Below are 70,017 nucleotides of genomic sequence, written 5' to 3'. Positions count from 1 at the left end.
GTTTGGGCCAATGGATTTTAATTGGGAAGTCCTACCCTGTCCACTGACCACCCCAGCACCTGTCCTTGCTCCACCCTTCCAGTACATGCAACTAAGCTACTAAATGAAAGGCTAGAACTTCTCCCTGCAGCTCTACCAGAGCTCATGACAGAAGGCTGGGGAACCTACTTCCATACAGGAGGCTGGAATCTAAACTTCAGTGGGATGTCTCCCACTTTACACAGAAGTGAGATCATAAAGTAGGATCTGCAGGAACTGAGGCTGAAAGGCTAGAAGGCATCCTCCCAGGCCAGGAGCAGAATCCATCTTGGTAGCTTACTAGTCACCCTGGCTTATGAGATTTCCAACAAGAGGTTTCCAGACAGCAATTTCCACATCACTGGCTGCACTTGTGCCCCCCCTCTCTAAACCAATGTGATGGGGTATGACAGGCGGAATGCGCTGCATTGATAGCGAGAGAGGATGTTACACATGGTTGACTGAGCCCTTTTATCATCATCTCCCCCCGCCCAGCTCAGCTAGGAGCGGCGCATCATAGAATAGCAAAACAAGCTGGAACAAGGTCATTGCCGATTGCTGTTATATAACAATGCGCACAATGAGATGGCTGGGACCTAAATCATGCTGTTCAAGTACAGATTAGAAAGGGGGATTTTTCAAGAAGTCCAGACTGGCTGACATTAAATACTTAATTGCAGCAATTGTGCGAGGACACTGTCATGGAGAGATTAGTACATGTCTCTTCCCACCCACCAGGGACAGGTACACTTCACCTTCTCAGACAGCATCAGGCTAATCTTCACACCCATCACCTCTCTGAACATTTCTACAGCTGCGACCCACTTGCTACGTTTATGCTGCTAACAGGGAAGGCTAGATGTTAATACAAGGCATTTCTAAATTTTGATAATATATCACCCGCCTTTATACCTGGGGAGGAGAGAACAGAGGAAATCATTTGGTGTTTGTCAAATAAATCCCTTTATATTAAGTGACCTGCTTGTCTCATCCTTTTGCCACCCCACATCCATGTGGCCAATAGAGTATATACGGTCAGGTGAGAAAAATATTACAAAGGCCTGGGGTGGGAGAGATGGTCTCCCCACCCTTGGGGGGGGGGGGGAAGAGAAGAGAAGTGAAGATGTTTAATTTCCACTGATGCACTGCAGTGCCCAGCATTAGCTGAACTTGCTTTGCAGGGACTTACAGCAGACAGTGGCATTCCCCACATTCCACCCTGCAGATCCAGACACAGACTATGTGTTTTCTAGAAAGTGCCTCACTGTTTGAGGGGCTCAAGCCAAGTACGCCGCTATGCTGTGGCAGCATATTGGCACATGCCGGCCAGTAGTATCCTACATCTGGTGGAACAGGGCTGAATTGTTAGTCCCCTACTTGTAAAGTGGGTCAATGTGGACTCTGCCTACAATCTGCATGTCCCTCCTCTTAGGTTACTGATCTCATCAAAAACAGCTCCCTGGCTGGAAGGAGATCTCCTGCAATCAAATGACTGTCAGTGGGTTTTAAACAGTTTCATATGCAATTTGTATCCATCCCTAACAATGTGATGAGGTTGGGATCAGCTGGGTTGGGGATGTCTTTCAGCAGACTCCTCTTGATAGAAGAGAAGGGAAGGAGCTTAGTAAGTCATCCTCCCATACCAGGGAAGAGTTAACTAGACACTTGAAGAGGGCAGAAAGGAAATTGTTTGAGATGTTAGAACATCTGCCAAAGGAAATATATTAAGAATAAATATAGCAGTGAATTTAGCAGTGACCAAGCTGGAGGCTGCTCAGACCTCTTATCTAGGTGCCCCACAAATGAAAGGATAGGCTACTTCAACCAATTAAATTCAAACAGTCATAATGAACAATCAAGCTGGTGGGATTAGCCCTGTCCAGGTAGCTGGATGGTGAAAGGGATGTTTTTGCTAACAATTCAGCTCAGCTCATTTTCCAAACTGAGTCCCTACAACTCAATCAGGATCAAACTGGCAAGGAATGTTCTATGGCTCATTTAGCAGCTGCCAGCTTGTTTATTAAAATAGTTTGATGGATGATTACAGAGGTCACACTCCTCAAGAGCTGCATCCACTGCTTAAAATACTAACACAAAGAGAAAAGACTGTAACAATCAGGTCAATATCACCAGGACGCTGGTCATCCTTTCTCTGGACCTCTAGCTGCACTGTATGTCCATGTTGCCAATGAGAACATAACGCACAATATCTGCCAACCCAAGAGGGTCCAAAGGTCTCCACTGGCCAGCGCTCTACTCCTTGCTGAAGAATTAATGAGAACAGCTGAGTTAATTTTTATGCCTTGTTGCAGGGGGAGTGTTTAGAAAGACACTTGTTGAACTCAGAAAATAAGCTGCCACGAAGTGGGGCTTTAAACAAGGGCGCTTTCTAATGGATCGGAGAACAATTGCTGGTCCTCCCTATTCAGCTGGATTCCTCCATCTCAAGCGGTTGAGTCTGTACTTCTATCTTCTTTGGAGGAATGTAGGATCCCATCCCAGCTGCTCTCTCTGCCTCCTGCTGGGTATAAGGCTCCTCACTCAACTGCTTCAGTCTAAAAAAGAAAAAAAAAACCCAAGAGAGGAACATGAGTTGTGACATGCATCCGATGAAGTGAGCTGTAGCTCACGAAAGCTCATGCTCAAATAAATTGGTTAGTCTCTAAGGTGCCACAAGTACTCCTTTTCTTTTTGCGAATACAGACTAACACGGCTGTTACTCTGAAACCTGTCATTATGCAAGGCACTGCATTTAGCCGTATGGAGTATCTATCAACTGCATGAAAAAACTTGTACAGATACAGACAGACATCATCTTCCTTTCCAAATGCAAACAGATGGACATCGTACCAAAAGGACTGAAGGTAAAAAATCCATTACAATCTACATACCACACAGACTATGCTGTGTATAAATAAAGTCTGCTGCAGTTTCCACGGCATGCATCCGATGAAGTGAGCTGTAGCTCACGAAAGCTCATGCTCAAATAAATTGGTTAGTCTCTAAGGTGCCACAAGTACTCCTTTTCTTTTTGCAAATGTTCCCCCTGTAAGTCTAGCACTTTAAAAACTACCACAAACTGAAACCAGTTAAAGCTGCACTTGACATTGCCAGGTACATCTAGACTAAATCTCAGGTACTCAAATTTCAGAGTGGGATTGAAAAAACAGCAGTGGCAAAGCTATCATTGCTGTACCACCTGTTCTGTGACTAAATGGACACTTTCAGCCACTAGCGGAATTACACTCTCTTTAGAAGACTTAAGAAGCCATGAAGACTGGTGGGGTGGGGAGAAGAGATAGGAAAAGAGATTTTTCAAGTAACTTTTTAAAAGGAAAAGGGAGTGGGGGCTTTCTTATTCATAAGAACCCCAAATAAATCAGATTTTTTTCTTCATGCTAATAGGCTTCTAAGAAAAATATGCCCTCACATCAGAATTTACATTACCTTCTTTTGTGAACTTTAGATTTGAAATGTTCCTTCATGCTATTCAAATCGACAAAGTATCGCCTGTCGGGAGAGAAGAAAGACGTTCAGGCAGTTGAACACAATCCTGCCCTTTCCGTGGAAGCGTCAAGCTAAGAACTAAACAGGAGGCTTTGCAGGCTCAGCCCGAAGACAGAGCTGAAGGCTCAGGATACCAAAGGTCATTACTGACCAAACACTGTTTCTATCAGAAGGTGGGGAAAGGGGCCTGATGAAGTTAAGTATTCGGCCCCGGGGCCCCGCTGTACAGACATGGGGGAAGGCAGGCAGGCAGGCTCGGGAGCCTCTTCCCGGTTAGCCCAGGGGACTGGGCCCTGGGAACACGCCCCTCACACCCCGCAGGCCACGGGCGGCCCCGGGGCCCCACGGCAGTTGGGCCCCCCCCCGCGGAGGCAGGAGCACGAGCCCGGGTAGCGGGAGGGGCAGACAGACCTGGGGGCGGGAGGGGCCATTTGGACGCCGCAGCCGCCCCCCGCCTCACGCGCAATGCCCCCCCCCCACTCTCACGCACGCGCAGTGCAGGCAGTAGTGCTGCGCGCTCCCGGGCATGTCGGGGTCCGGCTCCTGGTGCAGCAGCCTGGCCGCGTTGTCCGGCCGCAGGTCCCCGTGGATCTGGTCCAGGTCCCGGCGCCGCCGCTTCGCTTTCCACTGGCGGGCCAGGGAGTGCGCCTTGTGCGAGCCCGTGTGACGTGAGCTCCGCGGCGCCATGGCGCGGCTGGGAGAGAAAACGGAGCCGCCGCTTCCTCCCCTACTTCCGCTTCCGGCCGGCGCCGGCTTGTGACCTCATCACAGAGCGACCGCCCCTCCCGCTCCTGTCAGGGGAGCGAACCTAGCGCGCATGCGGGAAAGGCACAGGGCCAGGGTGGGAGCAGAACTCAGGGCAGGCGGGGGCGGGGCTGGGCCACGCCCCCCTTGGCTCCCTGCAATGACCCCCTCCCTCATCAAAATCCAAAATGGCTCCTCGGGGTCGTGGCCACAATTCCCCCGCAGCTGCTGGGGGCGGGGGTATATTTCCCGCCTCTCTTGGGGAAGCCTCCTCTGATTGGCTGCTTTATCCTTGGCCGCCAATCAGGGCTGCTGTGGGAAACGGGCTCTGCTCGCTCCCCCTGCCCCAGCAGGCCCCATTCCAGGTAGGAGAAGGCACAGAGTTCGGTGGCTTGCGGCAGATTCGCGCTTCCCTGTCCTCCGCTCCTGCGACAAGGGGAGGGCTCTTGGGCCTGCTCCTCTCCCTCCCTGCAGCCCCTCTCCCGGGCCTGTGGGTGAACTGCAGGAGGAGCAAAGGTGAGCCAAGGTCGTCCCACCTCCAGCCCTTTCCACACCTGTGTTTACACATGGCAGCAAAGAAAAGGAAAGTCGACACCGAGAACCGTTCGTTTGAAGCAAAGTGGACCGACGCTTATTGTTTTGTTTTACCACCACGTCCAAGGGGTCGACCAGTATGTTTAATTTGTACAGAGACTGTGGCTGTTGTTAAATGTGGGCACCTCAAACGGCACTACGAAATGAAGCACATGGATTTTGACCACAAGTATCCACTGGGCTCCCAATGAAGATCAGACAAGATCGCTTCATTGAAGGATACATATTGAAGGCAAGTGATGCTTCAGTTGCCTTTTCCTGAGCACTGATACTATTTCAAAGGCTACTTGTGCTTAGGAAAAGGCAACTGGAGCATCACTGCGGTGGGTGTGGATAATGGCAAAACACAGAAAACCTTTTGCAGGTGCAGACGTTATTAAGCAGTGCATGGTTACTACAGCTGAAATCCTTTTTTGCAGAGAAGAAAGACATTGTTGACGCCTTCAGACAACTGCCGCTCTCAGACACAACAGCTATTAGGCACGCTGAGTTGATGGCACAAGACTTTTTCAAGCAATTGTGTATGAAACAGCAAATGGGAAAATTTTCCATGGCTGTGGAAGTGTCCCATATCATCAGGGACACAGCGCACCTAGCACTATATGCCCATTTTTTTGATGGAGAGAATTTTGGGGAGGAGTTGTTGACCTTTATACTGCATAACTGTTGCACGCTAGGCAAAGATTTGTTTAATTCTGTTCAAACTGTTTTGTCTAATGAAGGTCTTGACGTAACTCAGATTGTGTCAGTTGCAACAGATGGCGCTCCTGCCATGATGGGCACTTGCAGAGGGCTTGTGAAACACCTGCAAGATCTGAACCCCAATTTGATTTGCTATCACTGTGTAATTCACCAAACCGAACTTTGTGCGAAGCTTAGCAATGAGTATGCAACTGTATTGTCAATGGTGATTAAACTTGTCAACTTCCTTCGGTCCAAGTCATCACTGCAACAAAGACAGTTCAAAAGCTTTCTTTCAGAAGTATCTGCCAATTATGATGACCTGTTGGTTCATAATGACATCTGCTGGCTGAGCAGAGGGCAACTACTAAGAAGGCTGTGGGAAATTCGAGTTCATGTGGAAGAATATCTACATAACATTCCAGGGAAAAAGGCAGAAGAGTTACATGTGGTTTTGAGGGATGCCGCAAGCATGAGCATTCTGGCCTTCCTTGTTGATTTGACAGGCCACTTAAATGATTTCAACTTAAAGCTACAAGGGTAAAATCACAACATAATGGATCTCCACAGTAGTGTCCCCTCATTTCAAAACAAACTGAGTCTCTTCAAAAGTGATTTGGAACCTGGAGAGATGCTGCATTTCCCTACCCTGCTGAGCTGCTGGGACACTGCAGACGTTACTCGGGTGGCATCATCTCTGGACAGACTTTTTCAAAACTTCCTGCAGAGGGTTCCAGAATCTGAAAGCATTCACAACATCTTCCTGCGTGTCAGGAATCCATTCGTGGTACAAGCAAATGGCACTTAGTCTGATCAAGCAAAAACATCCATTCCTGATGTTTGAAAAAGCAAAACTAAAGCAGGAGTTTACTGATTTACAAGCCAATGAAGTGCTAAGGGTGCAGCATGCTGAAACTACAGCTGAAACTTTCCACACTTGAGGTAGGTGGCATTTAACATTTGGAAAAAGCGGCAAAGAGTCCTGTGGCACCTTACAGACTAACAGACGTATTGGAGCATAAGCTTTCGTGGGTGAATCCCCACTTCGTCGGATGCATTGTCTAACATTTTGACTATGTTTGGCTCGACCTACGTGTGTGAATCAGCATTCTCAACAACGAACAACATGAAATCCCGTAATCAACATGAAATCCCGTAATCGCTCTGTTCTGACTGATAATCATCTGTGCAATTGCCTTCTCTTGCATTGACTGAACTCACTCCAGACTTCAAGGCTCTTGTCCAGCAGAGGACCTATCACTTTCCCCACCGATGACGAGCAGTATAATCATACATTATTCACGCATATTTTATTTTAAATTTGTACTGCTGTATAAAATTACATTTTCAATAGTGATACTGCAGTTTTAACAGGTATTTCACAGTAATTATTCATGATTTTTTTTTTTAATACATGTAAGTGGATGTGTATTTGTTATTGGAAAGACTTGAATCATAAAAGATAGAGTTCATGTGTACTAAGTGTTATTTTCTTTCATACTCTGATACTTATTAAATAAACCACAAAGGGCTTGAAAGTTTCAAATATGTTTTTCTATCTCTCTATATACATATATGCCTACAATAGTCTTATTTGACAAAACACATTCAAAACTTAAAACAGTTGTCTGAAAGTGTTTTAATGCTAATGTTTGCATCGATTTGACATTTTCTCTATGTATAATGACAGGTTTCAGAGTAACAGCCGTGTTAGTTTGTATTCGCAAAAAGAAAAGGAGTACTTGTGGCACCTTAGAGACTAACCAATTTATTTGAGCATAAGCTTTCGTGAGCTACAGCTCACTTCATCGGATGCATACTAAATAAATGCAAATAAATTGGTTAGTCTCTAAGGTGCCACAAGTACTCCTTTTCTTTTTTCCTCTATGTACTTTCTCAAAGTCTCAGATGTAATTTATTACATCTTTCTTGGAGGTTATTTTTAGGTTATACAGTGGTTTGATTTTATTTTTCATTTAATGCACTAAAAATATAAGCAATAGGGTATATAACATAGAATTGTATGTGTTCGTTGAACAGTGACACTTGGTGTGAAAAATGTTTCTCTGGAGCCCGGACTGGACCTTGACTATACCTTGACCAAGAAACGTGGACCTTGGCAAAAATAATTGACTAACCCAGGTCTAAACACTAAGCACACTTTTATAACTCTGATACCTATTTTAACAATACTAATACACAGGTGAGGCAGACTAATTCCAGCTATGTATTTGTTGGTGTCCACGTGAGGCATGATGACCTGTTCTGTTCATTCCCTCTGAAGCACCTGGCCTTGGCCACTGTCAGAAGACAGGATACTGGGCTAGATGGACCTTTGGTCTGACCCAGTTTGACGGTGCTGCCCGTGGGAGCCAGCTGAGGTCACTCAATTAGGGTGAACAAACAAAACGGGGCAGACAAACCCCAAACGCTGGTGGATATTCCAATACTTAGATTTACCCAGCCAGCCCAAAACAGCTTCTCTAGCACCTCCCTGGGTACTCAGATGTCCAAATAATGCAGTTCCCTTAAAGTACCCAGCCTCAGGCCTCCCTCCAGATACACGTCAAACATAGTGATAAATTCTGAAAATCTTATTTCATCAAATAAAAGAAAAGGTTCTCCTGACCCCAAAGGACCAAGCCCCAGACCCAGGCCAAATGATAACTCAGATATTACCCAAAATACACGCTTATAGTCAATTCTTATTAACTAAACTAAAATTTATTAAAAAAGAAAAGAGAGAGAGAGAGTGTTGGTTAAAAGATCAATATACAGACAGACCTGAGTTCAATTCTTGAGGTTCAGATACATGGCAGAGATGAGCTTGTAGTTGCCAAAAGTCCTTTTAGAAATAGTCCATAGGTTATAGTCCAATGTCCATATTCAGGGTGACTCCAGTCAGTGACTGGGGATCTCAATCCTTATGGTTTAAGGTTTCCCCCTCTTGAAACCCAAAGCAGATCTGAGCTGAAGAAGGATCGTGTCCCAAGGTTTTCATACATTTCCAGCAGCTTTTTGGCCTGAGAAAACAATAGGCTTAACTTTCCTTCTTCCAAACATCATGGCAATTGGCACAGGGTAATTTATCCATTAAACAGTTCAGATACAGGTTACACACACAACCTTCAAAGAGACATATAGACAATAATACAATTTCCCTCAAGTGTCTTCCTAAATACTAATACTTTTGATCTTTGAATCAAAGCTATAGACAAGACTTGTTGGCTTACATCACAAGACCTGAACAAACATCTACCCTTCTATCTCTAACAATACAGGCTTGCATTTCAAAGCTCTATTCATTTTAGGTATCTTCCTAACCAGTCTCTCAAGTTTGGCCATGGGTCAGGTCAGTCTGTGAGTTAATTAACTCTTTCTGGCCCTGTCACCTTTCAATGAGATATTATCAAAAAGAAAAGGAGTACTTGTGGCACCTTAGAGACTAACCAATTTATTTGAGCATAAGCTTTCGTGAGCTACAGCTCACTTCATCGAATGCATGAGATACTATATTACACTCATAATATCACACCCAGGATGGCCGTTCTTACGTTCTAATGTACTTCACTTTCTGCTTGAAACCACACTGGGCCCTGCCCCTTGCTGTATATAAACAGCTGTAACCTCCCACCCCAGAGGTGAGCATGCCTGAGTGGTGGATGAATGATCTCTATAAATAAACTCTTTAAGGCAGCTTGGCTGAATGAAAAGTGATACAGACACGTGCAGTTAGTCGCAGTATTGTACCCTTACAGGGAATGATCTGGAAAGCCCGAAGAGAAAGAAAGTTCTTTTTGCAGATACAGACTAACACGGCTGCTACTCTGAAACCTAAACACACTCAGTGAGTCTGACTTTGGCTTTGCATTTCGATGAAATCAAAAGCAGGCTTTTGTGGGATGGCAGCTTAAAGTGCCATCACCAGGTCCTGTCTGATGTGTTTAAAGCGTTTGGCAGGAAATAACAAACCTAGAAATGTGGTTGTGGGTCTTGATTTTCTGAGGTAATAGCATTTGATTGGGGTGTGTAAATTCGCCTGCAGTGTCTGCAACCTTCCCCCACAAGGGGAGAATCTGATACTGACTAGAGAACCGGTGATCCACCCTGTTCTGCTCTCTCTGCCCAAGCAGAGTGAGGGTCAAAAGGTAAACAACACAGTGAAGGGGTTTTAACCTGAGGGTGACCTTTGGAACAGGAAGGTGCATGGCTGCCACTTTGGGTGAAGTCACTGGTGCACTGAGCGGGGGGGGTTCTCAGCATGACTAAACTCCACTGTAGGTGGGTGTCTTAATGGCATGAAGGGCAGCAAACATGGAGTCGTGCATGTTGGATACACCTGTCAATCCACAACAAAGAAGCAGCTGTCAGTCAGCTAGCCACCTGTGATCACATTACCTCTCTGCTTAGGAATCAATAATACATACAGTCACGTAGCAATGGCAGACAGGCCTCTTGTCATTAACACAGTGCAGCTCAGGTAGGGTGGCAGAACAAAAGACACCCCCGTACCAGACATCAGGGTTTTGCCACTCCAGAACACCAGTGGCCATCTGCCTCCATGTCCGTTCATCTCATATGTGGCAGGCAAGAAGCCCCTTCCTCGTAGACTGTAGCTAGCTGCCCTGTTTCTACTCCAGCTTCAAGTTCTCCTCTCTTGTTTGCAATTTGCATAGACCCAGCTCCAAAAAGCTTTCCGTCCCTGAACAGAAATTAAATATGTGAATGAGAAGAGATGGGTTTGCAGGGCTGGCGACTCCTAAGGAATAATTTAGTTTCCGGACACTATTTTCAGCTGGTTGCTGAGATACTGTGTTCCAGGCGCCCCTTCTCAGGGGGGATCTGTTACAGGCCACAAACAATGAAGTGTAACGCAAGAGCTCAGCCAAGCTGGGATGAGACTGTCTGCAGGACCTGGGAGGGGGTGGGGGCCATGCAAGGACCTCACCCTGGGAGCTGGAAGACTCTACAGGGGCAGGGGAACAGAGTAGGCAGGAGACAGACCTTTGTTGCAAAGGGACATAGATGGTGGCTGGCCAGGCACAGACTCAGGGAGTGGGATGGAGAAGGTAGCTGTGGCCCAGAAGAGAGCCCCCTTTGGGAACAAGACAGAGGGGATGGATGAGGGGCTAGAGAGAATCTTTTCCTGGAGGCAAGATATGGGGGGAGCTGAAGGACAGGGAACAGCCCCTCCAGGATCAGGCGGATAGAACTCCCCGCAGGCCCACCGGCCCTATGTCTAGGAGCCCACTGGCATTCTGGGTCAGACCCGGATCGAGTTCCTCTTTGTGGTCTGAACATAGGAGGCCTCTGCAATTTTAATGAAGACACCAGATCCCAGCAGGCACCCGCCTGTACCAGGTGCGAGTTTGCAGCACTCTCCAGCATCCCGTCAAGTCCCCGATTCCCCGCAGAGCCCTCGAAGCAGCTGGGTGTAGCTGTGCAATGGCACCCCACCCCAGCCCTAGGCACGCGGGGCACAGGAGCTGAGCCAAAGGCTGCCAGGCACCAGGCAGACAGCACCACCTAAGCCACAAGGAGCCTGCTTGTCTGGGCCTCTCCTGCTACCGGCTGTAGGAGCGCAGCTGCCCTGGGACTCAGGGCCAACGTCCCGGCTGCCACCATGACTCAGGGATTCTGGAAAGTCTACAAGTCCAAAGTGCTGCAGAGTCTGGGCAGAGAGGGGCAGGAGGGGGAGTTCCAGGATGAGGTAGGGATGGCCCTGGCAGGGGCTTCGGGTCTCTATCGCTGCCCACGGGGGCAGGTACCAGGGGTTCCCAGCTTTACTTCCCTGCACCCCCGGGGTCCCCGCCCAGCCCCTGGCTTCACGCTCTGGTACCCTACGCCCCCGGGATCCCCGCACAGCCCCTGTCTCCACCCACTCTGGTACCCTGAGCCCCCAGGATCCCCGCCTAGCCCCTGGCTCCACCCACTCTGGTACCCTGAGCCCCCAGGATCTCCGCACAGCCCCCGGCTCCACCCACTCTGGTACCCTGAGCCCCCAGGGTCTCCGACCAGCCCCCGGCTCCACCCACTCTGGTACCCTGAGCCCTTGGGATCCCCACCTAGCCCCTGGCTCCACCCACTCTGGTACCCTGAGCCCCCAGGATCCCCACCCAGCCCCCGTCTCCACCCACTCTGGTACCCTGGGCATCCCCGCCCAGGCCCTGTCTCCACCCACTCTGATACCCTGAGCCCCCAGGATCTCCGCCCAGCCCCCGGCTCCACCCACTCTGGTACCCTGAGCCCTTGGGATCCCCACCTAGCCCCTGGCTCCACCCACTCTGGTACCCTGAGCCCTCGGGATCCCCACCCAGCCCCCGGCTCCACCCACTCTGGTACCCTGAGCCCTCGGGATCCCCACCTAGCCCCTGGCTCCACCCACTCTGGTACCCTGAGCCCCCAGGATCTCCGCACAGCCCCCGGCTCCAACCACTCTGGTACCCTGAGCCCCCAGGGTCTCCGCCCAGCCCCCGGCTCCACCCACTCTGGTACCCTGAGCCCCCAGGATCCCCACCCAGCCCCCGTCTCCACCCACTCTGTTACCCTGGGCCCTGGGGATCCCCACCCAGCCCCCGGCTCCACCCACTCTGGTACCCTGAGCCCTCGGGATCCCCACCTAGCCCCTGGCTCCACCCACTCTGGTACCCTGAGCCCTCGGGATCCCTGCCCAGCCCCCGTCTCCACCCACTCTGATACCCTGCGCCCCCGGGATCCTACCCAGCCCCCGTCTCCACCCACTCTGGTACCCTGAGCCCTTGGGATCCCCACCTAGCCCCTGGCTCCACGCACTCTGGTACCCTGAGCCCCCAGGATCCCCGCACAGCCCCCGTCTCCACCCACTCTGGTACCCTGAGCCCCCAGGATCCCCGCCTAGCCCCTGGCTCCACCCACTCTGGTACCCTGAGCCCCCAGGATCCCCACCCAGCCCCCGTCTCCACCCACTCTGGTACCCTGAGCCCTTGGGATCCCCACCTAGCCCCTGGCTCCACGCACTCTGGTACCCTGAGCCCCCAGGATCCCCGCACAGCCCCCGTCTCCACCCACTCTGGTACCCTGAGCCCCCAGGATCCCCGCCTAGCCCCTGGCTCCACCCACTCTGGTACCCTGAGCCCCCAGGATCCCCACCCAGCCCCCGTCTCCACCCACTCTGGTACCCTGAGCCCTTGGGATCCCCACCTAGCCCCTGGCTCCACGCACTCTGGTACCCTGAGCCCCCAGGATCCCCGCACAGCCCCCGTCTCCACCCACTCTGGTACCCTGAGCCCCCAGGATCCCCGCACAGCCCCCGTCTCCACCCACTCTGGTACCCTGAGCCCCCAGGATCCCCGCACAGCCCCCGTCTCCACCCACTCTGATACCCTGCGCCCCCGGGATCCTACCCAGCCCCCGTCTCCACCCACTCTGATACCCTGCGCCCCCGGGATCCTACACAGCCCCCGTCTCCACCCACTCTGGTACCTTGAGCCCTGGGGATCCCCGCCCAGCCCCCGTCTCCACCCGCTCTGGTACCCTGAGCCCCTGGGATCCCCACCCAGCCCCAGCTCCGCACCCTCTATCCCTTTGGCACAAGCCCCCCCCACGCCACGGTGGGGTTTATTCATTGATTCCCAGACTCAGAGCGGCACAGTGCAGAACACAGCTATTGCTGCTGCCACGTCCAGTCTCTGGCAGGACAACTGCCCCCGGGGCCCCTAGTGCTGTGGTCACCACGCTACCTGCTGCTGTTTCTCCTTGTGCTGTTCCTCCCTCTGCTGCTGCTGTTGCAGCCTGTGGCAACCAGGCACTCTCTGGTGCCCTGTGTTCGTGCCCCGGCATCCGCCAGCCGCTTCAGCAGCTCTCCTTGGCTTGCTCGCCCTGCCCCGGTTTTTGGCAGGGATCTGTGTTCTGGGCGCCGACAAATCATCCAGTCAGAAAGAAAAATCAGATCCGAGCACTTTGGAGAGTCTTGGGGTGGGGCAAGAGCGATGGGGTTCGTGCCCTTCGGCGCAGAGAAATACAAACCCAGCCCTGGCCCCGTGAACTCAGCACTGCTTGTTACAGGGCAGGGAGAAGGACCAGTCGGGGTGGAGGGATTGGAGTGAAGGGGTGGGTACAACTCCAGAGCTGGTCAGTGCTATGAAATGAGGGAAACCCATTTCTAGGGGTCACTGAACTCGGAGCAGAGAAGATTCTTGTAGCATGGCAGATGGGGCATGGAGAGACCTCGCCTGGTCACTTTATCTTCAGTGTGGCCAAATCGTGTAAATTTTGGTGTTTTCCTTAAAGCCCCAGCTCCTGGAGTCAGGTGATAACATGAGACTCTCCGCTTCCCATCTAGTCACATAAGGTAGTTTGAAGCAGGCCCAGATTAGCCAATGTGAACTCAGTGCACTTGCACAAGGCCCCCATCTCAGGCAGGCCCCCAACCACTGGGCAAAAAATTGGTTATGGTAGAAGTGGGGGAGGATCAAGCGTCACGCACTCAGGTTTGGCCCAGCACCTAGACAGACCCTGCAGCCCTAGGCAGCTGCCTCGTTTGCCCACAGCTAGTCTCTAGCTAACGGAACTGTCTAGGTGAAGGCAGGTGGGGAGCCCACATTTTCATAGTGTACAGGGCCCCCAAATTCTTTAATCCCTCCCTGCTTTGAGGGCTTGACCTGATTCGTTGGAGAAGGGGAGCGCAGAAGGGAGTTTCTGTTCAGTAGGGAATAGACAGGAGATGCCACAACACTGAGCCTGGGTCAAACACAAGGACAAGGGACTCCGCTAGGACCAGGGCCAAACGACTGAGGAAGTCTGGTGGAAGCTCCTTGCACAGGGAATAGTTAGTGCATGGACCAGACCAAGACCAGAGGCAGCAGCTAGAGGAGGAGGAGAAAAAAGTGAATGGGGTGAGGGGAGTCAAGGGGGTGAGAAATCCCGTTGCTAACTCCACTCACCCAGGGACAGAGCCAGCCGATCTTTCCAGGTGCTGCCCCTGCAGCTGTTCACACGGCCCTCCTCTCCACACGCTGCTGCCCCATGGCTGATACTGTGAGTTTGTTTCAGAGGGATAACCCCGAGCTGGTGGAAACCACAGATGCCCCAGTTCTGATGGAGGAGGGATCGAACCCCATCTCCCAGCTGGCACGAAGGGTAAGGCCTCCCATCTTAGGCGACCCACCTGCATCCCAGAGCTGCCGTCTCTCTCTTAGCACCATACCTCTGGCACCAGTCACCACACCCAAGCCGAACTGGCCGGGGGGATTTTCTGCTCACTGGGATTGTTTTCAGGAGTTTCTGTGGGTTCCAATCTACCCTGGAGATTCGCCTGGCTTTCTGTCACCCCCCTCGGTGCTACCGCATCTTAGGGTTGCCAACTCTGACTGAAGCTATTCTGGGAGATTTTTTTTTGGCCCCCCAACTTGACGTAATGTTATTTTCTTAAAATATCCCATTAAAATCTCCTGAATGGCTTTCAATAGCCACCGGGAGATCGATGCCGATTCCGGGAGATTCCTGGCCAATCCTTGAGGGCTGGCAACCCTACCGTATCTGTGGCAGCCAAGCACGGTTGCCTTGATGCAGCCTGTAACAGGGGCTTTGTCTTCACTGCCAAAAAAAAAATCCAGAAGGCGAGCTTGGGCTATGGAACACGCACTGGTGATCTCACCGCAGAGACAAGGGGCAGGCGGGTCCTGCTGCAGTGGAAGGAGGCAAGGCCAAACGCTGGGCGTGGGGGCTCTCGGAGGGACCTCACCTCACCACAGTGTGATACAAAGAGCTTGGGCCTCATCTCGCTCGGATTTCACAGCGGAGAGTTCCACGCTGGGAAGAAGGCCACGGAGCTGTGGCCAGGCCGAGAGGGCAGTGCTCCGAGGGGAAAGCCAGATGCAGGATTTAGTGCACAATAATGTGTTGAGGGAGAGCAGGGGAATCAAACCAGGCTATGATAAGGAGGCCGCAAGCCCCCTGGCCCTAATACCAGTCCTCGCCCGGCTGCAGGTTTCTGTAATGAATGTGAATTAGCAGAGACAGGTGCGTTTGATTTGACCGTAGCCTGGTCTTTCTTCCACGTGTCCTTAAAGAAACAGACCCCCTCCAAAGGTAGACAGCAAAGCACCAGTACCTGTCCAGAGCCCGGCCTAAGGCAAAGAGGTCGCAGATAATGGAAAGGGACTGCAGATCTACAACCGTAAGAGGGGAAAAAAGTCACTTGGTTGCCCACATCCCCCTCAGGGCCATTGTGCCTGTCTGCTGGAGGCCCTGATCACACCCTGGCATGGGGGCTGCTTCCCCCAGTCTGCTGTCGGATCAGAGCCTTAGGTGCTCACAGAGCACCGAGCACCCTAGAAATTAGGTGCGGTGGTATGGCCCTGGGTGCCCAGCTGTATCCAGACACCCATTACTCTGGCTGCATCTTCCCTCCAGAGTCAGCCTTCCCCTCCCTGACCCAGCCGCACTGGCTCTGATCAGTCTCCAGCCAGCCCTGCTCGACCTGGTCAAACCTCCACCCCTTTACCACCCTGATGGGCAGAACTCCCCGTGGGCCGAGACCGCACGCGGCACCAAAAGGCCTTCTTGCTGCAGTGGGTGGCAGATGCCCATAAACAGGTGGAGGGGGTGGTTGAGTGTTGTGGGGGACAGGCAGTGTGAGCGTGGAACCTGGTCATTTGCTGTCATAATGTCTGTGCTGTCCTTATAGTACCGAGGTGGCCCAGTCCTGGACCCGGGCCCCCTTGGCGCCAGGTGCTGTACAAATACAGACCAGAAGGCTGGTCCTGCTCCAAAGAGCCTACACCCAGGCTAACAAAGACAAAGGGCAAACGCCCCCTCTCCTCTGGGCTCCAGGGGTCTCTGCCAGCTGTTCCTCACCCACTCCTCACCCGCACAACGGCCAGTGAGGTCACTCAAAGGGGGGCATGGAAAACAAGGGGGCAGTGGACATGCAAGGGCTGAGCGGGGCAGAGACCCCTCTTCTGAATCTGGTGTCCAGCCCCTGCCTAACCTGGGACAAGTGGCTGGCATGGAGACAGTCACTGCTCTTTTGGGAGGAGGGGGGATAATGCTGAGGGTGACAGAGGAGGAGGGTGACGCTTTGTGGGGTGCATCCGTGAGGCTAGTCTGTGTGTGGTGGAGGAGGAGGCAGAGGAAATAAATTCCTGCTGCGTCAGTCCCATGGAGCAAAGCTCTGGAGCCCATTGACATTCCCAGGGACCCATGTGAGCTCGGCCGAACCACACAAGCTCCACTCCTGCCTGGACCCGGGCAGCTTCACTGACCAGTGTTTCCCTCCCTCTGCTCTGCAGGTCCAGGGGGCTGGCGCCAGAGGCTGGAGGAGCATGTCGTCTCTGTTCAGTAGGGAGGATGAGCACAAGCTGCTGACCCCCGAGCCCTGCGCTGACCAGTAAGACTGACGCTTGCGTCTGCATCGTAGCGTCCCCGTCGGGATCCCGTCCTTCTAGGCAGTGCCCGGCTAGTCATGGCCCAGCTTATGGTAGGGCTGAGGGTCTGCCACAGGCCTGAGGATCAGGACGAGGGGTGGCTTGGGGTGAGACTTCAGGCAGCGAGGTACAAGCGTATCTGGATTTCGCCCCCCCAGAGCAAGGATGAGTGTACGGCCCTGTACACCTGAGCTCTCAGCCAGGCGAGGGGTCCTCTCAAGTCCAGTAACTCTGTTGTCATTAACCTGGATTCCAGAGAGGGCTTATGACTAAATTCAGCCCTGCTGTATGTGGACCCCACTCCCATTGAGATCAGTGAGAGCTTTACCCCATGGCTGAGTCTGAACCCAAAACTGTGTCCAACAACAGCGCCCTCGGCTATCTTCCCGCCCCTGCTGCTACTAGCCAGAGGACATGATGCATGGGCCACTCAGATGGCCGCAGGTGAAGGCAAGAGAACCACACCCTGCTGTCTTGTCCTGGTCATGTCCATGTGGAAATCTGTCCCCATGGTTCCAGTGCTGGATGCAAAGTGTTTAGATCGAGAGGCATTTCCTGGCCCCGGAGCCGGCGTAGGAGGAGAGAGAAGAAATGCGCTGGAGATCCACCAGGTGCCTCAGTCACACTGTAGAAAAGTTACCCAGTTCCAATGGGCTCCTTTGCCTGTGTGGAGACCGTTCCAGCCTCCCACCGGGGCAGCCTTGGCTCAGCCCCAAGAGCCAGCAGCTTTGCAATAAGAAGTTCCCTGTCCCACACCCTGGGGCACAAAGTGCAGATCCTCCCGAGCCAGGAGAGTTCAAAGCCCCCCGTTCAGAGCATCCCCCAGTCACGTGTGCATGGCGATCCTTGAGCCCTGCAGCCAGCTTGTTCACCCCAGTGCCCACATCGCTTCTGCTGTGTCTATAAAATCCAGACCCGGGCTGGTGCCTGTGTTCTGGCCCTGCGCCTGGGAACGGGGGCTAGGGTTTGGGTAGCGCCCCCCCAACCCCCCGCCCGCCTTCATGAGAAGCCACGCCCTTCTCAACAAGGCTGGTTCAATAACATCTGCTGAAGGGAAGCCTGTGGCTCAGGGATTCTTATTAAACTACAGTCCCGTCTGTGCGAATCAGCCTCTCTCGCTTGCACTCTAGCCACCTGCCAGACACCAGGACTCAGCATCCTGTCTCTGCCCCTCCCTGGATCATTTTGTCTGCCTGTGCCTTTCCTACACAGGCTCAGTCTCTTCCCTGTAGGCTGCAATACTGCCCGACACCCTCTTGCTGCTCATCTCCTTCTCTTTCTCTCCTTGACGCTCTCCCCCTTCCCGTCTCTCCTGTGTGTGTTGGGATCTTTATGCTCAGATGCTCCCCACCCCCTAACCTCCCCCTCTCTTGCTTCCAGCCCCCTGGCACCAAAGCCAGCAGAGTCGCCCTCTGCAGAGAAGACGACTTCAGGGTTCTGGGATGTCTTTGCCGCCAAGTGGCAGCAGGCCTCTGCGCTGGACAAGAAGACGGCCCAGCCGGAGATCAGCGAGCCAGCGGCCGAGTTCAGCGGGGCGCCTGGGGAGCCCCCCGGAGAGAAGGCCTCCTATTCTAACAACGGCAGCGACCTCCGGGAGCCAGAAGAGGGCGCCTTCAAGTGGGGCTTCCTGGTCAGCAAACTGGCTGAGATAAGGAATAAAAATGCCCCCAAGAGTAACTAGAGCGGAAGGACCTTTCCCATCAGCCTCAGCACAGGGCCCCTCACTCGGGAGGAGAACACTCCCTGTAACTGTAACCCTTCCAGTCACTGCAAAGGACCCCCCAGCAGCGCCGTCAGCCTGGAACACCCACAGCATGGCTGCAGGATCCCACCCCCTCCGCCCCAGAGTCTGTCCCTGTGAGCTAAGGGGCTGGACTGTTCAGTGTTTGACACCCTCACCCTCTCCCCAGCCTGCCCTGGGGTGGAGAGACTGGAGCGTCTCACATCTCCAAGTTCTGTGGTTCACCCGGGGACCTTGGTCTCCATGGACTTTGCTCACAGTGACGCCCTCTGGGCCTGCGCACGTGGCTGGGCACGGGGAAGCCAGCACTCTGAGGCTGAAGGCGGGACCTGCAGGGTTCGCCTGCCCTGGAGCCTTGCTCGCCTCGCCTTGGGCCAACAGCGGCACTTGGGTTGGGAGTGCAGGGCTTGGGGTAGCATCTTGGGGACACAGGGGAGGTCCAGCCAGCACCCATCAGGCCCAGGAGACTCAAGTAGGTAAAGCATTGAAACAGCTGAAAACACCCCCCGTGGATCACCCTGGTGCAGCTCTGGCCTCTTTGCAGGGTATGGATGAGGTCCCCACTGCTGGGAAGCACTTGTCAGAGCGAGGTCTCCACTGAGCTCCCCCCTTGTGTTCTGTACCGTTTGCACTATCGGGGAGAGATTCTGGGACCACTTCAGTGTGTAACGCCTCTCCCAGGGCTAAGCATTCCCTGTCCGTACTGTACAGCCTGCTCGCAGCCTAGTGGTTAGAGCAGGGACCTGGGTTGCCAGGTTCTTGTCCCTGTTCTGCTATTGACTTGAATTGAGTGACTGTGGGCAAGTCCCGTAATCTCTTTGCACGATATCTGAAATCTGAGCAAGAGCCTATCTGCTACCTCCCAGGCATGGCATGAGGTGACTGGGCTGATCCTGCCCCATGGACTGAGCAATTAATGGACCTAGAGCGCTTTGTGATCCTTGCATGGCTGGAGTGGTGGAAGCCCATAGCCTGAGGAGCTGCAGTTCTGTGTACTGGGATTTCCCATACCTGGCAAGCCAAGGCTTTCAGAAGTGACCAGAGACTGTGGGTGCCAAGCCTGGGAGACCTTAAGGGGGCCCAGTTTGTTGAAAGAGCAGAGCACCCACCTCAGAAAAGCCAGACCCTCTTTAAAGGTGGCTCCATTTGGATACCCTGAAAATGAAGAACCAAAGATCACTAGGCGCTTTAAAGATCTTGGCCATGGTGGCTTCCTTCGTAACTCGTGTCTGAAAGCCTGGCTGCCCTGGTTACACTTTCTTTGGCCAAAGCCTGGATAAGAAGGAGCAGGTTCTTCGCACCTCTGGGTTAGTGTTTGGCTAAGGAGTGCCAAGAACTCACCCTCCAGCAGGAGGAGTTCTGGAATTAGGTGTTCATGGTGCTGCCCTGAAGCTTGTGAATTATTGATCCACAGATCCTTGTAAGGCCTGGATCGCCCAGCCCCAGGGAACTGACCCAGCCAAGCTTCCCTGCATGAAACTCTGTTTCTGGGACTCAGACCCACCATCGCACGTGGATGGGGGCTGCAGTTTGACTGGCTGGGGCATTTGCAGCGTGCACATGAGTGACTCCTGCCGTTTTCCTGCCGCTGTGCCTGTTTAACACTGATGGTGTCATTTGCAGTGAGTTTCAGCTGATCTTTATCATATGTAGAAGTGTATGAAGTAAAGATCCCTTCCCTCAACCCCCTTTTCCACAATCCGAGGCCATTGCTCGGCCTGGGATTATTTCTTTGTGTCATCTCTACGGCGCTCAGCGTCAAGCTCAGGGCTGCACTGCAAAGGACAGTCACCCCTTTGCAACCAGAAAGGTCTTCACATTTTTACTTAGTATGGTTGCAGAGTAGCTGAGCCCCAGGGGGAGCATTTAGCAACAGGGCCAAATGTCCCCTTGCTTTACTGAGCAGTCTAGTGGAAAAACAGCCTGGCAAACCAGACAACCTGGGCCAGATCCTCAGCTTGTGGAGATTGGCATAGCACTAGTGATGTCAATGGAAGTATGGTTATTTACACCCACTGAGGATCCGCCCCCCGAGTCCGAATGAGATGAGTTTAGCATTCTCCGCTTAGTCCCTGGGGGATAAGCTGCTGCACGCACTAAAGCTCCAACGGAAACTGGCCCCGAGCCGACCTGAGAGTGACTTACCTGGGAGCCTGGCAGAGGGAGAATGTTCACCAGGTCAAGGGCCAGGTAATTCACAGAGCACGACCTACATCATGCCTGTAGATACACAACCTTGGAGTCCATGGCGGCTGTTTAAGGACAGTGTAGAGCCACCCCTCTCGGATGGGATTAGCAGTGAGATAGGTCCATCGCCCCCAGCTCAGAACGGATAACCTAGAGGGGCAGGTTCCCTCTCCCCTCACCAGGCCCATGCAGCCCCCTCTCCTGAGCTACTTTCCAATGGGGGAACCCAAGAAAGAGAGAGACCAGCATAGTGGGCCGATGGACTGCGAGCCACTCGCCCACCAGGTTCTCTCGGTCTCTGCTCTGGCATCAGAGAGTTGGCCACCAAGAGAAATTTAAGACAGATTCAGTTCCTGCATGGACCGCATGACATCCTTTCAACCATCTCTACAATCGTGCACAGGCCAACCAAACCCTTCTCCTCCTGGGGAAGAGTTCACCTTCCCTGCACCCAGAGATGATTCATAACTGTTGACAGCAGGGGGGTGGGGGGGGATGGGACACACAATGTAACGGTTCTGGTGGTATGCAGCGGGGTTCAGGACAGGGTATATAAAACCTGGCAGAAATTGGGGGGGGACATGACCCCCACTTGCACCCCCTGCCCCATGCAGCGCCTCTATCTGCATCTGACCCTGAGATGCAGGTATTTCTTTCTACACAAAGAGCAAGGCTTACAGAGCACACGAGGAAGATCATATGCTCAGGGAAGCCACCTCGCCCATCAGAATCTCTCCGGCCTTCATTTTTCTCACTTCTGTTTTGCCTATGCATAAAAAAAGGGATAAAGACCAGGCAGGAGCTGGGATCTCTGAGGGCTGGACCAGGAGTGGCTTTAATGTAGCATGGTGCCTTGTTAACCTTCTTGCTAGTCCTGGGATAGGGTGGGAATCCTCTATCCCAATAGTGCCCCACCCCTGCAATTTCAGGTTCAGAGGATATGGGATCCCACCCAAACTCCTGGCATCGGAGCTGGCCAATGAGGTTTTACAAAAGCACCTCCACCCCCTCTGTATTGTCGCATCTCCACTTACAGAGCACGGGCCCAGCCAGCCCCTCGCCTGGCCTCTCAACTCCCACTTCTGGCACCAGCCCCATGGGGATAGATTCCACATGAATCCTGCAGCCTAGCCCTTAGCTCCTGGCCCAATTTTACATCCCTACCCCTCGGTCATTAATTTATCGTTAACAATATAAAGCCTCCCCCAACCTCCCTCCTCCCCCAGTTCTGCGAAAGAGAAAGAACGTCAACGGGGTAAACTTTTATTAAAGTCATCCTGACTCAGTTGTTGTTCCCAGAGCAGCCACTAGGTGTCAGTAAGTCTACAGCATGAGGAAAGAACTGATCAAACTTCTTCAGTTTTCATTCATAGAGTGCAGTGTAACAGCCGTGTTAGTCTGTATTCGCAAAAAGAAAAGGAGGACTTGTGACACCTTAGAGACTAACCAATTTATTTGAGCATAAGCTTTCGTGAGCTACAGCTCACTTCATCGGATGCATCCTGTGGAAAGTGAAGAAGATCTTTTTATACACACAAAGCATGAAGAAATACCTCCCCCCACCCCACTCTCCTGCTGGTAATAGCTTATCTAAAGTGACCACTCTCCTTACAATGTGTATGATAATCAAGGTGGGCCATTTCCAGCACAAATCCAGGGTTTAACAAGAACGTTGGGGGGGGGGAACACAAGGGGAAATAGGTTACCTTGCATAATGACTTAGCCACTAAAGTGATCACTTTAGATAAGCTATTACCAACAGGAAAGTGGGTTTGTATGGGGGGGAGGGGAGAGAAAACCTGGATTTGTGCTGGAAATGGCCCAACTTGATTATCATACACATTGTAAGGAGAGTGGTCACTTTAGATAAGCTATTACCAGCAGGAGAGTGGGGTGGGGGGGAGGTATTTTTTCATGCTTTGTGTGTATAAAAAGATCTTCTTCACTTTCCACGGAATGCATCCGATGAAGTGAGCTGTAGCTCACAAAAGCTTATGCTCAAATAAATTGGTTAGTCTCTAAGGTGCCACAAGTACTTCTTTTCATTCATAGAGTGTAAGGCCAGAAAGGACCGTTGTGGTCACCCAGCCAGACCTACCTAGCCCAGCTTCCAGGAGGCCTTACTAAGTGTAAATGTGTAGAACGCCAGGTACAAGCCCAAGAGTTCAGCAGTTCCAGCTGATTAACTTGAAGCATCATCTGCTCCTCTCGGCTGCAGCAGCGAGGATGTAACTTTCTGAAGGAGATCGGTGGCTAGCTCGAAGATCTCAGATTCAGGGCTGCCAAGCAGCTCCCAAACACAAAGCAGACAGGTGTTAGAATAGACAGGGACTGTCCCAGACAGTTTTTAAGGTGGATAGCGGGGCCCCCAGCTTTTCAGAGGGCCCCCTACACTAGTGAGATACTGAAATCCAGGTGTTATTTGCTAACAGTGCATGCCAGGCAACAGAGGCACCTGGCTGTAAGAAAGGACAACTCAAGCAATACAAAGATTAATTGCTATGACTCTGGGGCATTGTTATGCCCCAATGCCACAGGCATAGAGCCCTGTGGACCGAGGAGTTGGCAGTACTCCCGTACAGTGGGTCACAGGCCAAGCTGTTCAGGAAGCACAGTGCAAAGACAGAAGCGTGGATGGCCAGGGCTGTTGAGTGCTTGGCCTCCCACCCTGGCAATGTTATGGCTGCTATGAGCCAGACTGAGGCCCAACAAACTCATAACCCAAGACACTGAACAGGCTTTGGACTGTTCCAGTTTTCAGTCAATCATAAGAGGGGCTCCTTTCAACCCACCATCCTAGAGGCAGAGGCTCCATCTTGGGTCTCCACCTCTTTCCACTCTGAGGACTGCTCGGTTAAAGAGCCCTCTTGCCTCAACTTCCCACACCCAAGGAGCTCCCCTTCCATGGCCCACCAGAGAGAACCACTCTCCCATTGGCCATTCCTCCCGGCCGGTTACAGGCCTTTCCGCTAGAGCCAGTGGTGGTGCTGGCTGGGAAAGTCCTAGAGGCATGAAGCCCCGTTTGTGTTTTAAGTCAAGCAGAAGGTGTGACCCCAAGAGGCAGCTGCCACTGCCCAGGTGGGGAGCAGAGGCCACAAAAGGAGTCGGTTGGTTCAGCACTCCCCTGAGATAACCTGACGACTCTTCCCCTGCAGATTAAAGGGAGCCATTAATCACCGCAGAGCTTCTGGAGCACCTGGAGGAGGAGGGCACAGGTCACGGGGGTAATCGGGGCTCCTGAAAGGAGGAGTAAATCATCCCTCAGAGCACACTCAGGCAGGTTCCCGTCAGGCTGGAATCTGCACAGGCTGGGAAGGATCATTCTGCTCCTGGGAGCTCAACTCCGCCCTGCGGGGGCTGGGACGGGGAAGCAAGGCTAGGGATGGTGGCCAGCAGAAGTTGCTGAAGGCAAAGCTGATATTGAGGGAGGGAAGGGGCCTCAGGAGGGCAGACCCTGCTGGCATCTTCCCGCAGCCCCCAGGAGGAAACTGGCCCACCAGCCACAGAGAAGCAGATTCTCCAGAATGATGTTGAACTCTGCCGCTGGGAGAGGGGTGGGAGAACTGGTGATGCCCTGTACCCCACCTGAGCATGGCCATGATCCCAGCACGCCCCACTGCCATCCAGTCGCCTCCCCTCTGTCTACCCCTCTGCTCGGCTCTAGCGGGAAGAGGAGAGGCAATGGCTCAGAGTCCTCCTCAGTTCACTCTGCTGCTCTGCTCCCACGTGGAGTGCGGGGGGGGGGGGGCAGAGGGGCAGGGAAACACAGACAGGACACAGCTCTGACGTATCCTCACCGGCTTTGCCCCTCGCAGGCGAGCAGAGATCACACATGGCAGGATTTAAAACACAGCCGGCTTTATTCAACTTTTCAGATCCAGCCAAAATGAAATTTTCTCATGGGTGGGTGGGGTGTTTTGCAGCGTTGGGGGCGGGGGCTCCCAGGACTGGCACAGCCAGGTCTCACGGCTGCCCACACTGCTGTTAGTTACAGCTGGATCCTGTTCTCATGGTGCAGCCACACACCTAAACACACCCCAACCTGCTAGCATCATGCCAGTGCCTCCGGCCATTCCCAGATCCCTCAGAGAGGGAGGAGACCACGCAGCCAGAGGGTCCATTTCTGCCCTTACGACCTCATCTACTGCAGGGCCGGCTGCATCAGTGAAGGGGCCAGGCCGAGAGCGTAGCAGCAGAGAAAGGCTTAAAGGGCCAGTTTGTCTCCCCCTTCCAGTCCCATTGCTACAAACGCTCGAGGGGGGTGAGACTCAACCGAGAGGGAGCAGAAGCAGGGGGGCAGCCCAGGGGGAGCTGCTCCAAGCCCCCTCTCCCAGCACAATGCCTCCCCCGGGCACCTTTTAAAATATCATTCAAAAGAGGAAAGTCTCTGTTGAACACACTGGCCCTCAGAGGTGAATGTCACCCGCACCCCCTTCCCCGCTCAGCAGGATTAGGCCATGCAGTGCTGGAAGCATCTGGGGTCCCCCACATTTACATTACAGTCCCCCAGTTGGCAGCCCCAGTGCAGACAGGGTGCTTGTGGGTACTTGCACATACAAGGCAAGAGCAGACCAGGAGGGAGGAGCCAGCTCAGGGCATCTCCCCCCCCAAGCGTCTGTTTCACCCAGGGGCCAAACGATCTGCCTGGTTCATGCCCCAGGCCGCCTCCTGCCCACGCTGAGAGCAAGCGGGGGGCGGTTGCCCTGGCCTTCGCTGGAGGCCGGACTGGCAGGCTTGGGCCCCGAACTGGAGTGGAGATCGCCTGCCCCCAGCCTTTGAGACGGGACGGGGTCTCTCTAGGCCGGCCAGGGCCCTTCCCTCAGACCGTGGACTCCCTGGCCGTGGTCCAGGCTCGCTGGCAGCCGTAGAGCCACTTGATCACCCGGGCGTTGCGCTCGATAATGGAGACGGTCGAACAGAGCCGTGCGCCCAGCTCCTCCGCCTCGGGCCCCGCTTCGCAGCCGCTGGAATGGGCCGGCCCACTGAGCTCCGAGCCGGCCGAGCCCGCGCTCCCCAGGAGCAAGGAGGAGGCCGCGTCCCAGCCAGCAGGACCGAACCTCTCCCTGCCCAGCACCTCCACCAGGTCCCGGTCCAAGCCGCAGTAGTTGAAAAACCTCTCCTTCTCGGAGAGGGGCAGGGAGCAGCCTCGGCCCAGCTCCCTCTTGGCCTCCTTCGGGCCTGGCCCCGACTGGGGGCTGGGCAGGTGCGTCTGGGTGCCGTGTGGAGGCTGCACCATGGGGCTCGCGTTCGGGCTGAAGATGCCGCCCCCTGGGCTCTGCATTCTAGCAGCCTCCTTCTCCACTGGCACCCACACCATGGGGGTCTCATCTCTCTCCGGCCCCTGCTGCCTGTCGTCCAGGCCCCTGGAGGAGGGGGAGCCGGGCAGTTTGTCTCTCAGAGGCCCCTGGAAGAGCCGCCTGACCAGGCCGGAGCCCTTGGCATTCTCCTTGTTGACGGCCGTGCAGTCCCGTTTCTGCCGGTAAATGATGAGCGAGTCGGGCCTCAGCAGGCGTTTGCTGCTGCCCCTGCGCGCCACGGGGGACTGGGGGGAAGGCAGCAGCTTCCTGGGGCCGTTCTGCTTGGGGCTCTCTCGGCCCAGCTCTGAGCTCTGACAGATCTCGTGACACTGGTGGAGAGTCAGGCGCCTCCTGCTGCGAGGGGAAGGCCGCGGGGGGCAGCTACGCAGCACCGGCTCCTGCCGGCTGTTGATCACTTGCTGGGTTTTGACATACTTGGCTTTGTCAGCTTCCAGCCTTTCCACGGCACTCGGGGTGCGGCCCCCGCTCCCCACCTCCATCTGCCTGCGGAGATACTCCGGGCCCCGGTTCAGCAGCCCCAGGGGGGAGGCGCTGCTTGCAGGAGACACAGGCCTCATGGTCTCGTGCTCTGGCACCTCAGCTCTCAGGGACAGGGCCTGGCAACCTGCAATGGGGGGCCCCTCAGGGGAACCATAGCGCAAAAGCCCTGAACCCCAAATCCACACTGTTCTAAGGCCAGCCCCTCACGTGGGCCACAGGACACAGACGTGGCTCTTCACCCCGAAGCTGGAGCCTGTAACCAGACAGGACTGCAAGAGGGGCTCTCTGGCACCAGCTTCCTTGTTCACAGGGAGCCCCGGAAACCAGCTCTCTGCCCCTTGCCCCAGCGCAGGGGCCAGTCCTCGGTGGCCATGGTGAAGGTGCACTCAGCCCCTGGAAGGAGAGGAGGGAAGTGGTTAGTAATAGGAAAGTTGTCACCGCCACCACCGGCGAAGGGCCCTGCATGGGTAACGGGCAGCTTCCATCCATCCCCAAGATGGGGAAGGACCTGGTCCCACCACAGGAGAAGTTCTGAAGTCTCCAGTTTATCCGCGTCCCCATTCCCCGCACAATGTAGCGCCCAAGCTTCCCCCAGGAGAAGGACCATTTTGAGCAGGAACCATCATCTCAAGGGGAAGCCACCCTCCCGCTAGGTCATTCACACACACATATACGCCATCTCCTCCTCCCGGTGCAACACCACAGTGTGGGCAGAGAGAGGTGCCCCGCTCCCCACCAGTATAATATGGCACCCAGGCTGCAGCCCCCCAGCTCCACTCTGCCTGCTGCCCAGCCGCTTTCCAGGGCTGTGGAGGATGCAGTCAGGCGGAGCCTGTACCCAGCACAGTCTTCTCCCCAGCGGGCAGCGGCGCGTCCAACTCAGCTGCATCAGCCAGAGATGGAGCAAAGCAAGACCCTTCGGACGAGGCCCCGCAGCCAGACAGAGCCTGGATATGGCAGCAGGGGACGGGGCAGCCCAGAGCTGCTGCCTGCTCTGTGGGAGATCGATCAAGGATTCAGGAGCAAGAGGAGGACAAGAGCCCCAGGGGGAGGAGTCTGTTTGGGCCCCACCTCCCCCACAAATTGGAACTTGCCCCCCACCCCCCATGTTGGGGGTAGACAAGGGCTTCTGGTTGGAGCCTCCCCCCCTCACCATGGCAGAGATGGGCACCCAGAGAGTCCAGAGCCCAAGACGATGGGGGTAGGGGAATGAAGGAGAGGAAGAAGGAGGAGAATGCATTGGCGAAGGGGCAACCCGGAGCTGAGGAGAGCGGGGAAGGAGCTTGATTTTCTTGTCCAGTAAAGGGGCCGGGCTAGATGCCCCTGTGAACCACCCACACCCGTGGCTGTGTTCAAGGTGCCAGGAGGAAACCAAACTACCGCAGAGGGCCGCTTAGCAAACGAGACACTGACGAGACGGAGGGGGGCACTTTGGTGGGATAGGGCAGCCGGCCAGGGCTGCAGTTTCAGGGAGGGTTTTGATGCCACCTCTAGACGCGGCGTGCGGTTCAGAGCGGTCTGGGTCGGGCTGTTGAGGGGCCCGGTGATTTTTCCAATGGGTGCGACTTCCCCCTCTCCCCGCCGGGGCAGCCCCAGCTCCTCTCAAGCATCACAGCTGCCAGGATGCTGGAAAAGGAGAAATCGCAGGCTGAGCTCTGCTGGGATGCCACCGTGCTTCACGCCGAGGAGGAGCCAAGGAGGGCACACGGCCCATTGGCACAACAGCCGGACTGGTTAGCAGAGAGCCTGGGAGGGGACAGAAGACGGGGCCTTTTTCTAGACAGCAGCAGGCTCCTAGGTGGGAATAATCACCGCAGGAAGAGGAAAGCACTGAACAGCCTGGGTTATTGCAGAGCTTCCAAGAGCAACTTAAACAGGAAAAAATACCGGAGCCCGCAGCCTTATCTTTATGTGCCCAACAGTAGCAGAACAAAGACAATCCGGCCATCAAGTGCCACGCTTCCCGGCAGCCCCCAGCACCGGCCAGGGCTACCTTCAGGGAGCAAAGGAGGAGCCAGGTTGGAGCAGCTGGGAGGGGAGGAACCAGACGGCAGGAGGTGGAAAAGCCACAAGGGCGTTTCTGGCTCCACTCGCCTTCCGCGTGGCTCAGAATAATCACAGCGTCTGAGCAGCCCTGGGTTGGGACGGGCTCCCTTCTGGGTTTCCCTTTTCAGAAAGGAAAACAAGAAAAAGGCTTTTTTTAATCCGTCCAAGTTTCAGCCAGCTGACACACTGACTCCATAGTGGTTGTCAAGGGCTAGAGTCCCCCAGCAGGCAGCATGGCCCAGCGGCTAGAGCACTGGACTAGGAGTCAGGAGACATGGGTTCTACTCCCAGCTCTCACCTGCTGGGCAACTTTGGGCATGTCACTTCCTCCTTTGTCTCTGTGACTCAGTTTCCCCATCTGGCTCATCTATTTAGATGGTCAGCTCTTTGGGGCAGGGATTGGCTCTGACTAGGTATGCGTGCAAAGCCTCCGTGTGCTACTGTCATATAAACAAGCACCTGTCTGGTTCTGGGACCCTTTATCCTCAGCAACCAAAGAGCCTCCTCCTGGAATAGGTGGGCCAATCCCCGAACCATTAAACTTTGCAGGCTCAGATCCCAACCACCTCTCATTCACAGCGAACAAGCCTCCAACAAACAAGGCTTAGAAAGGGCAAAATCCCCCCTGGCTTTGCCCCATGACTAATTCCTAATTCATAGGAGGCCCTAAATGAGCAGCCAGAGGTCACTGCTGGCATCGTGACCACCAGAGAGCCATTATTAGCCCACTGGGCATAATGGCTCTTATTCACCTCCCGACTGACCATCCATCCAGGGAAGGACTAGGACAAAGCAAGGTCTGAGCCTAAGGGGCTGGCTAAAGAGGGGCCAGGGTGGGACCAGGGCAGTAAATCTGGTGCTGAAGTTGACAGCAGCTAGTGCAGGGGGCCTGGAGTCAGATGCAGAAGCTGTAAATGGCCCAAGCAGATGGTTTCCTTTAACAGAAGAGACACAAATGGCGCTGAAGTGACTGATCGGAAGCTAATGGTTAACCAGCCTGCTTGCCCCAGGCAGTCACCATTCTCTGCCCATTGCTGGAGAAAAGCCCATCCACACTCTGAGCTGCGTTCCCTCCCCCGACAATTCCCCTCCAGCCTGCCAGGGAACACTCAAGACACCCCCCCAGCTAACTTGTCTCATGAACACTTAGCTCTTCTCAGCTGAGGATCTCCAAGCACATGACAAACAAGAACAAAAATAAGCTTTTCAACATCCGCTGGAGGCATGTCCATCTCATTCCTATTTTACAAGTGGGGAAACTGAGGCATGAAGCAGTTAAGCAAGTTGCCCGAGATCCCACAGGAAGTCTATGGCAGAGCCAGATCGCCCTGGAGCTGAACCAACCGAGACTTCTGAGATGAGAAGCAAGAGTTGGGACTGAGAAAGAGGCAACAGCTGGAGTTTGATACTGTGGTGTTAGGAAGGAAGGGATCAGCACCCAAACCCTCCACCAGCTGAGCCCCACTTCCTTCTGCCTTTCCTGCCCTTTAATCCCACCACACACCTCTGACCTGCACAGTCATGGTAAAGATCCCACACGTTGGAGATCAGGAAGACTTTCACACGGAGACTTCATGCCACCCAGGGAGAGGCTGCCCAGGGTTTGGCTTACCCAGTTCGGTCATGCAAAGAGGGGTTGCATGATATAAAGGCACAGATTCCCTGCCGCCTTCCCAAGGGGCATTTCTGATGGAAAGGTTCACTGCCTTGATCAGTCCTGAGTGCAGGAATTTCAACTCCAGCTCTCAGGGCAGAGATCAAGTCAGCGGGGGAGCAAACAGACCAGCTCCCAAGCTGTTATTAGAGCCACTGGGGAAATGGAATTTCCAGCCTGCAGGAAATCCCTCTTTCCACATTTGCTTTCATCCCAAAGGAGGAGGAAAAGTCAAAACGGTGAGAATTTTCATGAAGCAAAATGTTGGTAAGCTGAGAAATTGGGAGAGGAAATGTGTTCCATCAAAGTGAAACACTCGTTCAAACCATTTCCTTTTGCGTTTTCCCAATTAAAAAAACGTAATAAAAAAATCAACATTTTTGGTTCCCTTGTGCCTCCCTGTCTGCCTGCATCCATCTGTCGTCTCTGGTCTTACAGACCAGCTTTTGGGGGCAGGGACTGTCTCTTTGTCCTAGGTTTGTACAGCACCTAGCACAATGGGTCCTGGTGCACTGACTGAGCCTCTCACATGCTATCACAAGACAAACAAACAGTTTTTTTCACAGGGAAGTTTTATTTCAGCGCATCTCCATATTTTGCCAGGAAAGTTTTCTGCCAGCTCTCCCCAGTATACTCCAGCTAGATCTGCCGTGGAGCTTCCGAGTCAAAATGTGATTGTTCCTACCACAACACCACCACTCTGCTTGGGTACAGCACCTTGTGGGGAACCTGAAAGCATTTCAGGCCCATGAATTAAGCCACATAACAGTCCTGTATGTAAAGCCAGGTAAGGATCACTGCACCCACCTATGGGGTGGAATGCAGCAGGTCTTGAGCAGCCCATCGCAACGCTATAGCAACGGCTGGTGTAGGAAAGGAAGAAGAATGCTGCACAGGTGAAAATGCCAGGGCAGAGAGAGAGTTCCCGAGTTAGAATATGGCCAGGACACCAAAGGACAGATTTTCAGCGGAGCTCAGCTTGGTTCATGACTGAATGCCCTTGAAAAACTGGCCATAAACAGGAGCTGAGCACTTGAAAACCTGGCCCTGATTGAAAATCCAGCCCCGAGACAAAAGACTCACCATGGGCGAGGTGCCGTACCAAGACACACATGCCACATGAGTTGGGACAGCAGCAGCCAACACATGAGATACCTCGTTGCTCATTGTTGCCAGACACCTGGCTCCAGCCCTGGAGTTCACAGGCGGGGAAAAACATGCATCTCGAAAGATCACCCCCTGCACTGCTCACCAAGGAGAGGCTGATTGCAAAGGCTGCAGGAAGGCTCCCCCTGGGGGCGTTCCCCTGTGGATCCTAACACAGCACTGAAGCTAGACCAAATTTTCTCCATTTGGGAGCTTAGATCCCATCCTGTGTTATCCCAGGGCCACTAGGATGCAAGGAGAAAAAAAACAAACAAAAACCCTGCTATAAAAAGCCCAAAGAGCTGACCTTCCGCCTCCTAAATGTAGTGCTATAAATAAGCAGTTCCAGGGCAGACACTCACCCGCCTCCCTGGCCCGTGCCCTGCAGAGACAGCTCTTAAACACAGGGCAGCCAGACCTCAGTTCCCAAAAGCAACCAGCCCAGGTCTCCAGCCTCCCGCGGGCCCCGAGCCGGACGCCCGAAGGTAGCACCCGCTCGCCAGGGCTGCACAGAGCCAACAGGGCTCCAGAGGAGCCCACAGCAGGGCATGGCCTGCCCCAAGGGACAAGACACTGCGCCCTGCCCACAGAGCCTGGCATTGTCACGCATCCCCCCATTCCTACCTCCCAGGGCCGGTGTTAGACTGACTGGCGCCCAGGGCAGAAAGCCGAAGCCTGAGCCCCGCCATGAGGGGCTAAAGCCGAAGCCTGAGCAACTTAGCTTCACGGCCCCCTCCCGTGGCACGGGGCTTTAAGAAATTGCCCTGCTTGCTCCACCCTGGGACCACCCCAGCCTTGCAGCAGAAATTCTGCTGAGCCGAGCAGCGCAGCGTGGCTCTAAGGCAGGGCAGGGTGGGGGGCTCCAGGCAAGTGGTACCTCAACACAGAGGGTGAACTCACCAAGCCCGGCTAAGGCATCTCCAGTCAAGCACCAGCTGGTCCTGCCCTGCCAAGAGCTCCCAGGGAACTGAGCTCAGCCAGGGCCTGCAGCGGCTGCGGGATATACAGGGTCAGGGGAAAGCCATCCCCTCCCTGTGCATTAACCCCTGCCCGCCTGCCCCCCGCCTGCATTAACCCCGTCTCTCCAGCTCAGACCCAGTGCATTAACCCCTTCCCACCCACCCGCCGCCAGCCTGCATTAACCCCTGCCTGCCCTCCTTAACCCCTGCTCGCCCACCCCAAGCCTGCATTAACCCCTGCCTGCCCCCAGCCTGCATTAACCCCTTCCCGCTTGCCGCCAGCCTACATTAACCCCTTCTCTCCAGCTCAGACCCAGTGCATTAACCCCTGCCCGCCCCCCAGCCTACATTAACCCCTTCCCGCCCGCCTGCATTATCCCCTTCCCGCCCACATTAACCCCTGCCAACCTGCCCTCAGCTTGCATTAACCCCTTCTCTCCAGCTCACTGTGTATTAACCCCTGCCCTCCTGCTCACACCCAGCATTAACCCCTTCCCTCCAGCTCATACCCAGTGCATTAACTCTTTCCCACTCACACCCAGAATTAACCCCTTCTTTCCTGACCCCACCCAGCATTAACCCTTGCCCTCCTGCTCCTAGTGCAGTAACACCTTCCCTCCCTCTCCTAGGTTCATGCCCACATTCCCTTTTTCTGCACAGCTGCAACACGTACCACAGTGCCCACTCTATCTAAAACTGTTCCACCGTCTCTTACCCACTGTACATTGCCCCCGGCCTTTCCCCTACATCTGCCTTATGCTTGTTTACATATAATCTGCCCCTTCCTAACCAGAGGCGTCATTTGCTATGGGGCAATTGTTCCCCCCCACCCCCCCCAGACTTTTCATAGGTCTATATGCTCCATTGGGTCTTCCACTCCACCCCCCAGACTTTCCAGGAAATAGACAATCACATATAACAACATGATTTCCCTCCCTCCCCCAGATTTTTCTGCAATGACACCCCGGTGCTAACTCTGCCTACCTTCCTCCTCTCTGCTTTACCATCCATGCCTCACCCTCTTCTTTCCTGATGAGAAGACTCTCCAACGCCCCTGCTGCTCCCCCCGCCCCCATCTCTGTCTCTAGGGTACTGGAGGGGGCTGCATGCACACATGGCCAGGGAGGATCCATTTGTGGCTGCAGTTGATCTCCCTGGCAGGTTTCAATTGGTGCCCTGATGTTGCCCTGTCTGCCTGCTGCCTGGAGCGGCACGGGTGGTCTGACTCTGACATTCACAGGAAACCTCTGGCCTTTTAAGTGGCTGCAGAGAAAGGCCGGCCTCGTGGACCAGGACACAGAAGAGCTGTGTTCTGTGCCGAGCACTGTCGCAGATGCCTGAGTGAGCCTGGGCAAGTCACATCATCTCTCGGGGCCTCAGTTTCCCCTATCTATAAAACGGGGGCAAGGATCCTTCCTGTCTTGCTCAGGTCGACCGCGCTATTCAGGGCAGGACTCTCCCCAGGTGTACGTGCAGCGCCGAGCACAACACATGACAAACCACAGATACTGCTAATCCGAGCTGCGGCCTGTGCGTGCAACTCTGCCACAAATGGTAACATGCAAATACTGCCCGGGGGCCCATCACTGCTCAGGCCCGGATTTTACCCACCCGCTTCCCCGGGCTATTCCGAACAAGCCCCACTGTCATTAACCCCCAAATTCACCAAGGTGTTTTCAGCACCTAATTCCCATCACAACAAAGGAAGCGAGGAACTGGGCTTAAGTCCTGGAGTCTACGTCCCGTTCTCCTCCCTACCGGCTTTCCTCCCCTGGTCTAGATCAAGCTCCACCCTCACACCATTCCCCCTGCTCAGTTTGTCTGAGCTTCCGCACCTTGAGCTGCCACTTGGGGCGTTGCAGGAGGGGGTGGAGGGAACAGGTTACACCAATGGAGTGGGTGTCTCCGTCTGGGCTGGGAGAGAACCCTCAAGGCCTTGCAGCAAACAGCCACTCCTCTCTTTGCCCTCTCCCTGCCAGCACCAGGTCTGGAATGAGACACAGTGATACGGGGGCCCCAGCTGTTTCTCATTTTACACCTCATTACTCAGAGGCCCGGGGTGCAGCCCGGCAGCAGGAACTCGACTGCAATTCGCCGTCCCCGGGGACCCCCGCTGAGCGAGCAAACATGAACTGAGCGCTGATGGGCTGACAGGCGGCTGTGTCTGAGCGGACCTTGGACCGGTGGGTACCGCAAGGATAGTTTCCCAGAACTTCTCTGCATCTGCTGCATTTACTCGCTGGCCCAGATCCATCCCCAACACACATTGCAGTGAAGCTGCACCAGAGGGGAATTAGGCTCATTAACCCCCACAAGCCCTGAGCCTGAGCTCTAACCTCTGTTACTTACTTCCCCTCTCACTGTCCCTTAGCAGGCACGTGTCCCGCTGTCCCTAGAACGGTGCTAGACACGAGACTCTGAACCGGCAGAGGGAGAGCACAAGGCCTGCTGCTGCATTTCCTTGGCAGCGAAAAGGGTTAAGAGCCGGCCAGCCAGGGGAAGGTTCCTGCCTTTTGTCTTTCCTGGGGAGTTTATAAATTGCAGGAAGGTGGAGTGAAGCCAGGGGTTATTTTTACATCTGCCCTTTGACCTGCCTGAGGGCTGTTCATTCTGCAGGGAAAGGGCCCTCCCCAGCACTGAGGCAGGGAGACTGACCAGCTCTGTAAACAACACGCCGCACACTTCTCGGGGCAGCCAGCGGGAGCAGCAGGCAGAGCTGAAGCAGGCAGAGGGCAGCTTGTTCCTTCTGCTCTCAGCTTATTCAGACTTGAAACCCTGGCTCAGTTCTCCGTGCTCCAGCCCCCCGTTTTGAGAGACAGGAGCACAGACACGAGAGATGGGAAAGTGAGATTTGGCACCGGGCCCAAGGAGAGAGAGATCACCCCTGCCCCCAGCTCGCCCTCCCTCCCAGGGGATGCGTTTGGCTCCCGTCCTTTTCAGGGCTGCAGCTTGGTCCTGTCACAGCAACGCTGGTCCCATTGAAGCCAGCGAGACCGAACCCTGAAACAATGCATTGGGGGCATGAGTATATTACATCCTACCCCTGCAGCAGCACCGTTCTTACAGGCTCTTCCCCTGGTTTTGATGCTCAATTTACAGTCAGTTTAAAACGGAAGCTGGGGTTGGTTTATAACAGAAGTTGCAACAGTGTTTTTACACTTACACACTTTTTAGTGCATGGCTCCTGCTCACACCAGTGGCCTGCTGAGTCCAGGACAATGTAACACATACAAAGTGGGCACGCTGTTGCAGCAGGTCAATACGCAGCCAGGGCGGCTCCAGCAGGCGGGGAGTGACTGCAGCCCCCAGCTTCCGCGAAGCGCGATTGCCGGAAGCGATGGCGCCAAAAGGAAGGGGGACTTGAAGGAAAGTGGAAAGGGAAATCCACCTGGGGCTACAGCCCAGACTGGTTTGTTTATATCACAGGCAAAACAGAGTCCAATGATCAACAATCACCTTTCTCCAGCAGAGTCAGTTCCTTCCTGCCTCGTCATCAGCCCCACGCTGCCGGAGGGAGCCAATGCCAGGAACAAGGATTAGCCCAGTTCCCCCTGTCTGGGTGGAGGTAATGCCAGGATCAGCCCAGCTCCCCCTTGCCTGGCCAGAGGCACCGCCAGGAGCTGGGGTCGACCCAGTACCATTGCAAGATAACAATGAGATGATGCAGTCACTTGTCTTTTGCATATATTTAGGCCTGATCTACACTTGAAAGTTCTGTCAGCATAGCTACCGCGGTCCCGGTTGTGAAAAAGCCACGCCTGGCTGACGTAGTTATGCCAACACCACCCCAGTGTCGGGGCAGCTCACTGAACAGAAGAGGGCTGCCCGCCCCATAGTTAACGCCCTTCTGGGAGGTGGTGTCCCTACAGTGACAAACGCTCCGGTTGGTGTAGGCTGCACCTATACCAGGGGGCTATGCGGGCATGGTGCATAGCTCTAGTGTAGACGCAGAGCGTGAGATCAGGACTCGTCCCTTTGTTCTATGTCAGCACCTAGCACAATGTGGCCGGGGCCTTTAGGTGCCACTATGGCGCAAATCGCTAGCAGGGATGAGGACAGTTCTGGCCCCTGTTCAGTTATTTCTGTCTCCCTGTTCTCTTCCCACCGTATCTGTCCAGCCTTCTCCCTGGTGCATTTATTGCGTGCATTGTATCAAAGCAGAAATGCCGTCCTTCCTCTTGCTCACTTCACGTCTCTCTCACGGACCCGAGTGCGACAGCTCACACTGTCCTTGCTGTGACTGGAGCGAGGCTGCCTCTGAACGCTCCTCACGCTCGGGATGATCCCACGGGACACTTTGCCTAGTTATCTGTGGCACCTGTCGTACACAAGTCTCTGCTTCTTCCCGGCCCGAAGGACCTCTATAACTGGAAGACTATGTACACCAGACAGCTTCATGGTAGGGGCCCTAGTTAGAACAAAGAAGTGTCCCAGCGCAGCTGGGTCTTGCATGGTGGACGGGCCCAAGCCATGCTTTAAGCCTGCTCCAGCCCTAGAGCGGGTTCAGTTGACAGTCACAGATGGAGTGCTGGCCCCAGCAGGAGGGTCCTAGCACTGGTGGGAGCTTCCTGGCAGACAAGGCTGGTGTTGCTAGCAGAGTTCGGCCGGCGTTCCCTGACGACTGAGGGCAGGGGTGTCTTCTGAGACTCGTGCTATGCCGACTCCACTATCAGTCCCTACAGCACGGGTCAGCGCCGTAGCTGGCAGATAAAAACGCCCAGCCGGCACTGCTCAAGGAAACGAGCTAGAACCCTGCTCAGACACCGTTGTAGCAACAGTGATTTTGTTCCCAGCATGCACAAGGCCCTAAAGAGCTAGAGATGGTTCAAGCTCTCAGCACTGAACGATCAAAGACAACCTCCCATGTCAGTAGGCAACCCCCTACACGGATCCATGGGTCCTTCTGCGGTATCGGGCCCCAATTCAGCCTGGAACTTATCCATGTGCATAGCTTGAATGACACGATTAGTCCCATTAAAGCCCATTGGACCACTCACCTGCTGAATTCCACATGCTCAGGAGCCTTGCTGAATTGGGGCCTTAGCAAAACTCTAAGGGGCTAGGTTTCACTTCGGCTTCCCCGGCACATCATCCCGGGGGTGGAAGTCTCCGTCGAGCCCATCTGAAATAATAAAGAAGCAACAGGGAGGGAGGTCTGGGTAAAGAAAACACATGATTTCCAGCCTGACCTTTGCTTCCGGCGGGGAAAGTGACAGAGGCAGCTGCATGCACTCCGCTCGCAGGGAAGGAAAGCGATCTGAGTGCCATCGGCAGGCACAAAGTGACTAGCAATGGCTGAGCTTCGAGCTTGCTTTTCCTGCTAACGATGCCACCCCCTGGGGGATGGTGGGGGCCTTTATGGACTGTGAAAATACCATAGGTATGTTCCTTCTTAAGGGCTTTTTTACTGCTGCTCATGTAGCAACAGGAGACAAAGTGCTGAGCTGGAGAGCAACTTTCTGCCCTTCTTCAGTGCCTTCCAGCAAAGGATCTCAGAGCACGTCCCCAACCTGCAGTCACTGAATCCGCTGCAGCTCCTGAGGGAGCTACCACCCAGAGCAACGGCCCTGGCCAAGGTCAGTCTGGAAGTCAGTGGCAGAAATCAGACTCCAGTGGTCTGATTTTCAGGGCCCTGCTCTAACTGCTAGACTTAACTGTCCATGTACTTACAGAGAGAATCCTAGCCCCTGACCTGGGTGGGTCTCTGTACGAGTGACGGAGACATAAGCCTGGGAGCCAGGAGTCTTAAGTCCTATTCCTACATCTCTGCTACAGAGTCACTGTGCATGGCGTGGGTAAGCCATGTGTGGGCTGATTTTCAAAGGTGCGGAGCCCCCATGCTCCCATTGACAGCAGTAGGAGCCAAGGGCGCCCAGCACCTCGGGAAAAAAAAAATTTAAAAAGGCTACTAACTTAACCTCCACCCCCGACTGCAGTGATTTCAGCTGGTGTGTGTCAAGTGCTTTGGCATCCTGAGCGGGTGGAAGGCACTTGCGAAGAGCAAAGTGCTCCCATCACTGCAGAAAGCTGGGCAGGCCCGGTTGGAGAACAGGGCAACATCAGACACTGCTGATCCCAGCTTTCTGTGCACAGATCAGATGGGACGAGGTGTGAAAACCCCAGCGAGCTACTTCGCACCTGAGTGCCAGGCCCACATGCTTGGTCCTTCCCATGTTTTGCGGCTGTTGGTCAACAGTTGCATGGAGTGATAATGGGGGAGAGAGGGTCACCCAGAGTGGGAAATGAAGAATCCCTCAGCAAACTTTCTGGGACAGGAGGGTCGCACGCTGGAAATGCCAAGCTGGAAAAGAACAAACAGTGTTAAAAACATCCTCTCTTATTGTTAGCTCTGCAGCCCCCCACCAGCATGAATCATGGCTTACTATGCTCAGTTTGTTTACAGCGCTGGAATTCAACCAGCTATTCTGGTAAAGACAGAGGTGAGTAATAGCAGCCGAGCAGATGGGGATTGTTCCTGCTAATGCCTGGCCCTTTTACCAAACCTTTGACGACAGCCTGCACCTTCCTGGCAGGCAGAGACACAAAAGCGCACCCAGGAACAGTTCCCAGCTGCTCTCAAGAGACTCCCACCACACCAGCCAGCAGCATAGACGCACGAAGCACGCTGAATCGGATCATGCCTTAGAGCCCCAAGTCATGATCTAACGGCAGTCTTGGGTGCTGCGGGATAAGCCAACATTCCTCTCCAGGTACAACAACAAAGGTTTCTGAGGCCTCATCTGCCAGCAATAACCCAGCCAGCTCCAGCTTCCCTTAGCAGACTGGAAAAGGGCAGCTCCCGGGACTGGAGCCTCAGGAGTGTGTCTGCTTTTGCTGCCCTACTAAATTAAATCCCTAAGTGCTGCGTCTATTCTCAGCTCAGCTGAGCAACAAAGAACTAGAAGCCCTTTTTATTCCAGTCCTGAGCATCAGCGGTTCAGGCTTACCGCGCACAGACTGCCTGGGTAAATCAATGTAAGGATCCAGCCCACTGTAAACACATTGGAAAACAATTTTCAGAAGTACCTAAATCCCTCTCACTTTCAGCTGAATTGGAAAATTTTGCTGATCTCAAATTCCGCTTGCAGTTTCAATCGGATCCCAAGTTCCTCTTTATTTCCTCTCCTAGCCGGTAGGGTAGGTAGGTACTATTGCTTTGCAGTGTAGAACAGCTACCTTCCTTCATCCAGAGGGGGCTGCTTTCACAAGTGAGTGAAGGGATCCCTTTATATAGTTTGTCAAGCACTTTGGGGGTGAAAGGCGATGCAGCACCATAAGTTATTGTGAAACCTGCACAAGAGGCCACCTTTGAGGCAACAAGCTACCTTAAAAGTCCATCCCAAAGTATCCCCTAATATGCACTGGTGAGTAGTGTCGGCCACTCCTGCAGTTTTATCACGGGGCTCATGCTATCTGAGGGTTTTCCTTAAAGCCCCAGCTCCTGGAGTCAGGTGATCATGTGACAATCTCAGGGAGAGGGAGGGAGGGTTAAACAAGATCTCCAGCCCTCATGTTGGCAGGAAAAATGCTGGAAAATGGGGATTCTAAAGGCTGAAGAGCCAAGGAGTAAATCAGAAGAACCCAACATTTGTTATTTTGTAAACATATGAAACACTTGGGGTTGGCAATGCTGACAACAATACATGCAAAGGACTTTCATATCTACCTACCTACAACCCATAACAAAGCATCTTATAAACCAGGAAGACAGAAGAATGGAACAGTCCAGGAAGAACACTAAGGACTTCATGCAGTTCTAATTTACCCCAGATGATCAGGCAAGAAATAATTTGAAAGGCTACACACTAGAAACATGTGGGAGAAGAACTGAAGACTGCTGCGTTCAGTCGAGACTGCAGGGAGGGGAGGGAGAATGTGTTTTCCAGAGATGGAAGTCTACCTGGACAGCCAGGCCTACAGCCAAACTCCCACAAAAAGCGAGACGAGATCTTTAATGATCAGAAGCAATCAGGATGCCAGTCATTCCAGCACCTCCAGGAGTACAACAGTCCCTCGCCACAAAGGGTATGTCTACACGGCAATCGGAGGCGTGATTGCAGCACGTTGACATGCTCACAGTCGCATAGCTAACAAATAGCTGTGTAGACACAATTACAAGGGCTGTACAAGCATCTCCGGGACCCTGGGCACACGCTCATGTTGATAGCCTAGGCTGCCTGTTCTTAGCCATGGTAGTGTGGGTGAAACTGGCGTGAGTAGGTCTACCTGAGCTGCAATCGCATGTCAGACGGCAGGGCAGACGTACCCAAAGTGAGACATCTTGACTCCTCTGGAAGACAGCCACCCACTGACTCAACTGAATTTTCCAATTCTATTCCGTTTCCTCAGGATAGGCTCTCTTGTGAGCCGTCAGCTTGCTGCACTAATGAAAATGAAGGCCACTTTTCTTCCTGTAACTTAGTAAAAATTTTACACATTTAACAGAAGCTTTCAAACTTTTTCTTGCCCAGAGAGACTGCTGGCACTTAGAATGCAACAAAGGTTTTGCCCTAGAGAGCAGGAGAGGACAGGCTTATAAGATTTGTGTGTGCAATAGTGTGTCATTTTACAAGGTGTACCCTTAAAAAGATGTACATGTGTGTATCCGTTGTGTTCAGAGCAACATTACATAAGGGGCATGGTGAGGCAACCTTTCAGGGCTGCATCTATACGGACAAAATCCCGACCTGTAATTCTTCACCAGTGCTAGCAATAGTATAAGCTAGACTTGGTTCTCAACTTTTCCAGTTGCCCCAAGCCCCTTTCAGGAGTCTGATTTATCTTGCATACCCCAAGTTTCACCTCACTTGAAAACTACTTGCTTACAAAATCAGACCTAAAAATACAAAAGTGTCCCAGCACAGTTACTGAAAAACTGCTGACTTTCCCATTTTTACCGTATAATCATCAAATAAATTAATTGAAATATAAATATTGTACTTACATTTCAGTGTGATACTTCAGCCTGTTTTTCACTTGTGAGCCTCGTCTGAAGACCGAGCCCCAGGGGACAGAGCTGAAGCATGTAACTTAGCTTCATGTGGCCCCCTTTGGCTTGGGGCCCCAGGCATCGTCCTGCTTGCCAATCTCTAATGCTGACCCTGCATTTACAATCCCCCTAAATCTGTCCTGTGACTCCCCTGGGGCTGCAGCTCCCAGGTTGAGAAACACTGATCTAGAGGAGTTAGAATCATAGAATACCAGGGTTGGAAGGGACCTCAGGAGGTCATCTAGTCCAACCCCCTGCTCAAAGCAGGACCAATCCCCAATTTTTGCCCCAGATCCCAAATGGCCCCCTCAAGGATTGAACCCACAACCCTGGGTTTAGCAGGCCAATGCTCAAACCACTGAGCTATCCCTGATGTACCCCCGGAAGATGTCTGCATACTCTCAGGGGTATGTGAACCCCTGGTTGAGAACCACTGAGCTAGAGCACAAACAGAGTTCAGGTGTTTTTACTACCATGCCATCTCCTAGTCCTTCCCTGACCAGAGTTTGAGGACTTGATAGTAAGAACTCTAGAACGTTCAATATACCTTCCGCTTGAGAATGCCACAGATTTTGCCTAGCAGATAGAACGGCTTGACTGCTCAAAGAATATTGTACGGGCCAAGGTTCAAGAGAAAGAACAAAAGCCATATATGACTCTGCCTGTAGTGGGCAAAATAAGACTGGTGGGATGAGAGTGATGGGAAGCTGGGTGGCAACCACTCATCTGGATTCAGAGATTGTTTTTTAAAAGCCTTCGGATGCCACAGTGAGCATGCAACATACCCATCTGTTTCTAGGTGCAATTCTACTTGCTTGTTTTAATCCATAAAAGTCCCTTATGGTTGGAGGTCAGTATGACTGTCTCACTGCGAGATGAGCTGATGCACCAGAGCTGCGAGTGTCTAGATTTCTATGCCTGGGTGTTGTCTGCTGTTCATTCTAGGTGGAAGGCCCTCCACCTGCAACTAGAGCTTGGGGAGGGGGTGTGGGGGGGCAGTACTGGTCTATAAATTGAAAACAAAAAGGATCAAGGCAGTGTTTAAGTGTTTGAGATCTAATCAACAGTAGTCATCTACAGCTTCTCAACAGCACTGATAGGAAGGGGGGAGGCAGGGTAGGAAAGGGAGATGGGTGCTTGCAATCAATTTGTAAGCACCTAGAGGATAATAGGGTTATAAGGAATAGCCAGCATGGATTTATCGAGAAAAAAAATCATGCCAAACCAGCCTAATTTCCTTCTTGCCCAGGGTTACTGTCCTAGTGGATGGGGGAGGGTGGGGAGAAGGGCAAAAGGGGGAAGCAATAGACATGATAGATCTTGATTTTTAGTAAGGCTTTTGAAAGTCCCTCCTGACAGTCTCACAAGCAAACTAGGAAAACGCAGTCTAGATGACAGGTTTCAGAGTAACAGCCGTGTTAGTCTGTATTCGCAAAAAGAAAAGGAGGACTTGTGGCACCTTAGAGACTAACCAATTTATTAGAGCATAAGCTTTCGTGAGCTACAGCTCACTTCCTCAGATGCATATCGTGGAAACTGCAGCAGGCTTATATATACACAGAGAATATGAAACAATACCTATTCCCACCCCACTGTCCTGCTGGTAATAGCTTATCTAAAGTGATTTCCAGCACAAATCCAGGTTTTCTCACCCTCCATCCCCCCACACAAATTCACTCTCCTGCTGGTGATAGCCCATCCAAAGTGACAACTCTTTACACAATGTGCATGACAATCAAGCTGGGCTATTTCCTGCATAAATCCAGGTTCTCACATCCCCCCACCCCCATACACACACAAACTCACTCTCCTGCTGGTAATAGCTCATCCAAACTGACCACTCTTCAAGTTAAAATCCAAGTTAAACCAGAACATCTGGGGGGGGGGGGGTAGGAAAAAACAAGAGGAAACAGGCTACCTTGCATAATGACTTAGCCACTCCAAGTCTCTATTTAAGCCTAAATTAATAGTATCCAATTTGCAAATGAATTCCAATTCAGCAGTTTCTCGCTGGAGTCTGGATTTGAAGTTTTTTTGTTTTAAGATAGCGACCTTCATGTCTGTGATCGCGTGACCAGAGAGATTGAAGTGTTCTCCGACTGGTTTATGAATGTTATAATTCTTGACATCTGATTTGTGTCCATTTATTCTTTTACGTAGAGACTGTCCAGTTTGACCAATGTACATGGCAGAGGGGCATTGCTGGCACATGATGGCATATATCACATTGGTGGATGTGCAGGTGAACGAGCCTCTGATAGTGTGGCTGATGTTATTAGGCCCTGTGATGGTGTCCCCTGAATAGATATGTGGGCACAGTTGGCAACGGGCTTTGTTGCAAGGATAAGTTCCTGGGTTAGTGGTTCTGTTGTGTGGTATGTGGTTGTTGGTGAGTATTTGCTTCAGGTTGCGGGGCTGTCTGTAGGCAAGGACTGGCCTGTCTCCCAAGATTTGTGAGAGTGTTGGGTCATCCTTTAGGATAGGTTGTAGATCCTTAATAATGCGTTGGAGGGGTTTTAGTTGGGGGCTGAAGGTGACAGCTAGTGGTGTTCTGTTATTTTCTTTGTTAGGCCTGTCCTGTAGTAGGTAACTTCTGGGAACTCTTCTGGCTCTATCAATCTGTTTCTTTACTTCTGCAGGTGGGTATTGTAGTTGTAAGAAAGCTTGACAGAGATCTTGTAGGTGTTTGTCTCTGTCTGAGGGGTTGGAGCAAATGCGGTTGTATCGCAGAGCTTGGCTGTAGACGATGGATCGTGTGGTGTGGTCAGGGTGAAAGCTGGAGGCATGCAGGTAGGAATAGCGGTCAGTAGGTTTCCGGTATAGGGTGGTGTTTATGTGACCATTGTTTATTAGCACTGTAGTGTCCAGGAAGTGGATCTCTTGTGTGGACTGGACCAGGCTGAGGTTGGTGGTGGGATGGAAATTGTTGAAATCATGGTGGAATTCCTCAAGGGCTTCTTTTCCATGGGTCCAGATGATGAAGATGTCATCAATATAGCGCAAGTAGAGTAGGGGCTTTAGGGGACGAGAGCTGAGGAAGCATTGTTCTAAATCAGCCATAAAAATGTTGGCATACTGTGGGGCCATGCGGGTACCCATAGCAGTGCCGCTGATCTGAAGGTATACATTGTCCCCAAATGTGAAGTAGTTATGGGTAAGGACAAAGTCACAAAGTTCAGCCACCAGGTTAGCCGTGACATTATCGGGGATAGTGTTCTTGACGGCTTGTAGTCCATCTTTGTGTGGAATGTTGGTGTAGAGGGCTTCTACATCCATAGTGGCCAGAAGATCACCGATGGATTGTAGTTTCCTCAGGAAGTCAGTGGTGTCTCGAAGGTAGCTGGGAGTGCTGGTAGCGTAGGGCCTGAGGAGGGAGTCTACATAGCCAGACAATCCTGCTGTCAGGGTGCCAATGCCTGAGATGATGGGGCGCCCAGGATTTCCAGGTTTATGGATCTTGGGTAGTAGATAGAATATCCCAGGTCGGGGTTCCAGGGGTGTGTCTGTGCGGATTTGATCTTGTGCTTTTTCAGGAAGTTTCTTGAGCAAATGCTGTAGTTGCTTTTGGTAACTCTCAGTGGGATCAGAGGGTAATGGCTTGTAGAAACTCGTGTTGGAGAGCTGCCGAGCAGCCTCTTGTTCATATTCCGACCTATTCATGACGACAACAGCACCTCCTTTGTCAGCCTTTTTGATTATGATGTCAGAGTTGTTTCTGAGGCTGTGGATGGCATTGCGTTCCGCATGGCTGAGGTTATGGGGCAAGTGATGCTGCTTTTCCACAATTTCAGCCCGTGCACGTCGGCGGAAGCACTCTATGTAGAAGTCCAGTCTGCTGTTTCGACCTTCAGGAGGAGTCCACCTAGAATCCCTCTTTCTGTAGTGTTGGTAGGGAGACCTCTGTGGATTAGTATGCTGTTCAGAGGTGGATTAGTATGCTGTTCAGTCTAGATGAAATTACCATAAGATGGGTGCACAACTGGTTGAAAGACTGTAGTCAAAGAGTAGTCATCAGCGGTTCACTGTCAAACTGGGTGGGTGTACCTAGTGGGATCCCACAGGGGCCAGTATTATTCTATATGGTCATTAATGACTTGAATAATGGAGTTGAGAGCATGCTTGTAAAATCTGCAGATGACACCAAGCTGGGAGATGTTGCAAGCACTTTGGAGGACAGCCTTAGAATTCAAAAGGATGGTGACAAGTTGGAGAATTAGTCGAAATTCATCTTGTTAAATTTAAAGAACGTACTCCACACTTAGGAAGGAAAAAAAATCAAATGCACAACTACAAAATAGGGAAGTGCTGAAAAGGATCTGGGATTACAGTGGGTCACAAATTGAATGAGTCAACAACGTGAGGCAGTTGCAGAAAAGGCAAGCATCATTCTGGGGTGTAACAGGAGTGTTGTAAGTAAGACATAGGAGGTAACTGTCGGTCCCACTCTACTCAGCACAGGTGAGGCTTCAGCTGGAGTACTGTGTTCAATTCTGGGCACCACACCATAGGAAAGATGTGGACAAATTGGAGAGAATCCAGAGGAAAGCAACAAATATGCAAGAGGTTTAGAAAACTTGACCTAAAAAACTGAGCATGTTTAGTCTGGAGGAAAGACGACTGAGGGGGATTTCATAGGAGTCTTCAAATATGCTAAAGGCTGTTACACAGAGGACAGGGATCAACTCTTCGTGAGACAGGATGCGTGAAGTAATGTCTTATTGGACCAGCTTCTGTTCGTGAAAGACAAGCTTTTGACCTACAGAGAGCACTTCTCTAGGTCTGGGGAAGGTACTTAGTGTCTCAGCTAAATACAAGGTGGAACAGATTGTTTAGCATAAGCAATTAACACATATTGTAAGAGACCATTCAAGGTGAAGTGGCCTGTTAACACCACACCCCACCACCACCACCCCGTCCTAGAACAAAAAAAAAAAGGGAGGGGGAGGAGAGAAGAGAAGGGGTTAATGGGTTACAGATTGTCATACGCCACCATAACTGCCAGTGTCTCCATTCAGTCCATGATTTTAGTGTCTAACAAAGTTGTGAATTTAAGCACTCAGGCTCATCTTTTGAAGGTGTTGAGCTGGTTTCCTTTGAGAATGTGGACTGAGGTCAGATATGGAGTGATCCTTTTGTGAAAAGTATTAGCCTATGGAAGATACGGTGGTTTTGTCTTATTTTTCTGTGTGAGTTCATTCAAGAGCAGAGTGTTTGGTTTCACCCACATAGTTGTTGTTGGGGCATTTAGTGCACTGGATGAGGTACATCACATGTTGTGAAAGGCATGTGTAAGACTCATGGATCTTGAAAGGTGTGTTGGGGGGTGGTGGGGGGGGGGGAGGAAATTGATCTTCCAAGCAGTGGAGATACATCTGCAAGCTTTGCATCTGTTTGGCAGGCTCTGCTGCCGCTTTGAGTTGGTGAGTCCTGGTTGTGGGGAGCTAGATTCTGATGAGCTTAGTTTGAGAAATTTCTTTCAAGAGTGGTTCCCATGGAATATGGGTTGTAATTGTTTAATGATACTGCATATGGATTCCAGTGTGGGGTGGTAGGTGACAACTAGGGGTATGCGATCAGAGGTTTTTGGGTCCCCCCCATTAAATAGGTTATCTTGGGGGGATCCATTCCATACTGGCATCTATTTCTTGGGTGGCGTCCTTGTTCACTAAAGGCAGTTTTAAGTGTGTTAAAAGGTGTACATGCTGGACTTTCTTCTGTAGTATCTGAGCGCTGGCTGTAGATAACAGATTTCTTGGTGTGCTTGGAATGGTTACTGGATCTGTGAAGGTAGATGAGTGGGTTTCTTGTATGTAGTTGTCCATACAGTTCCATTGCTGAAGCTGATCGTGGTGTCCAGGAAGTTGACACCAGTGGGGAAGTATTCTAGAGAGTTTGATGGATGGGAGGTGGTTGTTGAAGTTGTGGTGGAAATCTATGAGGGAGTTTAAGTCCTGTGTCCAGAGGATGAAAATATCATTGATGTATCTCCGGTATGTCATTGGTTGCATGGTGTGTTTGTCCAGAAGTTCTTCCTCAAGGCAGCCCAGGAAGAAGTTGGTATACTGGGGAGTCATCCTAGTACCAACGGTGTTCCCATGGTTTAGACAAAATGTTTGTTGTTGAATGTAAAATTGTTCTGGATGAGGATGAAATGGATGAGGTTGGTGATGTTTGGGGTGGATATCTGAGTATTGTCCATTGCCTTGTAGATATTTGAGGCAAGCAGCAGGGCTGTCATTGTGAAGAATGCTGGTGTACAGGGAGGGGACATCCATAGTGGCAAGGATGGTGTTCAGAGGGAGCTTGTTGATGTTGCTGAGTTTCTGGAGGAAGTCAGTTGTGTCAACTGGCTCTTTCTGAGTGGAGTGATTGGAGGATAGTTTCTCGGAGCCCTGATATTCTCCTGTAAGAGTGCCACTGTCCTCTGTGTCCACTAGAGTAGGACAAGAAGTAATGTACTTAATCTGCAGCAAGGGAGATTCACCTCTAGGATACCACTTCCCGTGACTTCAGTGAGAACTCCAGTGAGGCCCATCAAAATGATTTCACTGAACAGGGCTTCACATCAATAAATCACCACGACAAGTGGGACCATTGTGGCAGTAACAGCAGAGGCCATAGACTGAATGGGTCACCTTGACTCCCCTAGAAATGATCTTTCTGTGTCACATTGAGGGACATTAGAGGAGCAGCCTGGGGGAAAGCTTGCACTGCTGTATAGAAAATTTCAGGCTCCAGGGCTCTTACTGAAAATAAATGTAAGACTTAGTGCTTTTCATCAGATAAAGTCAGAGCTAGATCTCATCACCATCAACACTAAAGTGAGGCAATTCAAAACCCAGGCAGACTCAGGCAAAAATCATGGTTATCATGTGCCACCTTGTGGCCATGCTCCATATTACTCAGTGGGACATTTGAAAGTTCCAAATTACAGCCAATAGAACATGTTAGCTGAACTGGGTAAATATTAGAGTTGGCACAACTATTTGTCATTCTTTACACAGTTACCTTCTGTTTTAGTCAGCAGTTTGCCAGCCAATCTGATGCAGTGCAGCCTAGTGGATGGAGCACTGCACAGGGCCTCTGAAGACATTCTTACTCCTGTCTCTACCACTGGCCAGCTGGATGACCTTGGACAAGTCACTTCACCTCTGTACCTATCTCTAAAATGGGGATATCATATTGATCTCCTTCATAAAGCACTTTGAGATCTACGGATGGAAAGCACTGTAAGAGCTGGGTATTCTACTAATGTATTTTCATAAATATTCACCAGATAGGTCAGACACACGGAGGCAATTTGTGGCATCTAATATGGGGTGTAACAAATCCTTCTTTGTTAACTGGTGGGACTGTACCTATAAGAATAACCAGCACTTTGCATCAGCTGCTCACCCCATGACTGAAAAAGAAATGAGGCACAGCACATGCTACTTGGCAGTGTCTCCTGCGAGCTGTGGGGCCCTGTTAAAATGGTTTGTGTTTAAACATCTTTTGCTAGTTTACCTTGAAGCAGTATCCTTTGTATGCTAGTAGAAGTTCATTACCCTTTTCTCCTCTCTTACAGCTCTTCAGTAGAAGTTTAGAAAGACATTTAATTGGCACACATAAGCATAAAAGAATCATGAACACCAATCCTTGGTAGGAAAGAAAAAACAGTACACAAAACCTCAAGTTCATTATGCAGATTGCACAAGCTTAAATGGACCTTGTACTAACAAACAGTCAATGTTAAGGGGGAAAAAAAATGCAGCACTTTAAAAGAGGGCAATGTTCCAAGGGGCGGGGCATAATTACTGTAGGTTTCCTCAGACAGGATTTTATCTAAACCGCAAAAGAAACGTCTATCATTACGCTGCAATTTAGGAAAGTGCCCTGATTGGCCAATGCACAGAGAAGAGCATTATTTAAATGAACACAGAAAGCAAAAACAAAAGCAAGTAAAGTTCACAACCCCAGCTTCAAAGAGCAACGCCCTGCCAATAAATACAGTATGAGCATGATCAGACTAGAATTTAACGTCTTGCAAAAAATTAGTGAAATAAAGTAGTTGTGTTAAATTTCGAAAAATGTGGCCTTCTTTGCATCACTCACATTAATTTCAGTTTTAAAAGCATTAATACATTGATGTAGGTTTAGCATTTTATTTTGTTTGCTGGGTGGGAATTTAGTTTGTTTAAAAATCATCATCATTCTGAAAAAAAATTAAAATAAATAAGTCAGTCCATCAAGGAATTGGGACAGTTTTGCCTTGAATTAAATCAGTTTTATCCTGTAGCAAAAATGTAAGGACCAGGGGGAGGAACGCATTAGCTTATTGATTTTAGCACACAAGTCTTTCGCAGCTGGGAACCAGATCCATTTTCTCCACTGGGATAGATAGGGTATCGTAGGTCAGGATTTAGATGCATTGGCAAAGATGAAAGATTTCTTTGGTGGAGGGACAGGGGAGTCAGAAGACAAGGAAATAGAATTTATAAAGTTTACAGCTTGTGCTATTCTATACATTAATCATTTCACCCCAGTTGTACGATCCCTCAGTCTGGAACACTCATACCAATATTTTTTTAAATTAATCATTGAGAGTATTTTTATATTTCCACTCATTATCACAACTAAGATTTTTCATCATAATTATTAGCATTACTGTTGTGCTTAGAAGCCCTAGCCAAGGACCCCAGTGTGCTAGGAGAGTCAGTGTCATTTCACATGCCTCCCCAAAGAGTGTCAATTACATCTAACTGGGTCCAGGATCTGTCTAAGCAAGCAACCTGTGCTGCCCTCTGACTGGGGAGGCTTTTTTCCAGCTTCAACTTAAAACCAGACTAATTTAAACAATAAAGTCATATCTGGGCATTCTGCCCACATACTATACTTGAGGAAGGAGACGTGCCAGTTAGTACCTTTCTTTAATGCTTCCCTCCAATCCTTTGCAGTGAGGCTAATGTTGCAAGATGTCATTGCTGGGCTGGTGACAATTTCTACACACATTCAGAACAGTTTGTGGCATCGTTCTGGAAGAAGTCTGACTATTCCAATGCACAACACAGACATCCCCCTAGGATGAACCTCCCATTGGTGTGTATTTGAGCATAAGTTAACAGTACAAAGGTCATTCTAAAGCAGTGGTTCACAAATGTTTGTATGGGTGACCCCTTTCACACAGCAAGCCTCTGAGTGGGACCCCTCCCCCACCCTGAATTTAAAAAAAAACAAAACACACAGCATTTTTTATATTTAACACTATTATAAATGCTGGAGGTGAAATAGGGTGTGGGGGCAGAGGCTGACAGCTTGCAACCCCCACATACTAACTTCGCTACCCCCCGAGGTGTCACAACCCCCAGTTTGAGAACCTCTGTTCTAATAGAATATGTGTCAGTGACCCAAAAGGGTTGATGCATCTCGATCTACAGATATCCTGCTGGGATAGGCTCAAAAGCCTAACAGGATTGGTAACAAGAGATGGTCTTTCAGAGATTCAAAAGACAGCCCTGGGTGGCAATGACTGAAAACTGTTGCAATCTGATGCCTTCAGTGGTATGTACAAGAACATTTTTGTTATCTCAGACCACTTCTTAATGGTCTTATACACAAGTTCTTACCACCATGACTTAGACCCTCATTAACAGCCTCAGAGAGAGCAGGGACTGAACGGACATGGCCCATTTCTATTGGTAAGAAAATTAGCTGTTGATCTTTATGTCTCATCAGTCCCTGCTGTCAGATTTGTGACACACGGATGGGAAACCAAAAGAAAAATTACTGATGTTCTTCTTCTTCCATGAACATAGATAGAATTGGAAGGATTCGATTTTTAATCAGCAAATATCAGTAGGCATCAAATTTCAACCTATACCTACAAGCCCATGAAAAAAATATTTTCTTCCATAACAAAAATTTACAGATAGGCAAAGAAAGAAAAATGCTGCTTGAGAAGTTACTAGAGTCTGCTTTAAGGCTATTTACTTTGTATATTTTGACACATGATCTTGACAATTTGTGTTTTAACCATTATAAAGTTTTAACTTTTTGAATCTCACGGTCTTTTGTCTGACCCCTCCATAACTTCTGACAGCTGTGAAAATTTAAAAAAAAAGTAAATGCTTAAAAACAAACTGATATCTGTCAAAGTTATCAAAAAAATAATAAAAAACATGAACTCTGCCAAGAATGGAGAAGAGACTTCAGGGTTCAAAAGACATCAATCTAGCACCTTTCATAAGCACTAAGTTAATTTAAGAAAATGACATACTAAGAAACCGATACCATTCCATAGTCCTTTCCTGGCAAGCAAGTGACTGAAAAAGTCTGTAGTTTAGGTGATGGTTAAATATATAGCCCAATGACACTGACTAGGAAGAAAGTTTCTCTACAGTCTCCAAAAAGTTTCATTTAAATTCCAATTTTATTAAGTTCATGATTGTTTTGAAATAAATTACACAATAATTTTCTGCCTTTATAAATTCTTCATAAAATATATTTTACAACTTTAAAGAAAGATTAGAAAGTCTTCTCTTTCTGAAGTGCTGATGAATATCTTGACCTTTGTGTCATGCTGGTGAATTATTTTGTAGCTGCTACAATATTTTGATCAAAGGTTTTACATCAAAGATTAAAAAAAAAAACCAAAAAAAAAAACCACCAGACCAACAAAATCACACAAAAACCAGAGACCTCAAGGACTACCATTCAGTGTTAACCAATGAAACACTCAGCTTCATCACCACCACTAGGCTAAGCACCATGAGAGGGTCTTATAGGTACCCCCAGCCTTTAAAGTGGCAATCAGTGCAAAGAAACACTTTGGGAAATCAACAGTTCTACCGTATGATCCATTAACTATCGCTTTAAATTAATTTCTCAACAAAAGTTAAGAAGCAGGTTCACTGTTATCCTTTGAAACTCTTCAGAGGAGATTAATTGATTCACAAAGAAGGTAAGCGCTAAATATTATTCCAAGACAGAACAACATTTTAGGGTACATTAGTGAACAGACTAGTATCCCTGCTTTGGTATTTTGATATTTTTAAAATCTTCAAGAGTGTCATTCTAGCAGGGCACGATCTTTCATCTTACATCACCCTCAAAAAAGTATCAACTTTTCAGTGTTGGAATGTTACTAATACATTGTGCAGTACCACTGTGCACACAGTCACAGCTTTACCTTCCTCCTTGCACTGTGACCTTGTCTTTAAAGGCAAGCTGGGGCTTCTGGTGTACTGATTCAATTTACAAAACATTAACAGAATGAACAGATGACTTCCAATAAGTTCCATTTATTAATTATAAAGTTTAAATTCCAACCTTACCTTTATAGACAAAGTCACATGCAAGAAAGACAGTGACATCACGATAAGTCTGCTCAAGATGACCAGGGGCCAATTTTCAGTTGGTATAAATCAGCAAAGCACTAATGAAATCTATGCCAATTTATACCAGCTAAGGTTCTGGCCCAATATGCTCTATCAACATCTCAACACGACAATACATCTTTTCCTGAAATCTATTGCCATCTTGCATTTCTATAGCATCTTCAGATTTCTAAATGCTTTAGAACCAATAAGCCATACAATACACCTCTGAAACATGGAAGTATACTCATTGAGAGAGGCAGAAGTTAAATAACTTGCCTATGGTGACAAAGCGAGTCAAAAATAAAATCCAGGGTTCCTTGTTCCCTGCTAACCCGCTACACCACACTACACTGTGCAAGGACAGAATACAATTGGCTCTTACAAATTCCTAAAAGTTTAGAAAAGTGACCAATAACCTTGCTTCATGGTCCCTTCCCTTTTTGTTTTAGGAGCGACAAACTCTACTTTTCATTTGTGGTAAGCGTTCACTTCACTTCATTCACTGACTGGTCAGTTTCACTTTCTGATGTTTACACAGCACCACTAGGGTGCAATGTTTGGATTGCAAGCATTCCAGGGGAATGTTTAATCCCAAATCAGAAGTATTTCATTTTGAAAGTTTTAAAAATTTTGTGAACTTGGTTTTGTAAAAAAGTTGTTTAAAAGCCCACTGCAACTTTAAGATTTTACTCAATCAGACAAGACATTTGGATGAGTAAATTTAGTCTCAGGTCTCCTCCCCCAATTACGATAATTTAAAGGGTAAACAAGTAAGATCACGCACCTGAGCTAGTTGGTGTTCATGACACTACTGCAAAGCTATTTTAGTCTACCCTAGAATGCACTCTTCATGGAAGTTCTCCATTAACATATGAATCAGTTTTTGTGAAGATGGATTAAAAGCCTTGTACTATTTCAAAACTTTTAGATTTACCACCCAGGATTAAAAATCAAATCAAAAAGGAATAAAACACTACCTCTTAATATGTAGAGAAACAATGCAAAGATTGGTTAAAGTTTTCCACATGAAAAGTTTAACTGAAGCTGCAATATTTCATTCACACACTGAATTTTAGGACTTCTCGCCCACATTTGAAAATGGAGATGCTCACCATTTAAGAAAATCATCCCCACAGCACGATCACATTAAGTGACATAACCATCAATGCCAAGAAGAAAGGAAGCACAAGTGACTAACCGATCTGGGTAACAAACAAAAGGGCACAGAGAAATTGTTTCAGTCTTTTTTTGGCGGGGGGAGGAGGAAGTGTCTTGGAGTACTATTTTATCTGCTGGATTCCTCTATTGAGTATCTACATTTTCATAAACCAAGTTCACAAACCGAAAGTGCTCTAGTTGCTACTGGATTATAGATGCACAAGTGCAGGCATGTTAGGAAACTGTAGCCTAAGGCGTTAGAGTATTTGGTTAGCCAAATAAAATGAAACTGAATAATTAATGATTTAAGGAACAAGCTAGCACATGATTACATAAGTCTGTAATTTGATTCCCTCAGCTACAACCTTACTAGGTGGTAAGTGCTCAGCTAAGAAACATCTCAGCACCTTTAAATCTTCAGATCCCTTTGCATTGCATTTTTGTCTATAAAGTCAAGTTTTAGGCCTTTTTTTGTTTACATTTATAGGATATAAAAATAAAAATGTAAAAAACACAATTCATTTGGGAGTGGGGAGGGAAGTAGGCTTTTCATTTATTTTCCTCACAGATCCCAATCATCCAGATTCACACCAAATAATTTAAACAAAAGTGGCATTTTCTCTGTATGGAATGCAAACTCACACGCTCAGTCACTCACATATGCATAAATATATACACATAGATTTACTTTACAAAGTACAAGGGGTTGCATTACCAGCATGCAAACCTCCTCTTCCATGGGAGTTCCTAATACTGTGATAGGAAACTGGAATGTCTGCAATATTCCATAACATATTTCTGGAAAGCAAGAACATCCCAAAGCATGAATTTTTTTGGCCAACTTATATAAATGATCATCTTTACATCCACACTTGAGTATAACATCTTGGTAATATACATATAAATGTATTTATAACAAAATGGCCAACTCAAATTTACTTTAATTTATGCAAATCAAAAGAAATTCAGTTGGTAAAACTAAACCCTGAAGTTCTCAGTTCAGGTTTGTTTTGTTTTTTGTTGCCACAAGGCTGCACTGCACCATTGTTAAAAAACAGAAGCAGCTCTGTTGAGAGGATTATGGGTATTGGAGGTCACGTGTCCCAGTTGCTGTCTTTAAAAGCAATTTTGACTAATCTGAGTTCTAGTTCAAAAGCATCAGGACGATCTTGTGGGTTGGCAGCCAGCATTTCCTTAATCAGCTGCTTCATACGGGCATTCATAGATTTTTTCTTTACAGGGATGAGAAGTTCCATTTTGGGGTTTTCTAGAAGTGCCTCCCCAACTGGCACAATCTCTGTTCCTTGCTTCACATAGCTTCCCAAAAGTTCTTTCTTAGTCTCTGTGTCTATGAAGGTGATCCTTTCTAACATTGCCCAAATTATAATTCCCAATGCAAAAATGTCTGCTTTTGCAGTGTAATGTCCTTCCCAGACTTCAGGGGCCATGTAGAAGTCAGTCCCACATGCTGTTGAAAGAAAACATTTATTTACGTTGACAGGCTCTTCAGGGTTCTGTCCTGAGGCTGAACATACCTTACTTAACCCAAAATCAGCTACTTTCAGAGTGGGTTCCAAGTCACTAGCATCCATTCTGCTTTGTGAGATCAGAATGTTGTCAGGTTTGAGATCACGATGGATAATTTGATTTTTGTGAAGGAAAGCCAGGGCACTGCTGAGTTGAAGCATGAAACTGGTATTGGTCTTGCGGCTGGGCTTTCGGGATAGCAGGTACTCATTCATATCTCCTCCATCACAGAAATCCATCACAAACCAAAGGTAATAGGCGCTTCTGGGATCAAAGGCTATTTCTCCTTTTAATGAGGTCTCTACAAGCTGTAACAAGGAAGAGAGATTTCATATACCTGTTCAGGAAGCATATTTCACAGAAACAAAACTACTGACTGAAAAAATAATAAAAGAAAGGAACAGAGGGGGACAAAAGTTACATTCTTATCTATTTCATGTAAAATTTAAAAAAAATTTAAATGTCAATGAATTTGACAATCCTACTAACTCTCTGCCTGAAAAACATAGCTCAAACTCCAATTTAAAGCCTAGAGCTATGGGCAGATAAAAGTATTCTGAAAGATACCCAAGTATCACCTTCCCATTATTTCAGCTGGGCAGTGTCCCAGCCATTCACCCACTCTAACTTTAATCCAAATACAGTGTTTCAGCAGGTAGCACTGGTACAGCGCCAAGGAGTTACTTGTCCTCTGCTGATGAAACATTATGTAATGGAAGTCTGAAACTTACTTTTCACTCCATCTCCATGAATAAATTCTAATGTACTATCCATGAATAAATTCTAACGAAGAACAATCAATATGCATAGCTAAACAGCAATAGAAACTAACGAGCTTCTGCTTTTGCTGAAGTTATTTTAAAGTAATCACTTATTAACTAGCTATTTTCCCAGATGCATGGAATATATTTGAGCAGGAATTTCCAGTTACTGATTTACATGAAAACTAATGAAACAACTAATCAGCTTTGTTAATCCTAGTTACACAACTGTACATTTGCTTCTTCAGCTTGTGAGGTGGCTTTCAGCACATTCTGGAAACTAAGCATTTCAAACCATGTGTGTTAATAATAAACACCACATACTACCAATACATACTGGACTAAGGATACTTGGAAAGAATTTTCAAAAGTCAAAGCAACTGCTAATAGAGCCTTCTAGGAACACTTTTTGAATCAACAGTGAGGCTCTTCTTCTGAAAAGTGAGTGAAAAACACATGGCCGCTTGAAAGTGAAATTGTTAATACAGCTGTGCTCCTAAGGTTGCAAGAGCAATACAGCGGTGCACAGGCAATCCAGGAAGTTTTTGGAAAATGTAGGGGACAATTTCCTGGTGCAAGTGCTGGAGGAACCAACTAGGGGCAGAGCTCTTCTTGACCTGCTGCTCACAAACCGGGAAGAATTAGTAGGGGAAGCTAAAGTGGATGGGAACCTGGGAGGCAGTGACCATGAAATGGTTGAGTTCAGGATCCTAACACAAGGAAGAAAGGAAAGCAGCAGAATACAGACCCTGGACTTCAGAAAAGCAGACTTGGACTCCCTCAGGGAACTGATGGGCAAGATCCCCTGGGAGAACAACATGAGTGGGAAAGGAGTCCAGGAGAGCTGGCTGTATTTTAAAGAATCCTTATTGAGGTTACAGGGACAAACCATCCCGATGTGTAGAAAGAATAGTAAATATGGCAGGCGACCAGCCTGGCTTAACAGTGAAATCCTTGCTGCTCTTAAATACAAAAAAGAAGCTTACAAGAAGTGGAAGATTGGACAAATGACCAGGGATGAGTATAAAAATATTGCTCGGGCTTGCAGGAGTGAAATCAGGAAGGCCAAATCACACCTGGAGTTGCAGCTAGCAAGAGATGTTAAGAGTAACAAGAAGGGTTTCTTCAGGTACGTTAACAACAAGAAGAAAGTCAAGGAAAGTGTGGGCCCCTTACTGAATGAGGGAGGCAACCTCGTGACAGAGGATGTACTCAATGCTTTTTTTGCCTCTGTCTTCACGAACAAGGTCAGCTCTCAGACTACTGCACTGGGCAGCACAGCATGGGGAGGAGGCGACCAGCCCTCTGTGGAGAAAGAAGTGGTTCGGGACTATTTAGAAAAGCTAGACGAGCACGGGGCTGGATGCGTTGCATCCGAGAGTGCTAAAGGAATTGGCGGATGTGATTGCAGAGCCATTGGCCATTATCTTTCAAAACTCATGGCGATTGGGGGAGGTCCCAGATGACTGGAAAAAGGCTAATGTAGTGCCAATCTTTAAAAAAGGGAAGGAGGATCCTGGGAACTACAGGCCAGTCATCCTCACCTCAGTCCCTGGAAAAATCATGGAGCGAGTCCTCAAGGAATCAGTTCTGAAGCACTTAGAGGAGAGGAAAGTGATCAGGAACAGTCAGCATGGATTCACCAAGGGCAAGTCATGCCTGACTAATCTAATTGCCTTCTATGACGAGATAACTGGCTCTGTGGATGAAGGGAAAGCATTGGACGTGTTGTTCCTTGACTTTAGCAAAGCTTTTGACACGGTCTCCCACAGTATTCTTGCCAGCAAGTTAAAGAAGTATGGGTTGGATGAATGCACTATATGGTGGATAGAAAGCTGGCTAAATTGTCGGGCTCAATGGGTAGTGATCAATGGCTCCATGTCTAGTTGGCAGCCGGTATCAAGTGGAGTGCCCCAGGGGTCGGTCCTGGGGCCGGTTTTGTTCAATATCTTCATAAATGATCTGGAGGATGGTGTGAATTGCACCCTCAGCAAGTTTGCAGATGACACTAAACTGGGAGGAGTGGTAGATGCGCTGGAGGGTAGGGATAGGATACAGAGGGACCTAGACAAATTGGAGGATCTGATGAGGTTCAACAAGGACAAGTGCAGAGTCCTGCACTTAGGACAGGAGAATCCAATGCACCGCTACAGACTAGGGACTGAATGGCTCAGCAGCAGTTCTGCAGAAAAGGACCTAGGCGTTACAGTGGATGAGAAGTTGGATATGAGTCAACAGTGTGCCCTTGTTGCCAAGAAGGCCAATGGCATTTTGGGATGTATAAGTAGGGGCATTGCCAGCAGATCGAGGGACGTGATCGTTCCCCTCTATTCGACATTGGTGAGGCCTCATCTGGAGTACTGTGTCCAGTTTTGGGCCCCACATTACAAGAAGGATGTGGAAAAATTGGAAAGAGTCCAGCGGAGGGCAACAAAAATGATTAGGGAACTGGAACACATGAGTTATAAGGAGAGGCTGAGGGAACTGGGGATGTTTAGTCTACGGAAGAGAAGAATGAGGGGGGATATGATAGCTGCTTTCAACTACCTGAAAGGGGGTTCCAAAGAGGATGGCTCTAGACTGTTCTCAGTGGTAGCAGATGACAGAACAAGGAGTAATGGTCTCAAGTTGCAGTGGGGGAGATTTAGGTTGGAAATTAGGAAAAACTTTTTCACGACGAGGGTGGTGAAACACTGGAATGCGTTACCTAGGGAGGTGGTGGAATCTCCTTCCCTAGAAGTTTTTAAGGTCAGGCTTGACAAAGCTCTGGCTGGGATGATTTAGTCAGGGATCGGTCCTGCTTTGAGCAGGGGGTTGGCCTAGATGACCTCCTGAGGTACCTTCCAACCCTGATATTCTATGATAAGCAGAGACTGAACAAGGAACATAAATAATGTTCAAACTACGTATTCACATTTTACCCACACCTCATGACAGTGAAATTGATGCACTATGGCAGTAGTGAGGAGTCTTTTTAGAGAAATAAGTCCTAGCAGTACATTTTTTTCTTCTTCCATAAAGTCCTCCTAAGTCTTCATAGTATTTAGCACCTTGGTTCAAACCTTTAGTCCACAAAGTTCAATATCCTACCCCTGACAGTGACACAACACCAACAGGTAGGTCCTCAACTAGTTTAAACTGTCATAGTTCCATTGGCTTCAGTTTATACCAGCTGAGTATCTGTCCCCAAATGCTTCATAAGAAGGTACTTCCCCTTTACTACTTGCATACTGCATCTGGCCAATTCTGTAGTGTTCTATTTTTTGGGTAGGAACAGGGCAAGAGATTTGACTGCCCCCATCTTAACATGTATAATTATAAATGTCATTATAAAGTTACCCAAGCCTCTTTGAAAGTCTAGATACAACAGATAATTCTATACTTATAAGCATTCTGGGACAGGTGTTATCATTTGCCATGTTTGGGTCTCGCACAAATGACCTCTGACTTGATTGAGGCCTCTAGGTGCTACAATACCAGTAATAATAAATAGAAATGTATTAACTTGAACCCATGCTCTTTGTCACTCCAGCAGTGCCCTGTAGATCATCCTTATTCCATCAATCCAAAATAGAAAGTTTCCTTAGCTCGCCTAGTTTAATGTCATTAACACTGGTATAATACCTCAATGTTCCCTTTAACAACAGTGAGCTAGGCATTTTTACAATGTTCCCCAGCAGTCATGTCTAACATTGGACAATGACTGAATCAAAGACAATGAAAAGACTGCTAAATTGTGAGGGGCCTTCCTGTGTTTGTACAGCACACAGCCCAATGGGACCTAAATCCTGACTGAACACTACCATAACAAATATTTAATAAAAGACCTGCACTAGATGCAAAAAACAGGAACAAGTGTCTGATTATTACATATCTGATCAACTCTCACAATTTATCTTTAATGTGATAACACATGACATATATAAATAAAGTAAACATTTGGTAAGTATTCACTGGATGTGCTAGTCACACAATGAAGAGTGATATTTATACATAAATGAATTTACTTTCTCAGATATCTATTCCTATCATGCCCTTATCACCTTTGCTTCTCTTCCAAAAGCTTTTAAGGTTTATTTGCCCTTTTTAAAAAGTAAAAATAAATCTCTCTTGCATTCTGGTAATGCACTTCCTGGTTACTGGCAGAATCCTAAGCGATGGCTTCCTAAGCAAAGATGGTTACTTCCTCTACTGAGGACAGCTGGCATTTAGAAATCCGTGTGAGTTCTGTCTTAATAAATCAGCAAATGTCCATTCATGATTAGAGCTACTGTAGGGCTTTTACCCAGAAAATACAACAGTGTGTATCTGGATTGTGTTTTGTTTTCATTCCCTTAAATTGTCAGAGCTAGATGGGATTTTAGCTGTGTGACTTCCATTAAGTCTGCTGGAGTTGCATGGCTATAAATCTGAAAATCCAGAGGATTCTGTTTAGTAAACCCATTGTATTCAAACATCTCTAGAGAACTCTTAGCATTGTTTACACTGCATATAAAGACAAAAAGCTAGCCATACCTTCCCCACTTCTTCCTGCCCAGCTAGATACCCATAAATTACTCCCATCCTCCTCCCAGTTTCATGTACCTGTACATAAAGGGAAGAACTGGAACCATGGGACATCTTCTGCACCATACCATCTTTCTGTAAGATGCACTCCTCCAGATGGATAACATTTGGATGCTGGCTCTTGATACTGCTCAGTGCCCAGAACTCACGTAGAGCTAGTTCCACATTCTCTGGAGCATGACACCGAATTTTTTTCACTGCAACCCGCGCAGAAGTCTTCCTGACGACTGCTTCATACACCACACCATAACTACCACGACCAACCTCCCGTATTAGATCGTACTTTGGCTGGCTACTCACCATCTTCAAGGTCAAGGATTCTGGGGGAAAAAACAACACGGGACTAAATCCTATGAATATTGATCGATCTGCATTTCCTCTCTCTGTATCAGTTAGAGAAGTATCATTTGGGCTAATCACTGTGCTTAAAATCATCAGTATTTTCATTCATCAAATATAAATCAGATTGCAATGAGCCATTACATTCAGATGTTACCGATATGAAGCCTCAAACTTGTTTAGTAAAACCATGACTAATGCCAAGAAGGATTTTCAAATATACACTATATACTAATGTTATCATTTTAGCCACCCTTTATCATAAAACTTTCACAGTTCAGGCACAACAACACTCATCTCTATCTTTCACTTGTATTAGGTCAGGACAGAACTGTCACATACCTCTCTCAACTGCTTAATCTCAACATCTTTTACTCTAACTCTGTGTACAGTATCAGTGGAGTACTGTGCTTTCTTTCACCATATATTATAGCATTTTACCAGTTAAGGTCCTGGCAGAAGCCCATACTTAGGGGATTTTATACATAGTTTCAAACGGCATTAAGTAGGAAGTCACATAAGACAAGGGTGAACATTTTCTGTTGTAGTTTAACTATTAAATGATTTTCTGGTACCGAGGCAAAAGGAGTACTTTGAGATATATTTTAATTTTTAAAAATTAAATACAAACAGCTTATTATGAATGGACAGCTTAAACAAGACAAGATATTTAAAAAGACATTCTACATTGTTTACACTCAAATTCTAGTTTTGTTAAGAAAGGATGGAGGCTGGACTAAAACTTATATGTTCATATTTTTAAAAAAATCACAGGAATATACATAAAAATCTTCCTTGCAAGATTACAAATCTAAAAATACAACAGCATTGTACGAATGCAAGCCAACCAGAAAGGAACACTAATTACAGACAGAAAATAAACTTTGGCCAGGTGTTTGGCCAAGCAGAGTGATTTGCAAAGAGAAAATAAATGGACTAAATGGCAAAATAGCAAATTAGATTACTAGAATTAAAATTTTTAAAAGTTAGTGACACAGGTAAGTATATTTACAACAGTAAACCATACACTGAGGACTACTTCACTGAAGCAACCTTCTATCATCAGGCAACTTTCAAGTATCTACAAGGTTTGCAGCACAAAAGAAATTACAAATATCTTCAGTCTCATGACAACATCAGTGCAGATATATGGAGACTTGGCAGCAACATCTTTGTTATGTTTACAATCTATAAATTCCCCCACAGAAATGCCACTACAATGTGAGATTCAGATAGTAATATTTACTTAGCCTGCTCCTATAACATCATGATATAAGCATATGGAGAATAGTGCAGCCTAAATGCTCAGGTAAAGTAACTAGAAAACACACAAAGGAAGGTACACACACACACAAATGGTATCAAGTTCGGATATTTAAAAAAAACCAATAAAATGAATGTAATTGTGAAGGAAAGCCACATATTTCCCAGACATGGGTCATCTCAGGCTCAGAGCATGGAGCACAATTTACCCTTTAAGCATCAGTTTACTATACACTGTACCAGAAACACTCCCACTGCTCAATAAATATCAACTGTCACCTGTCTTCCCCACTGCCCTCTTTAAAAAAAAAAAAAGGGGGGGCCATTTCCAGACACCAGCCCTTCCTCTCATAGGGCATCAGAACATTCCCAAGTATCATCCGGGTCTATGTAATAATCTAACCTGACCAAACCTCACCCCCCCAGCAGACACAGGCTCAATAAAAAGCCCCCCCCGCCCGGTTTTGTAATATCAAACTTCACATATTCTCTACTCCGAGGACTGGGGAGCAGCAGCCAGGTAAAGGAAGGGGCTCCTGACTGACTGACAGGTTAAGTGACTTTTATTGGGGTGTTTAGAGCCCACATGTTTCATCCACATTTCGCTCAAGTACTGGAAAGACTACGGGGGTGGGAAAGTCCCCCTGCTACACCCTCCCCCCGGCCCTTCAAGGAGGCAAACTCCCTCCCCCCTCCCCCGCCGTTCTCAGGTCCTCCCTGGAGACCTCCAGCAAAACCAGAGCTGGTCTAACGTTCCCGGGGGGGGGGCGGGGGGGGCAGCAGGAAACTAAAAACCCTTCGCAGGCCTGCTCCACACCCCAGAGAGCCAAGCAGGGCACCAGCCCCAGTCGCTCCCCTACCCGGCAGGTGAGGCCTCCCCCCAGCCCCCCCTCCTCAGGTGACCCCTCCTGCGCCTCAGCCCCCCACTCCCCTCCCCTCAGCCCCCGCCCCCTACAGTCCCCTCCCCCCTCCCGACAGCGGGGGACTCGCGCTTGCCCTGCCCCCGGCACGGAAGGAGGCCGCGTTGCTCGGGCCGCCTGTCAGCCGCTCCTCCCCTCCGAGGGCCCGCTCGGCTCCCGCCGGCCCTTTGCTGGGCAGCCGCCCCCGACTCGATGTTACCTCAGCGCCGCCGCGCTCTCGCCGCCCGGCCGCCATTATAGGGCTCCCTCCCCCCACTCTCTCTCTCTCTCTCACACACACACACGCTTTGGGCGCCGACACACCCCCCTCCGCGCGCCCCCGCCGCAGCCTGGACTCGGCTCCCGCACGCGCCCGGCCCTTGCCGCTTCCCCATTGGCTGAAGGGGCGGGCGAGCCCCCGCTCCTTCTTTGTGGCGCGCGCCGCCGCTTCTCATTGGCTGGGCCGGATGCGCGCTGGGCGGGGCTTTGCCTTGGAGCTCGCGCCGCTGCTGGCAGCCCGGCCGGTTCGCTCCCCCAGCTCCATGCACCGGGGTCGGGGATGCACCAGGGGTGCAGCTCCCAGCGCAGCACAGGGGAGACGAGGATGCACCGCTTAAGGCAGCTGGGGGAGGGTTGGTTTATGGAGGGGGCGGGGGTATGGCGTTCCCCACTCACCCTATGCAGCTCACGGTAGGATGCAAGGGAGAGGGGAGGATGCGCCATGGATGCAGATCGTATGGGGGGGGGGGTATACACCACTTCGCGCAGCTGACATAGAGATTGGGGGAGGGGGTTGAGGAAACCACGCAGTCTCCCTCTCTCTCTATTATCCACACCCCGCTGCAAATCCAACCTGCAGCCCTGTTCCTGTTAAGTAATAATGGTTTGAATTGCATAGGGTGGACCCATTATCCCACGCCTCCCGCAGCCCACTTCACCAAGGGGACGCTGCTGCCCCCTGCTTGCTGCCGTCCCCTGTGCAAACACCTACCGTGTCTGTCACTCATAGATGCTGATTTTCCTGCTGAATTTTTATGTATTTCTCATTTTTCTCTTCTGCAATTAGATCTTTGCCATAAAAAAAATAAATCCTATTATTTTGCCTTTCTTTAAAAGAAAAAGCAGCCCGTATTAGACTACAACTTATTGTTTGCCACGCAGGGAGGAGGATTGCACCTTTTGTTATCCCTTGTCACCGTGTGATGGGGACATGCCTTTTAGGGGGCTGCAAGCACATTGAAGGATGCAATCATTTGGTAAGATCCTTCCCCCCTCTTCTCAAGAGGATGCAAGGTTATTGGTATCTTCCCTTAAAGGGACACTGTCTGCATTTTTCCCTGCTGGGTAGCAGGAAGACACACTCATTGACTATGCGGTGTCACCTGCAAGACATACAGTTCAAAAGTGATGCTGGCAGGCAGCTGAGGTCCCATCTTCCTTATACCTCCCAGGTCAATGTGGGAGCAAAGGGACCACTGCATGCACCTCAGAATGGGTTAATGTTTAGTGCCCCTGGACTTCATAGCACAAGACTATCAGGTATCAGTCTTCATTAGAACACTCTCACACGGCTCACAGGCAGGGATCAGCATTCATTACACCCCTCATTAATATCCTCCAGCACCTGCCTGTGAAAAACAGTCAGAGTGGAAGTGCCCTGATCTGGGGCTTCTCAAAAGCCTGCCTCTTCCCAGGAATGGTGTTGCACCAGTGTTTCCCCCAGGAATTGAAATTAGGCGGCGGCGGGGGGGGGGGTTGAATATACGGAAGGGGCGCGAGGGCCGACAAGGGTTGAGACTGTGAGGGCGAAGGTAGGCTGTATGGCACCATAGTAAAAACTGAAAAATGTTTCACGACCATTTTATTAGATTTAACTCATGTTTTAAAATCATCACAGAAATTAAAGTTGGCTCTTCGGGCCTACTATGAAGCACTACACCTATACCCTTCTTGGTTTTTTGTTGTAATTTTGCACAACTCTTTGGTATCTTGTAGTGTCTGTAACTTCCAGTCCTTCATGATATGCTCATGATCAGGCAGAAGGCGACTTCTTTCAGAATACAAAATTCTATTCAGTGAGGAAGAAGATGCTCAGCTGTAGCTGTTGTGACTGGGAGTAGCAGGAGATGAATTCCTACTTCATTCATCCCAGGAAACAGAGCACAGAGATTCGGTCGAACCACTAGTGATGATAAAGAAGAAACAGTTGAAGTTAAATCTTCATTCGTTCATCGTATGATATTCCACTCTGTGTTCAAATTTCTCTATTCTGCCCTGATCACATAGCAGTCCCATTGCTGGTAGTGCCTCACTCCACTCAACTAGAGGTGTTTTATAAGACAGGCATCTGTAAAAGCTACGTGGAGGTTGAGTAGAATCCAGAAATCACTATTGTAGATTTGTAAGAATCAAGTCTGTGTACTTTTTCAGCTGGCTTAACAAACACTTCTTGTCCTCTTCACTTAAGGAGTCAATATAAGAACCTTCATTAGTCAATGTCTCGACTGAAGTCTTTGCTTCTTCCAGTACATTTTCAATGGATATCTGTGGTTGATCCAAGGGTAGCTTCTATTGCTGGACTAAGATCTACTCTTATTGTAGCAGATGCCTGGATGACATTGTTTAATGACCCAAGTGGTTTCAACAGTAGACTTACAAGAGAGAGAATGGAAATAGTCTTCTCTGAACTTAGTAATAAAAGTAGTTTGCCAGCCTTACTACTTAGATCTGTCCTATCTCGGTAGATACTTTTCAAAGCCAGTAATAATGGTTGTAGTAATTTTAAGATAACAGCCAAGAATCGCTCATGAGAAAGCCAGCAGGTGTTCCCAGGTTGGACTAATTTGAACTTCAGTCCCAAATGTATTTTCTATTGGTTTCCAAGACGTTCAGTCCTTTTGGACTCTTGCTGAAAGAAGAGTATAACAAAGCCATTACATTTATGGCTTTTTAATGTATTTTGAAGATTCTACAGCTCTTACTAGCATGAGTGGATGGCCTCTGCAGTGTGTATAGGAGAGATTAGAGTTACACTTTTCTCTGAGCAAAGCTTGGACTCTACTATGTTGCACATATGATTAAAGAAAGGTCTAATCTGGGTCTGTTCTTGTTTTATCTGAGCTGGATCATCTGTCTGTAGTATGTGGTCAGCCACTACTTCTACCTATAGTGTGAGGTGGAGGAAAGCAGCTTGCCAGAGACACAGATGCTTTCTCAATGTCATACACATCCTCTTTCTTTAGTGAGGTTTCCACTGGGGGAGATGTATGCATCCAAGCATGTAAAAGTCTATTTCTCCCCCAGAGCATGGACAATCTATTGGGGTGTGGGGTGTCAGCTTTTATTATACAGAAGTAACATCTTGCTCTTTGGATTTTTTTTTGCCATAGGATGAAGCTTCTCCGATTAGCTGAGACAGCATTTATTTTTTATGGTTTCAAGTATCAGAGGGGTAGCTGTGTTTGTCTGGATCTGTAAAAGCGGCAAAGAGTCCTGTGGCACCTTACAGACTAACAGACGTATTGGAGCATAAGCTTTCGTGGGTGAATCCCCACTTCGTCGGATGCATGTAGTGGAAATTTCCAGAGGCAGGTATAAATATGCAAGCGTGAATCAGGCTAGGGATAACGAGGTTAATTCAATCAGGGAGGATGAGGCCCTCTTCTAGCAGTTGAGGTGTGAACACAAAGGGAGGAGAAACTGCTTTTGCAGCTGGCGAGCCAGTCACAGTCTTTGTTTAATCCTGAGCTGATGGTGTCAAATTTGCAAATGAACTGAGCTCAGCAGTTTCTCTTTGAATGTATGGTCTGTATGGTTTGTTAATTTGGCCGTTAAGCCCGCGATAATAGCTCTCAGAAAGCATCAGTGCACTGGTGGCATTAAGAGAGCGGCGGAGAGAGTGAGCAGTAGGGATGGGATAATTCTGCGATCCAGTTAAGCTACACTCTATCCCTCCACATTTGCCACCGCACTGTATGATTCTACTGATGGGATGGGCGAGGGGGTGGGAGAGTCAGGTAGTGCAGTGCTACTCGAAGTGGTGGTCCATGGACCGGTGCCGGTCCGCGAGCCATTGGCTGCCGGTCTGCGTGCACACTGGGGGAAAAAATTGCCGGTCCCCCACATCAGAGAGCTTGAGAAGCACTGAGGTAGTGGATGCTGAAAATGGATGTTACCATATTGTGGCAAGTCACTTCATAACCTATCTGTGCTCATGTGTTTAAAAGATCAGACTTGATTGTCAGGGTACATTTATAAATGGTTTGTACAATGATTAATCCATATTTTAATAAACAGCCAATTGTAATAGATTGCTACACAGTCCAGGACGTCAATTGTTTGCTTAGAACCCAGCTATAACACCATCTACCAATGTGCTTAACAACCATCCAATATGTACTATTCAAGTCTAAATGTCTTCATAACATCTATTAATAAGTTATTGACCCTTTATAAACGAGAACTATACCCTTCATATAAAGTATGACCCAGCACTTTGAGGTTTGACTTCAATGGGGCTTAAAGTTGAGCACATGGTTGCAGCTGTAAATTACTACTGGTACTAATAATAAGCAAATAAATATTCAGATAGTGATTTTTAAATGGATAATGTCCCTTTAAGTGCCTCAGATTCCTTGAGTGAAACTGTATTGACATCTAGTGGCCAACTGGATTATAGACGGGCCCTTAAATTCCCAAAGTCCTTACTACCATTTGTAGGGGAAGATCAAGTCAACAAGTTTTGTTTAATTTTAGCTATTTGAGGGTATTTAAAGTATTGCAGAATAACTGACTGGGGCCCATCATATAACGGGGGGAGGGAGAGGGGGGAATCAAAGGTCATGTGATTAACTCAGCCCAGGCTGAGGGACATAAGGGAGAGGCCAGATTAGGACAGTGGGGGGCTTGAGTGGAAGCCAGTGACACTCTAGCTAGGCAGGACAGAAGCTTGGGAAGCTGTAGCTAGCTGACCTCCTGAAATCCCTTCCAACCCTGATATTCTATGACTCTATTCCCATTGGCGAGCACAGCCATATGTAGAAATCAAATGGTGTTTCAAAGGTTGTTAGCATGCTGGCTCTTTATCCAGGCTTATGTGCCAAACCCCATTCCTCACATCACGGACTGTGGGCAGTGCACAGTGGAGTTTTTCCATGCTCATTTCAGTGGCTATGGGTCTATCTCTGTGCAGATGTGTAATTTGCCTGGTGGCTTCTTTAGCATGCTGCTTACCCAGTCTATACTGACCTGTTTAGGTGCTATGATATGCCTGCTCTGTAGACTTTTGAGCACCTTGCATACTGGATGAAATAGTGCCCCTGGAATTTCCCTTCATGGTAAGAACACAGATTCCACAGTAGGGTACACTTCCTGTTGCAGTTTCCTTTCAGTGCCAAAGCTTGTATGGGTGTATTCCCCAGGAGAAGTTGGTGGGGTTTATTGTCCATTACCACAAACTTCAATTGGGACCATCTGTTATTTTTTGGCTTAGTTACTACAGGCTGCAATATACTCTCAACATTATTAGATTGTGACCGCTCTTTGTAACGGGTGTGTTTAAGTCCAATTCACCCCAAGGAATCATATCTCTGGAGGCCCTGCTATCTCGGTGAAATCACACATGACATTTCCCTATTACCACTGTTGCATGCACGGAGGTTGGTATTGTCCCTTAGGGCTTTCCTGTCCCAACTGCCTGAACCTGATTGTCTCCATTCAGGGCAACTGCACCCCCTCATTGTCCAGTGGGGGCACCCACACTCAGGTTTCCAGCTCCCCAGCCGTTGCCTCTCTCAGGCGGAGACCCACATCTCTCTTCCTCCTGGGCGGGATGTTTGCAGGCTGCCCAGCTCCTTATTTACTCAGTGAATTCCTCGGCAAAGTCTGGCTGCCTATGCCAGCTTGCTTTATTTTCCTCCTCAGAGACGATAAACAGTGTAATTGCCACAGGTAAGCTACCACACAGCTCTTTCTAAGCAGGAACATTTATTCTTAAGGCAAAAGCATTTCAGACAAAACATTAAAAACAATAAAAGAACCTACACGCATGCCGATAAGCTTACCAAAGATCAATGCCTGACTCCAACAAGGGCTCTGGCTGGTAAACAGTCATTCGAACCCCACCACGGGGTTTTCCTTTGGTCACAAGTTCATGACAGCTTTCACTCAGAACACGCATGCTCATGAATCTGGGATTCACTCCTTTATCCAGATTGGGTCTTTGACATGACCTCGAATAGGGAATCAACCAGACAAAAAGTCCACACCTCCTCGCAAAGCTTCAAAGACTCAGTTCTTGCATAACTGGAATAGGTGCATTTTCATCCTCCTCGTCCTCGAGATTTCTGGGAAACCTACTTGACTAATTGTTCATTCATGTCTTAGCCCTTTGTTTAAAAGAGTTCTTTGAAGCTCATAACATTTCCAAGGTTCACATTAGTCATCTCCTAGACCAGTTACATACAATCCCACAATAATACACAAACGTTTGCATTTTTAATCCAACGAGCTCCTAAAATACATCTATTAATTTAATAATTTTGAACTTAATTCAGTAAAGTTTATGCAGGCTATTGTAGGAAATTGCCATCTCTGTCACGCTGCTCTGCTCTTGGGCTCCAGGAGAGACTCATGATGCCGTCCCTGCTGTCTGATGTGCCATCCCCCTCTTGTACATGG

At 49.5% G+C, this 70,017-nt stretch overlaps 4 protein-coding genes across 13 annotated transcripts; 1 reads left to right on the top strand and 3 right to left on the bottom strand.

Moving 5' to 3' along the window:
- Positions 1-2,015: 2,015 nt before the first annotated feature.
- Positions 2,016-4,281, bottom strand: ZNF593 (zinc finger protein 593). The gene is made up of 3 exons (XM_084652270.1): positions 4,016-4,281; positions 3,466-3,528; positions 2,016-2,573 (listed from the first exon to the last, which is right to left on the bottom strand). The coding sequence occupies exons 1-3, from the start codon at positions 4,210-4,212 to the stop codon at positions 2,444-2,446; spliced, it is 390 nt and encodes a 129-aa protein (XP_084508396.1). The 5' UTR covers positions 4,213-4,281; the 3' UTR covers positions 2,016-2,443.
- Positions 4,282-11,167: 6,886 nt separating this feature from the next.
- On the top strand, positions 11,168-18,630 carry LOC311510186 (uncharacterized protein C1orf232; the record flags this gene model as incomplete). The annotated part of the gene is made up of 4 exons (XM_084609688.1): positions 11,168-11,254; positions 14,575-14,661; positions 16,815-16,912; positions 18,330-18,630. 4 exons carry the CDS (start codon positions 11,168-11,170, stop codon positions 18,628-18,630), a joined length of 573 nt encoding a protein of 190 aa, XP_084465814.1.
- Positions 18,631-24,718: 6,088 nt separating this feature from the next.
- FAM110D (family with sequence similarity 110 member D) lies at positions 24,719-50,532 on the bottom strand. 8 transcript variants are annotated; one of them, XM_084609743.1, is made up of 4 exons: positions 50,373-50,532; positions 40,747-40,897; positions 37,478-38,781; positions 24,719-27,068 (listed from the first exon to the last, which is right to left on the bottom strand). In XM_084609743.1, exon 4 carries the CDS (start codon positions 26,750-26,752, stop codon positions 25,697-25,699), a length of 1,056 nt encoding a protein of 351 aa, XP_084465869.1. In that variant the 5' UTR covers positions 26,753-27,068; positions 37,478-38,781; positions 40,747-40,897; positions 50,373-50,532; the 3' UTR covers positions 24,719-25,696. The 8 variants fall into 8 exon arrangements, with proteins under 8 accessions (XP_084465869.1, XP_084465871.1, XP_084465873.1 ...); XM_084609745.1 differs by having other exon boundaries at positions 40,747-40,891; XM_084609747.1 differs by having other exon boundaries at positions 40,747-40,863.
- Positions 50,533-51,928: 1,396 nt separating this feature from the next.
- On the bottom strand, positions 51,929-64,394 carry PDIK1L (PDLIM1 interacting kinase 1 like). Of its 3 annotated transcripts, none has more exons than XM_084609741.1 (3): positions 64,331-64,394; positions 60,857-61,158; positions 51,929-55,819 (listed from the first exon to the last, which is right to left on the bottom strand). In XM_084609741.1, exons 1-3 carry the CDS (start codon positions 64,344-64,346, stop codon positions 55,079-55,081), a joined length of 1,059 nt encoding a protein of 352 aa, XP_084465867.1. In that variant the 5' UTR covers positions 64,347-64,394; the 3' UTR covers positions 51,929-55,078. The 3 variants fall into 3 exon arrangements, with proteins under 3 accessions (XP_084465867.1, XP_084465868.1, XP_084465866.1); XM_084609742.1 differs by lacking the exon at positions 64,331-64,394 and adding an exon at positions 63,560-63,653; XM_084609740.1 differs by lacking the exon at positions 64,331-64,394 and having other exon boundaries at positions 60,857-61,749.
- Between the last annotated feature and the right edge of the window lie 5,623 nt (positions 64,395-70,017).

The sequence above is a fragment of the Lepidochelys olivacea genome, assembly GCF_965140295.1.
Source record: "Lepidochelys olivacea isolate rLepOli2 genome assembly, chromosome: 19".
Classification (NCBI taxonomy): Eukaryota; Metazoa; Chordata; order Testudines; family Cheloniidae; genus Lepidochelys; species Lepidochelys olivacea.
The sequence above is the reverse complement of the archived record's forward strand: the minus strand, read 5'-3'. Positions and strand labels throughout refer to the sequence as shown.

What these genes read in the sequence shown, in the direction of transcription:
- ZNF593 (XM_084652270.1), bottom strand. Translation starts at nt 4,212, where the DNA reads ATGGCGCCGCGGAGCTCACGTCACACGGGCTCGCACAAGGCGCACTCC. An exon ending in CACTACTGCCTGCACTGCGC is followed by an intron (nt 3,529 to 4,015) that starts GTGCGTGAGAGT and finishes CTCTCCCGACAG; the next exon opens with GCGATACTTTGTCGATTTGA. An exon ending in TCTAAAGTTCACAAAAGAAG is followed by an intron (nt 2,574 to 3,465) that starts GTAATGTAAATT and finishes TTTCTTTTTTAG; the next exon opens with ACTGAAGCAGTTGAGTGAGG.
- FAM110D (XM_084609743.1), bottom strand. Translation starts at nt 26,752, where the DNA reads ATGAGGCCTGTGTCTCCTGCAAGCAGCGCCTCCCCCCTGGGGCTGCTG.
- PDIK1L (XM_084609740.1), bottom strand. Translation starts at nt 61,285, where the DNA reads ATGAAAATACTGATGATTTTAAGCACAGTGATTAGCCCAAATGATACT. An exon ending in GTTCTTCCCTTTATGTACAG is followed by an intron (nt 55,820 to 60,856) that starts GTACATGAAACT and finishes TCCTTGTTACAG; the next exon opens with CTTGTAGAGACCTCATTAAA.